Below are 71,768 nucleotides of genomic sequence, written 5' to 3'. Positions count from 1 at the left end.
AGGGGTCTGAGGACAGCAGTGACAACCTCTCAGACTCCAGAAGCACAGAAAACAACAACAATGCTAATAGCCAGGATGGCAGGAGGGGAAGGTGGAGGAGGAGAGGTATGTCACTAACAGTATCATTTTCACACATTTTGTGTGTAAAAAAAAAAAAAAGTAAATATATGTACGTTGGTTAAGCATTATAATACCATTATCCAAGACAGTTGAATGTGTGGAATATTTTGAATAACATTCCAATTACATTTAGGCTTTTAGGCGCTCATTGTTTGTCATTGTCTGTTGAACATTTAGCCTAAGCAACTGTTAACAGGAAATCATGATCTGTGACCACTTCCTCATTATGCATAGGTCGAGGAACCGTTGAACAAATAACCTCGCTTCAGAACACCAGGAAATAATAGTTTTTGTTTTCTGTTTTTATTGTCAATTGCTTTTATTATCAGTGCAAAGCTCCATCAGAGCAAATGCAAAAAAAAGAACCAAAAAGAGACAAGTCTGAGGGGTGCAACTACGGTGAGTTAGAAAAAGAAGCTATAAGCCTTGTAGCGACAAGGAAATAACCAGCAGTGAAGTTGTTTTGCAATATAGTAGATGGAGTATATTAAGGCCACATTGCATTTGTTCCATGGTACAGTATGTCTGTTTTAAACTGTTTTGGACAGTGACAAATGAGATTTGTCTTGCGATTTGTATTGTATTGTTGATTGCTGTGTTGTATTTTACAGTGCCGTCAAAGCTGCAGTCGCAGCCCTCGTCTCCTCAGCCACGCTGTTCATCTCCCTCTGTCCCTCCCAGCAAGCTCATCTCCCCCTCACAGAAGCACAGCAAGAAAGCCCTCAAACAGGTACAGGACTGATGCATGGCTCTAGACTCGCTGGTTAAGAACAGTTGTGGACCTGTTTCTACAGCGCCTGGCTGCCTGAACGTCTTACTGTTTGTCATCATGCTATCTTTGAGGAAGACACAAGTTTGTGTTTTAATAGATGAATATGAAATTAATATTTTGCTTTTGGGTCTTTTTGTTTGTGTTTCTCTAGTCTACACCCTGTTTAAATTGAGTGATGAACAACTTCCATTGTGTTCATTGTGCTTGTTATATTGATGTACCTCTGTTACTATGACTATAACAGGTTATTCCAAGTCCAAACACAATGGGGTGTCAGGGGGAAAATGCCTTTTGCTAGTTTTATTAATGTTCTCACAACTTTCAACATTTTCCTATTGGCCACTCCTCACCTTTTGTGTTCCATGTAATTAGATTTCATTAGATAGCACAGATCCTAATTCATTCCATCTGTATCTCTGGACTTTTCAGCTATGTAAGACCAATTTTATTGGTTTATTAGGCAAAAGGAACTCTAGGCAGATAAAGATTTGGCTTCGGGCGAGGCATAGAGTAGTAGACAGTATGTGTATTTTCCATCTGCATCTGATATATTCTGAATAGTCAAGGCGAGGCTAAAAGAAAGAAAGGCAGTGCATGCATTGCGCTTGAATACCTACATTTCTTGTGTGGTATTCGAATTCAGTCGCCTGTTGGATTGCAAGATTGTCAGTTGGATTGCCAGATTGCAAGATTGTCAGACAATAACACATTTTTAAATGGTGATGATTCTGGACTAAATCACATTAACACAACATTTGAGGTGTAAAATGGCAATGGTAAATAACTGTCATTTCTTTCCTCATTCTCCCTGTTGTCTCACAGGCCCTGAAGCAGCAGCAGCAGAGAAACCAGCGCAGGCAGGGGGGAATGCCCACCACCTCCAGCCCCCGACTGCTCCTCAAGACAGTCAAAGACATGGCCGACACCATCGCCACAAAGACCGGTAGGTGGCGATTTACAGGAAACATGAATCATCTCTATGAATGACATCATCACACATTCTTTCACAACATGTTCTGTATACACTAAGCAGTGTTGCAACTATATACACAAACACAGTTACCTTATGCAGCTATTTTTTGTATTGTAAAAAGACAGGGACTTATTAACTATAAAAGGCAATAGAAGGCAAATACCGTATGTCATCATATAAACAAGATTCATTGTCATATCAGCAGCATGGGAACTGGAACAGTCAGAACGCTGCCCTGCCAGTCCTCAGAACTCCACCTCCAGTTCCTCTTCTTCTGTCAAAACAGAGCCTTGTCACACTGCCAGCACCAGGAAGATGTCCCAGAGGTCCAGTCGACTTAGTGCACGTAAGTAAACCTATCCAGGTCATCCTTGTCATTTAGATACAGTGATGCATGGCAGTGTCTGTATGTCCTCTGCTGTTCTGTGTTGTAGGGCAACTAAAGCGTAACAAGTGTGCAGAAATTGATGTGGAGACTCCAGACTCCATCCTGGTCAACACCAACTTGCGGGCCCTCATCAACAAGCACACCTTCTCTGTCCTGCCCCCAGAGTGCCAACAGAGGCTTCTTAAACTGCTGCCTGAAGTAGACCAGCAGGTAGGCCTGAATTTCTAAGCACATTTCAGTGGCTGGAGATGCACAAATTTAGTATACTCACTCACGGGACATACAGTTTGTAGCCTACACACATGATAATATGCCCATGGCACATCATACTGCATAGTGTATTTACTGGTTTCAGCAAGAGAGATGTCATGATTATACATAATGCAGTAGGAATGTGAGGAAAGATGGTTATTTTGTGAACTATTCTTTTAATGATGATGATCATGGTTATGGATAAAATGTGTCTCCTCCTACACACAGGCCTGTATGGATGGGCTTCTGAAGGTCACCAGCTCTGCCTTGAACAATGAGTTCTTCACCTCTGCAGCGCAATCCTGGAAGGAGAGACTGGCAGAAGGTCAGTGACTGCTTTAAAGACATGCATATTAAAAAAAAGAAAAAAATGAATCTATTACTCATGAGTGACTCATTTTGGATTATCTTGTTTTCATGTTCTCAAAACCACTTCACAGGGGAATTCACTCCTGAGCTCCAACTAAGAATGCGACAGGAGATTGAGAAGGAGAAGAAGGTGGAGCATTGGAAGGAAAGCTTCTTTGAGAGTTACTATGGTGAAAAGTAAGCAAATTTGGGGCCTGGAATTCCACCGTGAATCTAAAAAGCAGTTATTGTCATATTATTTTTTAGCCTAACAACTGGAGATTTTGTGTTTAATGCAAGCTAATATAGAAATGTATTCAACAATGGTATCTGCCTCACTCTCTCTCTCTCTCTCTCTCTCTCTCTCTCTCTCTCTCTCTCTCTCTCTCTCTCTCCTTCTTTATGTCATTCTCTCCCTAGTTCTGGACTCAGCTATGAGGAATCTAAAGAGCTGACAGAGGCTGATTTAAGTCGGGAGCCATCCAGACCCCAGCCTCCTCCGCAGACAGGCCCTGCTGTCTCAGCACTGAAAGATCCCAAGGTCACTGAAGACAGCTGCCAGATTGGTGCTATAACGAGGAGGCAGAGATTATTACTACCCAAAGAGCCTCCTAAACCAGAGCCTGTTCCAGAAAAACAGCAAGTCCCACCAGTGGTCCCAGAGAAGACACAGATACCCGAGTCCACTGAACACAAGACTCCCTGCACAGCTCCATCAACGGTGACACCACCTGTTGACAGACCGGAGAAGGAGAAGGAGGACGTCCCAACAGTGACTCCACCTGTTGAGAGACCGGAGGAGGAGAAGAAGGACGTCCCAACAGTGACACCACCTGTTGAGAGACCGGAGAAGGAGAAGGAGGACGTCCCAACAGTGACTCCACCTGTTGAGAGACCAGAGCAGGAGAAGGAGGACGTCCCAACAGTGACACCACCTGTTGAGAGACCAGAGCAGGAGAAGGAGGACGTCCCAACAGTGACACCACCTGTTGAGAGACCAGAGCAGGAGAAGGAGGACGTCCCAACAGTGACTCCACCTGAAGAGGAGCAAAAGGAGCAGGAGACGAAAGACAGATCTGAAACTTCCCTGTCCCCTACCCAGGAGAGCTCTCCAGAAGCCTGCCCCGAGGACAGACCTGCGTCTGTGGACAAGCCCAGTGGGGAGGGTGAAGATGGTGATGTTGCACCAGAGGGAGGAGTCTCTGTTGACCCGGTATCCACTGCATCCCCAGAGCCGTTGAAAAGGAAGTCTTCCAGTGACCAGGAAGTGGAGCTGACTCCAGAGAAGAGGCCCCGTATCTCTCAACCAGCATCACCTGTATCAACCTCTCCAACAGATACAATAACAGAAGCCCAGAGAGTACCTCCACTTAAGGTAAACCTGTCCAGTCAGTGTTTATATATTGTTTCTTAATGTGTTCATAGCTATTATATTTCAGATTTAAAATGTGCATGTGTTATATCTAACACATCACTGTGTGAGCCCCATAACTAAAACATGCTCTCTTGTTACTTTGCAGATTCCTGTGTCACGGATCCCACCTACTCCTGCATCTCCAAGCCCAAGTCCAGTCTCACCCAGGACCCCCCTCCCCGTCCCTCTCAGCAGTCCTGGCCGCCCTGGCGCTCGCACTCTGGCTGACATCAAAGCTAAAGCTCAGCTAGCCAGGGCCCAGCGCGCAGCAGCAGCCGCAGCTGCCGTCTCTTCCTCATCTAAAGGAGCAATACCAGGCCCGGGGCCAGGAGGGGGCAGTGGAGAGCAGGCACAACCTCTTCCCCATACTGGACCCTACACTCACAGCTCAACACAGCCACAGTCAGCGACCAGGCTGCCAGCCAGCAGCACCAGCAATCAGTCTACCACACCAGCCACCCGATCCTCAGGTTCCTCCCAGCAGTTTGACCTCAGCCAGTCTCAAACCTCACACGCCACCAGCAGAGCCATCTTCACTGATGACAAACAGAGAGGCTACTCAGCTGGCGATATTAAAACAGGTTCTCTGATAGACCCTCAGAACATTCAGAAGTTGTCAAACCCATCCATTTTGCGGTCAACTGCCCAGCCAACTACCTACTCTTCTGCCTCTTCTTTGTGTGGTCTGGGGGTATCCGGAGGCTCTATGGCCAGGGTCAGCTCTGTGATCCCTGCCAACAACCCCCTCGTCACTTCACTCCTCCAGGGAAAAGATGTCCCCATCGAGCAGATCCTCCCAAAGCCACTGGCCAAGGCGGAGGTCACCCCCACCAACGAAAAAGGGAAAAGGTCACACAGGTCAGGCAGTGAGAGCCAGCACTTTGCTGCTGGAGAACAGCAGGTCCCTAACCAGTCCACTTTGCGTATTTTCACAGAGTTCACACGTCATCAAAGGGAAATGCCTGACAAGGACACCCAGGAGCAGATCTTACAGGCTCTGATGCAGAGGGCCCAACAGACCCAGCCTTACGGGGTCCTGGGATCTCAACCCCCCCAGTACGCAGGCCTTCAGCTGGGCCACTCTGAGGAGTGTCAGGGCAGCTCCAGGTTCTCTGTGGGTTTCCCTGGACGTAAGAGGATGCCCAGGCCTGCTATGACAGGCCACTACCTCCTCAACGTCTCCACATACGGGCGAGGGTCCGAGAGCAGCAAACGATCCCACCTCACTGCCATCACCAACACCCCTCTGGCAAACCTGAAGAGGGAGCACGCAGAGGGTGAGGAAGTGGCTAACGAAGGGGAGGACCCGATGGGGAAACCTCACTCCAACCATCCTGGGGTTAAGGTGGAGCAGCAGGGCTACGCAATCACAAAAACAGATGAAACTGCGCGCTCCCAGCACTGCTCCAGGATCAAGTCTGAGTCGGTGGACAGCGCAGCCAGCACAGACAACAACGGCACTTCTACAAGAGCCAAAGAAACCAGCCCGTTCGCTCCATCACACAGGAGGCACCTCGAACTCTGCAATAGTAAACAGGGGAATACAGAGCCATATCGTATATCGCCCCACGTGGGGACGGACCCCAGTCACCAGTGTCCGCCTGCCTTTCAAACCCAGAGAACGCTGGATAATCAGGAATCAGTAGTGGGGTCGTGCTACGGCGGCACCATCAGCATGTCTGTACCTCATGCTCTGAACAACAGTGCTTCAGGCGCCGGATCCTCCCCCTCTGTATCAGGTGCTGGTGACAGTGGTGGCGGCACGGGGAGTGTGATGTCTTTCTCAGTGACGGTCACAACCATACCGGCCGGTCATTCATTGGACCACAGTAACCAGGGTGAGGCATCGCCAGAGCAGTCGTTTATGGAGGGCTCTGGCATGGAGGACGTCCAGTCTAAATGCTACTGCCGACTGAAGGCTATGATCATGTGTAAGGGATGTGGGGCCTTCTGCCATGATGATTGCATTGGCCCTTCAAAACTGTGTGTATCGTGTTTAGTGGTACGATAAAAGTATAATAATAACAATGACAGATTTAGATTAGTTTTTTTTCACAATCCAGAATCAGGTCATTCACCATCCATACAAATCTGTTAACAGGGTGATGCACCACAGCCATATACTCTGCCCAAATACACAGTTTGTGGTTGTCACTGGGGAGGCAAGCATTTACACTGGATGATTTATTGTTTCACCTATTCCATTTGAGAAAGAGTGGTTTGTTTTGTGCAATTCAAGTTAGTGGTTTTGATCAATTCAAAGCAAGTCAGCACCGTCTTTCAGACTTGAGACAAATGTTGAATTGCGGCAATATTTTGCACTTGGATATGCTTATTGTGCTCTATTTTTTTAAAGATTTAAAAAATGAAAAATGAAAAAAAAAAATGAATGTGCTATTTTTGTAGAACGTAATGACAATGTTGTTATGTTAAGACTGCCGTTCTTTATTATGGGGGTCTAAGTTACAATGTTTTAAGGGAGAAGAAGGGAGTTAAAGTGAAAACATTGGTTGCACTTGCCACTTGGGCTTGTGTAAGTGGAGGGGAGTGACCGGAGTATAAATGTACTGATTTCTCTATATATTATTTACAGTACTGGACACATTCTTACAGATATAAAAAACAGAGTACTATAATTTCAAATCATACTTTAAATGAGAGAAAATATATCAAACTTTTAAGAATTGCACATAGCCTATGTTTGAACTAACAGTTGCTGGGCAAAGGACCTGAATGACCCCTATCCCCAGATAAACATGTAGTGTACAGCTCTTTTGCTCTAACATGATGTAACATAAAAGCACTTCACCAATGGATAAACTGTGCCCTCCGAGGAGCAAGCTGAGGTCTTTACCATTTCAGTCTAAGGTCATGTGTGAAGATTACTCAGTCCTTACATAGTGAGCCAACATTGCCTCCTCAAAAAGCCTAGACTTGTAGATATTCTGTCTTGATGTGTTTTCTTACTTTGTTGTCTTTGTAAAGTATAGTAAGTATTAGCAGTGATGAACAGTAAAACACTCAGAGGGGAGGAGAGAACATGACAATTTTTGTTGTTGTTTCGATTCTTTGCACTGTAAATATTGGCTTTCTTTCAGCTAGATTTAGAGATTAATTTTCAAGCTTAGCTTTATGTACAGTACCTTGCTGAAGCATATCCAACTTTATGTTTAATTACAAAAGGGTTTATATCTCTTAGAATAATGTTGTGTTAAAACGCTAAATGCTGTACTATCATGAAACCGTTTAAATTGTATAGGCTTCAGGAATACAGTTTGAGAGGGAGGTACAATTTACTACATATAGATTAAAGGAACACCATATGGATGTGCATGCTGATTGCAATTATAAAATCAAAATGTATCAATCATATTTTGAAATTGTCTGCCTAAAACTAAAGATGGTATGTTTTATAGAAATAATTTCCATCCATGGTAAATATGCCAAAGTCACCTTATGAAAACGAAATGATCAGATCTTGTTTTTCATGTCTGACTAGTTCAACAAAGTAATATATTTTAAGTAATATATTTTAATATAAAAAAATCTATTTACAAATGATTTTTAGAAAAATAACAGGGTATTTACTAGAATAATATATCGGCTATCCCTTTTTCCTATGCTTTTGTTCAGAGTGGCCACATTATATAGTACAACTTTTGTAACTAAAATCCCCCGGTGTTCTGATTCTGTATGACCCTAGTTTTTTATGGATCTGTACATGAAATTTTCCACAGAAGTCTATTCTGGAATGTTTTTACCCTCTGAGGTGTATGCTCTTTTTGATTACTTTGTTCAATTACACATGGGGCATTGATTTGTGTCTTACACATATTGTGCTTATTTGGGGGAAAATGCCTGTTAAGAAATATACATTTTCAAGGCACTGTTTGTACTGTAAGTGGTCAGTGGAATGAATCCAGGCCCATGTGTTGTGCGTGTGTTGTGCGTGTGTGTGCGTGTGTGTGTGTGCGTGTGTGTGTGTGTGTGTGTGTGTGTGTGCGTGTGTGTGTGTGTGTGTGTGCGTGTGCGTGTGCGTGTGTGCGTGTGTGTGTTTGTTTGTGTGTGTGTTTAGGGGAGTTTATGTCTTCATTTATAGTCAAGTGACTCAACTATAAAAAGTTATTTCAGGAAGTTCATCCATGGCTCAGATATTATGGTTTAATATTTTCTGAAAGTATAAAAGAGCCCATTTATTATGATTGAGTGTTAACGTATATCCTACAGTAGTAATGCACACTTTTTGACACTCCTATTTTATGAATTTGATCTCCAAGTAAATTTAAATATCCTCTTTGTAATAGAAATTTGGTCAACCCAGCATCTGGTCTTGGATTTATGTTGTTGTATAATTGATGATGTTCTATTGACTGATGTGTGTCTGTGATGAGTCATGCTGGGGATTTGGTTGCATAAAAAAAATCCTCACACATTAAAAAAGGCAGCTGACATCTCATAAAGTATGAGAGGATTGAAAGCGTTATTCAGCACTCCCCTTTGTCTTTCTACTGTAACTATGATTGGCTTATTAAAGCAATCGGTTGTGTATACAGTACATTTTAGAGGACTATATATAGCCTAGGATGGAGTTGGTTAGGATATGTGTCGTGGGCAATCAAAAATGGTTTTGAAATATCATGTTTGTCATATGAAGCAGGGTTCGGGTCAATTTAAATGTCAGTTCCCTTTGTGCACTAAGTGAATTCAAACTTGAATTGACCCCGACCCTGATATGAAGGGTGCATTCCCCTTGCAGTCTGTGTCATTTTTGCTGTTTTAGATATTTAAAAGTCTCCAATTACAATGCAGGTGAATGTAATATAGTAATCAGCACTTGTAAACAAAGTGTATTTTATCAAAAGATATATTATGAATAAATAACAATGAGCAAACATTTTGATTGTGTGTGTGTGATATTTTTGTCCCTGATGATACTGTATTTATACGCCTAATTGCATATTCTACCCTGCCTACGCTTTATTAAACTACATTACACCGTTTGCCTTTGCTTGTTCTCTCTTCAACCCAAGTTTTACTCACCAAGTGACAATCATCAGCCAGGTCACGTTGATGTGGAGACTATTCCAATATTATGCAGGAGAAACAGCAGAACACCTGCTATTACGCATAGTGATGTAAAGAATGTAGCTAACAGTGTTGATAAATCATACAGCAGACGAGAAAGACATCTGTGTGCGCTCATTTCGGTGGTGCGCCTGCCGCCACCATGCGTGCGCGTATGCGTAGACTATAAAGTGTGTGCGCGCCATGTTGCGCGCGCAGACCATATTCGTGCTTGCTTGCGCTTTGCTGTCCTCTGCTGTTGGGTCGTTGATGATGCTGAGGAGAGCGGGCCGCTCGTACATTTTTATGAGCAACCACCGCAGTTCGAAAGATTGAGTCGAATGAAACAGGAAAAGCACGGGAAATGTGATGATGGATAATCTTGACCGTTTCTCATTGCTCGGACAGCAATAACGACAGCGGACAGCGTGTGAATTTATGAAAGGTGAGAGCGCAGTGATGAATCACGGAGGAAATATCCTCCTTATTCACCCAGGACCACTTATCCTCTTCATCTGATGCTGATGCTATAACGCAACCTGCGTGATTTTCTTCTGGTAAGGCTAATTGCCTATGTATCACTCTCATTATTTGAAGGCAGCATATATCAGGACTACCTAAATTACCACACGTTAGGAAATCCAATGGTTTGAGAATTCTCATAATTATTTAATATCAATATTCATTTAGCGTGCATCACGGCACACCATGCATCTTGCTGAAATAAGGTAAATAGGGAGTTAAATCAGCAATATGGCCGCGCTGTCGTGCAGTTGCTTCAAGAGTGAAATGCAAGTCTTATCAAAATAAAACGCTTCCTCACAGAGCGCATTTGGGCTAAATCAGGAGAACATGATGTTTAGCTCTTCGAGCCTACTGCAGTGGCCGAGTCCTTCTGTTGACTCACGTCAAAGGATGTTGTCATTACCTCGAAAAGGTGCGGTTAATATATGCACCTTTATTATTGCCCATGGCTTGAAATATTACAAACCACACCGACAGCGTAGAATACCTTTAATTGACAGTGTGTAATTGTAACGATAAGCTGTTTGTTTGTACGGTAGGCTATATGGTTGAGTTCAGTCATTCGAAAAAGGAACCCGTGGAAATGACATAATGCTTAGCGTTACTATGCCCTGTCTTTGATGCAAGCGATTGTATAGGCTATTCAAATTGACATGGATTTAGATATTCATAGACAATAATGTTAATACTGATTATATTAATTGAATGATATTGATGTTGATGATAATCATCATAAACACCACTTTATAGGTCTGTTTATTCCCCTCATGAATATGATTTGTTTTGGTTGGTAGGCACTATAGGCAGGCCTGTTCTCACAGATAGCAAGTCTAAGCCTGCTGTTGTTGTTTTTTTAAAACCTTTTATGAATAAGCCATTGCAATGATTAAATATGTTGTAAACATCAAATAATCCATCGATTAACCAATCAATTAATTATGTTAACCAAATAACTATAAAATGCATTAAGATCTATTTAATTTTCATGGTACATCTGAAGTTATATAATCCGTTTTAGGCTACAATGCATTTTGACTAGTTATTTGCTTTTCTCACAACTTCCTTATTCAGGGCCTGAGTTGCCTCCATAGAGTACTCTATGAATTGCTTTTTCATAGCTGAATATCACAATAATCCATTGTATAGTTTTTGCTGACTTGCCCCTCAGCTCAGCTGATGTTGTCTGCCCCTTTCCCCCTCATATCAGACCACCACCTGACACGACCCATAGACATAGTCAGACCTGTATTACATGCTCTATGGATAGGATTACCCAACAACCATGATCACACTGAAAAGAAGAGCCTTCCTCTCAAAGATAAATAAGGAAACTCTGGCTTGCCAAAGGAAAGGATAAAAACAGGGCACGTCAACAATGTTCCTGAGGGTTGAACCTTGGCTTCACTGCTCACGCTCAGCTGGTCAGCTGATGCAGATCTGCCATTGGTCACCCCGTGGCCAATGTGGGCAGGGATGTGTGGTGGTGACATGTGTGCATAGCCCTCTGCCAAGGCTGCCCGTGATGCCCGGTCTTCACCAGTCATTCAATAGCTGTAATGTGTTCTATGTCCATCATCATTAAGTGGCTCCTTAGCAGACCCTGGTGTCATTAGCTCACAGGATGCAGTCTTAGCTGAACGGGATGTCATGGAGAATTATCATTTGCACAGAGCATGAGCACTCAAGTGTTCCCTTGCCAGTGCACAAATCTCTTTCAGAGGAGGAGGGGAAAAAAAACACAGTTTGAGAGTTAATCAAGTCCTTGAAGGGAGGGTGTTAATTACTAATTTAAAAGTCAACCACATTTTGTCTAGGAGGACTGCTTATCTTGTACTATTATTATATGGAGACATATAATATTTAGAAAGGAGCCTACAGTAACTGTTTGAATATTACTTCTTTTCACAGGGGGAACATCTATGCTTAATTTTGCTTAACATTCAGCCAGCATCAGGTAAACACTTTTTAAAGGCTATTGATACAAGACAAATTCTTCTTCGTAGATTAACAAGAAATCAGAAATATACTGAACATGAACAATGTATTAGTGTGCATGTATGTTATGAAAAAATAGACTACAAGACTACAACGTTCATTATTGAACATTCCATCTTTTGTGCACACACTGCTTTAATCAATGATTGATCAATGATAGAGTCCTGCGCAGACTCAGTTACATAAATATTTTCTATCACGCGCGCGTATCTGTAATGATATATTAATAACATTTTTTTACTTCTATTGACATGAAGCTTTGTATTGTATAAGATGATAATGTAATTATTACGCAGTAGGGTAATGCACTGTTGTGTCCCCCTCAGAATGATTGAGGAGGGCAGCAAGCGAGGCAAGGCCATGGTGGAGAAGAGACAGCTCTTCATGGAGATGAGTGAGTGGACTGACAGAGAAATCTCCAGAGCAAAACCATTCACCATTCACACTCCTCCGTGTTCCTCAGAAAAGCCTTTCTCTATTACGCAATTCTCTCTTTTCAGTGGCTGTGTATAACCAGTGACTGTACAGTATACATTGCCCTACACAGTCATGTTTCACTTACAAAAATACATATATAACACTGTTATCTCATGTTAGATATTGTTTGTATTTGTATATAGTTTTTTTGTTCACAGACTCATCAGAGATTTGAAGATTTCATGATTTCACAATTTGTGTGAAAGAGTGGTTGTACTACAGCATCTGTGCTCACTACTGTATATAACCATTAATTCTCTTCTGACACAATGATACTATTATTTACTATTGCAGACTTTTTAGGGGGCTTGTGTCATCGTTCCGTGATGGCTGTGGAGGGTAACCCAGTCTTCTTTTTTATGTTCATCAGGGGCACAGAATTTTGATGTCATCAGACTCTCCACCTATAGAACTGCTTGCAAGCTGAGGTTTGTGCAGAAGAGATGCAACTGTAAGTGCTGCTTCCCTCTATGGGTTTCTCTACTGAAAATGACATTTAATTGTCCTTTATAAAAATAAAATATCATTGTCAGTCCATACAAATGCATAACAACAAGATCCAAGATTTTTTTTTTATCTCAATGAAAGAAACAAGAAACACAAATAAAATATTTTATTTTCTAATGTCAATTTTCAACATTACACATCACACTGTGTCAAAATACTGTATAAGCCTTCCCAATAGGTTAAAGTTGTGTGTGTTGCGAATACAGCACACTTAAACAATGAGAATTTTCCCATTGTTGTTCTCCTTAGTGCATCTGGTGGACGTGTGGAACATGATCGAAGCATTCCGTGACAACGGGCTGAATACGCTGGACCACAACGCTGAGATCAATGTCTCCCGGCTGGAGACCATCCTGTCTTCTGTCTACTACCAGCTCAACAAGCGTCTGCCCACCACCCACCAGATCAATGTGGAGCAGTCCATTGGCCTGCTGCTCAACTTCATGGTGGCCACCTATGACAGGTATTGGACAATGCAGAGGACCGCTTACTCTACTGCAAATAGTGGATGCATATGTCTAAATGGTGGTGTAAATGACACACAGCACAACATATCATTTGTTACTATGTAATTAGCTTAGAGAATACAACCACATGGCAACATCACAACAGCAATACAATGGTTGCGTTGGAGGTCTTCTTAAACATATCTCCAACCCTTAAGACATTGTTTAATACCCATTATTAAGAGAATTTGATATGTTGTCCTGTTAGCTGTAGCCTTTAGCATGGCTGTATTTATAATAGGTTAGAAATATGCTTCTTCAGTTGAGTCAGTGTGCTGTCTTGTGAGCACTAGGAATACATCGATCTGTATGTTTGTGCTGTTACCGGAGCTCTTATTTTAAGGCTTCAGACAGTGTGGTCATGGGTCATAATCCTCCACGCCTTTATTTGAGGATTCACACAAGCGCAAGTTATTTGATATTAATTACAAGTTATGTTTCTTTAATATTAATAATAATAATGAATATTTACATCAATATCAAAGTGGAAACAACATGGCCTTTGGGTGGCTCTAAATATTTATGTGACCCTAATCTGTTGGCATGTATACAGTATGTGATGTTTTATGCGTAAACTGATAAGTGTATCTCCTTTATGATGTTCTTTAGGTTTTATATAATGGTGGGTATAGTGATCTGAATATGAAATGTGTCTTAATTTATATTTGTGTTACATATTGTGTCTAATGATATATTTTCTATATGTTTTATGTGTTTAGTGAAGGCCATGGCAAACTGACCGTTTTCTCAATGAAATCTATGTTGGCAACCATGTGCGGAGGGAAAATAGTGGACAAACTACGTTGTAAGTACAGTACATCCTCTTGAACTATGTCAGAGGGCATGTTTTGGAATTAATGTTGTGCTACAGTAGTCTAAGCCTTTAACCTGATGGCTTAGTTTGAATGTTTTCATTTGGCACAGGGAAATCCTTGGATTTTGACACCCTTGTATTGAATATGTATCTTTTATTTTAATTCTCTCTGTAGTTGCATTACTGATACACATAGGGGCGCTGTTGAGTCATACATTATGGTGCATCTGACTTGACCTGTAACAGCTGTACACCTCTTTCTGCATGATTTGAGTAGTCACAACATATTGAAGTCTCAAGATATTTGTCTCAAGGCTCATCCTCGTAGAATTATAGAAAATGTAGAAATAGCATCGATTAAATGTATGTTTGATATCGATACAAAAAGCATTTATTCTCACCACACTTTCTCTCTTTCAGATATATTCTCCCAGATATCTGACTCGAGTGGGGTGATGGCCTTTGCCAAGTTTGACCAGTTTCTCCGGGAGGTGCTGAAGCTGCCCACTGCTGTTTTTGAGGGGCCCTCGTTTGGGTACACAGAGCACTCAGTACGGACATGCTTTCCCCAGCAGGTAAGAGACCATGAGTCCTTTTCTCTGGTGATTAAAATGACAACTTTCAGTAGGTGTACTGTCGTATCTACGTCTGTTTGTCTCCAGATCTTGCTGAGAACGTGTTTTTTTTTGTTCTGTTGATGATGCTGTACAGTGTCTCACTGAATGCATTCTTGTCCGTTTGTATCTAGAAGAAGATCTTGCTGAATACGTTTTTGGATGTGTTGATGGCAGATCCTCCCCCACAGTGCCTAGTATGGCTACCTCTCATGCACCGACTCGCTAATGTTGAAAACGGTGAGGTTCATGTTTGAATATGTTTAGTCTCCCCTGTTGCCAGTTGGTCTTAGTTGTTTGGGGTGAATTTGCTGCCAAACATTGATAATGGACTTGTCCTGAACAAAAGCATTTGTACAGAGAAATGTGTGCTCTTCTGAGTAACCTCAGGGAGTGTCAGTGAGTAAATGTATTCCTTTGTTGTTTTCATCTAAAGTCTTCCATCCAGTGGAATGCTCTTATTGTCGGAGTGAAAGTATGATGGGTTTTCGGTACCGGTGCCAACAGTGCCATGGCTACCAACTCTGTCAGAGCTGCTTCTGGCGTGGCCATGCCAATGGTCCCCATAGCAACCAGCACCAGATGAAAGAGCACTCTTCTTGGGTAGGCAAAGCAGCACAAACTGTCACAGTCAAGTTCAGAGTTAAGATCTTCACTCAAACAAATATAGAATTTATTATTACCTTGTGTGCCATGACTTTCCAGTAGCAGTGCATTTTAACTTGTTTCCACATGAACTAGCCTTTTTAAATGTTCTTAAAAGGATTTTATGGGGTTTTACTCATTTCAGCAAATGAAATTCTATTGATTGAATTTTCAGGGCTATGCCATTTTCCCCATGCCCAATCATTATGTGGTAGAGTGAAGCATAGGAAGTGATTTGCACTGGTTCCCAAATCCAATTCCAAAGCCGCTCAGTGTGCCAATGATAAGGATGATTATTTGGAGGGCATCATGACCAGAATGAAATGACTGAGCATACGAAGCAGGAAAGGTTTTTTACAATTGTCAGAAAAACAGAATGCAGAGTTTACTCAGTCGCTACAGTCAATATTAGCCTATCAGTTATTTTCACTATCCATTACACAATCTGACTGGATGTTTTAGAGGCATGTAAGGTCACACACTATACATGCCTTCACATTACCTCTGCAGTAGTCGATAAGAGATTCCAACACAGTGGATATAATGCATGCCATCTCCTGTCTGCCTCTCTCATAGAAGTCCCCGGCCAAAAAGCTGAGCCATGCAATCAGCAAGTCTCTGGGCTGCGTCCCCATTGGAGAGCCACCACATCCTGTGTTCCCTGAGCAATCAGAGAAGCCACAGGACCTGGCACACACAGTGTGAGTATCATGGAGCTGCTGTTGTTGTTGTTGTTGTTGTTGTTGTTGTTGTTGTCGAAACCTGTGTCACCTAATCAGATCACCAAAAAGTGGAGGGTTTAAATTCTCTGATATAATACTCATCATTTCCAGCTCAGTTCAACACGGTAAGTTGCCCCATGTTATGTTAGATTTGGTCACACATCCAATGATATTAATTTTAGTTTTCAAGCTTCACCTTCCATGGGATGGAGCATGGTCCCTTTCTCCTAAGACGCCAGGCCCATGATTGTATATGATAGATGTGAAAATGCTGATGTGTAGTGTAGGTTTACGTAGAGGGGCTTTGAACAGCATCTTAAGTCACCATCAATCAGATGTTAGTAATAAAGCTCGTAATAAAGCTTAGTAATAAAGCTCGTACTGTGGCATAAATCTGATGCTCTGGCTCTGAGGCTCCAGGAAGTCATTATAGAAAATGCAGTATATCCTGAGGCTGTCACAAACCTTCAATCTCATTTACATTTCAGTTAGGAAAAAATAAGAGGCTTATACGTTCCATAATCAATTCCACTTATTCCATTAGCAAGATATATATGCAGTTGTCATTCCATCGTAAGTTATTTTACGATTTAATTCTATGATTGTTATGCTTTGGGTTTTAATATACTGTTTAAAAAGAAATATTCGGACAAGGAGAAATTATGAATTACCCGTTGCACATCTTGATGTCTTCTTTAGTATGATAATCTTGACAAACAAATTATATACAGTTAATGCGTTTTTAGTCAAAACGAATATCAGTACATTTAATACCATCAATCCATTTAATCATTTCTTATATATCAGTAGCTACTGCATCCTGCAGTATACCAATGAGATTCATAAACTTTGCTGTCTATTTGTCTTGTTATTTTAAGCCCCATGCCAAAATGTCACAGAGTATTGATAGTCAGATCCATCAGAGGAGAAACTAGTAATCAGAAAATGCCAAGAAGAAACATACAGCGTGTAAAAATATCTGAGCATGGTTTACAGTTTTACAGCCTAATAAATATCTCCACCTTTGAATCACTCCTCTGAGGTTGTAATGGGGGGCTGCTGCTCAGTAGGGCTGATCGACTGCGACCATATGCATACTGTATCACTGCAATATAACAAAAGTTGTAGATTAATTTAGCAGATAAGAAGTCAGACAAAATGTGAAAATAAACTGTCCAGTTGGGACATTTCTCTGATGTTCGATTTAGATTATTTGAATAGTCAGGTCAGTATATTGTAGCATAATTATATTGTATAGTAATTGTTCAGTAATCCATGTCCTTGCTCGATGGTGATTGGCTGAGACAAGTAAGGCTGCATATGTAGCCCAGAATTTCAGGCATGTTTTCTGAGAACAAAACCCCTTTCACAATGATTCTCATCATAGATACTGTAGAATACCTTTATGAAATAAAGAACCATGTTCAAAGTCATACAAGGTCTCTGGGATAAGACTAACCCTGGGTGAAAGTATTTGGACTCATGTACTGTACAGTAATCAATTGATTTGTGTGATACAAAAAAGACAACCTTGATGCAGTGCAAGATGAATCTTTTATTTTTCTATTTTACCCAGGAAACCAGGAACCCAGATTTGATTGAACAGGGTCTTTTGTTATTGTTGGAGACCTCTGGAGATTATTAATGGGCAAAGTGCATTCTCATGCTTCCTCTCGGATGGCATTTCAAGGTTGGCAGCACAGTGTGTGGCTATAGGCTTTAAAGGAAATGGAGGTTACTATTTGCCCCTGAGACCTTGTGCAGAAGTGCACTGCACCTCTACGGTACAGTACATTCCCAGTGTGTTATCTAAGCACCTCATTCAGGAGTGTTATTCACTAAAGTACTCCTTTCTGTCATCTCCCTACACTCTGCGATGGAAAAGTTAAATGATGTTGAGAACTATTTTGGATTTTACACTGTTTTGATTTGAATGTGATGACAGGGAAAATGTGACTGAACAGCAAGCTGTGATATACTGTACTGTAGAGCAGCACACGGTCAATTCGTGTGAGGGACTGGAAGTAATAATCAGACTCTGAACCTTCAGAACCTATGAAAATGATGATACATCATCCTCGTTTGACTGTTTTCTAAAAGTTCATTAAAATGCCCTGATTTTTTTAATAGGGCTGACTTCAAAAAAATAAAATGAGGATGATGGCATTTGAATCATTTTTACAGTATGGTCAGACATAATTGACAGATTTGAACAATAAAAAGACGATTGAGAACCCGTTGTAACAAGGAGAAACATTTGACAGTGTTTGATTGAAGCAAGGCACGGAAGCGATTCCTCTCTGTGCCGCGCTGTTCAGCTTTCATAATGTTTTACAGAGACATGGCTGTAATACTCTGAAACTAGCATTAGTATTTCCCAGACAGATCCCAATCAAAGTGAATTTGTAAAACTGTCTCCTCACTAGTGCGGTCTGTGACCTCAGGATGACGTCCATCAACATGATATCCCAAGCCTCCTTCCCTGTCAGAAGATGACTGGTTAAGTCTGAGGGATAATGGCAGAATCAGGGTAAAGGATCAAGGTTGATCAAACCTCTAAACCGAACAGACAGGAAGGGTCCCAGTTGGCTGACTCCTGGTCTCGTCCCAAGGAGTGTATAACAGTTCTGATGGAGTTTGGAAATGTTTATTTATGTCTAAAAGCAAACAGTAACGGCAAGCTGTAAGCTTTGGATCTGCTCAAACTGACATAGTGAGTTTCCAAGGGATTTATACAACAAATCAGAGTATTGGTTTTGTGATACACTTGTCTGTCTTGGTTTATTTGTAGAAACTACGATATGGGTTCTTGACCTCAGACACACTGCTTCAGCCAACACATTTGAAGTAGAGGCTTACGGAAGTATAACATTTTCACTGCATTTTCAATGTTTGGTATTTTTCAGCATCCACAACCTTTATTAGAGGAATGGCGGTTGTCTATAATGTCTTCCGCTGTTTAATTCCCTTGCACATTCTCCCAGTCAATACAAATCCCATCTTTGCCATTGAAATGAGGGGATAGCCTTGTAATTCATTTTGCTGCATGTGATCCATTGGGTTTTATGGCTGGGATATTGACAGACGTAAGGAACGGGAGAGTGCATTACCAGTAAGTCAGGAGGACTTATGTTTTTATTTTTATTTTTAGCAGGTTGCATATGAGCAAAACCAGTCATGCAAATTGTGTTGTCAGAAATAGAATGAGGTGAGGCTGATGTGAATGGGACATCATCAAAGCCCAGCTTAATCTTCCCTGTCCCTCTGCCAAAGGCAATGTTCAAGAAACGGATACATTGTCATTCCATGCACGCAGGTCGTACAAGGCTTAGCGCATTGCAGACTTTGATCTTTTTGAGTGCCTAAATGTTGTGTCGATGTATTCCTGTTTGACCTTTGGGATACCTCTGAATCTGAATGGGTTGTAGACATTCACGAGCGGTATATTTGTGACATGTGACAGCAAGCGGCATACATTCAACACAAGGATGTCTAAGGAAAGTCTTAGGATGACATTTGTATGGAGAGAGATTGCTCTTTTTTTTTTTTTTTTTTTGCTGTGTGAAGTTGTTGCATTAATCAACTTATCATTCAGTATGCCAACGGGTGGCAGACAGTGATGTTTATGGGACGTGGCGCATGTTAAGACTTATCCAAATAGCACAGAGAGGCTGGCTTTAATATCCGTGAAAAAGACCCAAATAAACACCACCAGCCTGACTGTCACTCTTAAACCTTTACATAAGAGTCGCAACCGCTCCTCTTTCTCCACACAGAATGTTCCGGTGATAGGAGTTATTTTGGTATATGCAAAAAAGGTTTGATGATTATTTATAAGAGGATAGTATGTGAAAGGCATGTTATGTAACTCGCTCAGGATAAGTGTGCTTGGCTAAGAAATATGTAAATGGAATTATTTAAAGGGAAGTTTTGCATTTTTGTCACCGTGGGGCTGACGGAGAGATTAGATAGAGGGATATAGAGGTTGAGATGGAGAGATATTTTGAGCAAAAGGTATTTCCCTTTGAGGTTGTTTGCGTGCATCTGTGTGTGTGTGTGTGTGGGGGGGGGGGTGAGAGAGAGAGAGAGAGAGAGAGAGAGAGAGTGTCTGTGTCGTCATACAGTCATGTGACTCCTGAGTTTCCTTGGAGACAGCAGCAGTGTAGTACATTGAGATGCTCGCTCAGTTGAGAGCAGAGTAGGCATCTGGCAACAGCAGCGGTTGGATGTATTTGGCTTGCGAGACAGGTGCTTTCTACCCAAAAGGAGGTGAGTGAGATCTCATATACTACTATCATATCCCCCTGTCTATGCCTGGTGTCTACTGGTTCAGTTACTAGGTCCTGAATGAGAGTCCACGCTGGCATTTCATACTTAGAAGTTACTTAAAAATGTTGCTAGGGGACTGTGTATGTTCTGTCTTGGCTGTTTAGAGAGTGTAGGGCATTTCAGCAGATAAAGCTGTGTACTGTACAGTAGGTTCAGATCTGAGCAGGAACAGAATTATCCCTCATTCCCTGTTAAGTAAATCAGTGATTTGTTTTCTTCTGCCTTCTGCTTGTTTGAAACAGATTAAAATGTGGTCGTACTGGATGGTGGGACTAGTAAACAACTGATTAATGTACACTAGTAACACTAAAACAATGTATTCCATGTCTAATTTGAAAGTGTAAGCTTGACTCTGGGGAGTATTTCATATTGGAGAATGAATATCAGTAATGCAGATGCAAAGTAATGCAAATATGCTGACCCCCCACTCACTGTAAGGGAATAACTTATTCTGTTACTTATTAACAAATTCTGCTGAAAATGTTATGAATATGATTACTGATTTACTGTATAATGCTTCCTGGCCCAAATTCAGCAGGAAGCATTTATTTTTGTAATTTTCCTATCTGCATGTTGTTATGATATGCATGCATCAAAACTCAGTTGAAGTAATGAAACGTCTCTGGGTACAGCTGTTGATAAGGATCAGTATTCAGCCCTTACTCTCTCTGTCAGCCTGTTCTTTGTGATTTGTAGTTATTATTTTTGTCATGGAAATGCTTCAATGCCATAAAGGTCAAATACTGTATTCTGCAAACACATTTTGGGGGGAAAGTAGCCTGTGCCAAATGCTTCCCTGATGTCAGTGCTCATGTCATGGAAACTGACAGAGAGAAATTGTAGAGCGACTGGAAGAGAGGGAAAGAGGGAGAGAGGGAGAGAGAGGGAGATTGGTGTAGAAATAAAGCAGTATTCATTTTTGAGGGGGGGGGGTTCTTTTTTCGTTCATGGGAGTGGAGTGTGAACTTGGAACACCTGTGATGTGCAGACATTTTGATCTGCTAATGAGATATCTGGTCCAGGGTCTGGGAGCCAAACAGTGTGCCTGGACCTCTGATGTAGGTGCCAGATGGACACATAGTTTTGTTTACTCTCACAAATTACATTCTGCAATGTCACCTTTCCCAGTTTCTCACCGACTTCAAGTTTAATTAGATTTCTTGTCAGCTTTTGTTCCTCCTGTTCATTTTAATTAGGTTTAAGCTAATAGCATTAAAAATCTAAATGCCATTGCCAGAAAGTCAATTATTCAATGGCAATTTGAAATTAACTCATATATACAGTACCGAACATCACAGTAACACCCTTCTACAGTACATCACAGTAACACCCTTCTACAGTACATTTTCAGTGCTTTTGTATGATTGCACTTAATCACTTCAACATGTTACACATGCTTCCTCATCTCCTGTATAGTATATACAGTCAAGATTGCTGATTCAATGATTCTTAATAGAATGCAAATGTCCTCCTCCTCTCTCCTACCCCCTTAGTGACAGGACCCAAAGGGCTCCGCAGTGTAGCATTAAAGCCCTCTAATCTTGTCTTTTAGTCAGCCGAAACCAGTGGCCAACAACATGAACGACACTATACTCATGTCCTCTGGGGCACCTACTCCTACAAAAAGGTAAGTGCCTCAGATTCAGCTGTGTGCTCCTGCAGGGCATAGAATCACCATAAGCCTCTTTTACGCCCTGCATGATGGTTATATCAGTGTATTAATCATTGTGAGTTCTCTATGGAGGCATATTATAATAATTTTAGAGAAAATGTTAAGTTATTCAAGGGTTCTATGGCCAGCAATCTAAAAAGAGGAATATGAGGTGAAATGAGTTGAATTGGGATTTAGATTCACTCCGCCATGATCAAAAACAATTTTTTTTTGTGTCAGAGCATGCATGTGAATGTGTTTTGAGAGAGAAATTGGTCTCTGTGGCTTGAGTATCTGGGCGCCCCCTCAGAGAGCTGATGTGACAAATAGACTATGATAGAATTGGAGCCTTATCATGTAAGCAGAGAGTAAGGCACTTCGAGGGAAAAAATGAAATCTGTCTGTTGTTTCATATCACCCCCTTGCAGTTTTCCTACAATATTATTTTTTCGCTGTGGTAATGAACGGTCTAATAGGGGCATAATGGTTGATGAATTCAATAACGGAAAGCACTTGGAGATGATTATCTTTAATGCATCTGCACTCTAGAGTATTTCCTGTGGCTTTTCCAAAACTCATGCATACGCTACACCTCTATCCACAAATTGCCACTCTGTATCAAAGACAGAGACTCTGAAGTCATCCAACTATCACCATATTATGTGAGCAAGTTAAATCCATCCACCGACAATTCTACTCGAATAGATATTTCCTATTTTGGAGGATATTATATTTCATTGGTGTGCAGCACTGTGTCATAAGCAGCTTCAGTAAGTTGAAAGGCAGGATTCAAACCACATCCTCCCTCGGGAGGTCCTACAGCAGAGCCTCCTACAGTATCAAGATGAGAGTGCAGGCTAGGGGAAGCTGACATGATACGGGCACCGTAGGCCGTAAGTGATGCTGTGCATTTAGACGAGGGAGGTCAGAGGGAGACACAGTAGCATGCACTGCAGCGTTTGTGACAGTTGACCAAGCAGCTCCATAACCTTTGTCTTGACATTTGAGGTCTATGAGTCATAGCTGTTTGGTGAGATGTCATACTCTGAAGATGCCTTTGCTTTGCCGGGGGGGCATAACAACGCCACACACACACACACACACACACACACACACACACACACACACACACACACACATACACACACACACACACACACACGCACACACACACGCACACACACAGGCACACACACACACGCACACACACACACACGCACACACACAGACACACACACACACACACACACACACACACACACACACACACACACACACACACACACACACACACACACAAAGGTAGTTTTCTAGATTTCCTCCCATTATGAAGCCAGCTGAGTAAGGGTGTGCTTCTTCTTCTTGAGGTTCTGTCGGCCTAGCAGAATGTCAGTTCCTTTCCTACAAGATTCTCATTGCGTCTGTGTTGAGCTGACACACTGTCACATTTGGTTTGTAAATATTAATCCGTGTAATGATTCTGTTCTGGTCTGCTTCCCTTGATGTGAAGAGCCTGGGAGTCAAGGATGTCACTACTGAATAATGGAACGTTCCAAGGGCTCTTCTTTAGCTCACCGACTCTCAGTTGAATTTCACAAAAAAAACACTACCACTGTTTTCAGTCCCAATTATAAAGCATTTTATATGAATTATTAGAAATATATCATTAGGAATTTCATTTGATGAGGAATTCTTGTCTCTTAAACTGCAGAGGTTTTAAAAGTGTCCATCACTAAGTTATATTATGATATAACTTTTTTTATAGATTATTTTATATAATCTATATATATCTACATATATATATTTATATATATAAAATGTTATTTGTAGGTCGACATTTTGAGTAGAAGCCCAACCTCCTTCACAGTCTTGCAACCGATACTCTCTGCTGACATGGCATTTGCCTCCTTCTGCCTCTCGCAGACAATCGCTCACCGCTGGTCTTCCAAGGGCGAACCGACTCTCCACAATTTATTACCTGTTAGTCATGCAGAACCACAGTGACAGAAAATAAAAAAATAATTTGCTGTTGGAGCTCGACAAGTTTTAATTTGACTTAACAGATTATTGACCAAAATGCCACTGGATATGAAATCATTGACTCAACTGGTGCTGTAGGCGTAGTAGTGCATGTTAATACAGTGAGATGTCAATAGTTTTGTCGTGTTCAAGATGTGAACAGTAACTTGCTTTCCCCCTGTAACACTTCATTAAATGTCACATTGACTATGGTGGAATAACAGTAAGCCCATAGCCATGTGACTGTGTTGATAAACAGGTTCTGTCTCTGTTGTTTGTGTGTGTATGAGCAGTGGTTTGTCTTCGGCCAACAGGCCTTTTATCTGTGTGTGTCACTGTGTTTGGCTTAACCTCAATTTGACCTAGCTAGCACAGAAGGGCGTGAAGGCTGTCCGTGGAGAGGCTAATAAGCAGTCCACACAGCCTTGTCTGCAGGCTGGCACTGGGAATTAATTGGTGCCAGGAAACCCTCTGACAAAGCAAAGGCACGGAGTGGCCTGTAGATTAACAGCCCTCAGGAGGAACAGCCTCGGCTCCGAATGACCCGCAGGGGTCATCTTTCTTTTTCTGTCCGTGGAGAACAGCTCTGATGTGCCTTAATGTATTACTCTAATCCCAGGCCCCCGAAACTCAAGCTCCATCTAGAGTTTAGGCCGAGGATGAAGCTGCGGTTGTGATTGTACCCCGTACGGCCATGCTGCAGGGCTCTGTGCTTGTTGTGCCATGTGTTTCCAGCCAGATTGGGTTTAATGGGCTTAATCATTGCTCATTTCCCAGTCAGTGTGAGAGTGCTGTCCTCGCGGACTCTGGGCTAAGTGCATAGCATCATAGAGGCTCTCTCCTTCACTCCTCATTGACGACCACTCACTGAGGGGGGGGGGACAGCATATGTCCTCTCATCTGTTCGCACCATATGCCACGCCCTCCATCATGAAACCAAAGTCACATGTGTAATTTGACATTTCCGGTTAAATGGTTTGAGTTAGAGTGTCACACTTTTGGCCGGCTGCGTCGGTATTCATACTGTCCTTTAAAAGAAACTTGTGATAAGCAACCATAATGGACCACTCATGCTGGAGCCATAATCACAAATCTAAGGGCACACACCGCCACCTCTACTGAAGTCATTCACTTTTTCCATGCAAAAATCTTTCACAGTGTTGCCAGAAGTTATTCTACTTACATAAGAGTACTGTGCATTGCTGTCTTCATGAAGGTTCTTGTTGATGTCCCCCCCCCCCCCCCCCCCCCCCCCCCCGTGTCCCTGGGCAGTGTCTTGGAGAGTCCCAGCAGGCTAGATGAAGAGCATCGCCTCATCGCTCGTTACGCCGCCCGTCTGGCAGCTGAAGCAGGCAACTCCACAGTGAGTGCCCAATAGATTGCCCCCGGGGTTGACTGCCCCAGCCTGTGTTTAACATTTGCTGCACTGACAATTATGATTATGTAACGTCTTTGTAACTGCAGAACACACTTGTGCTGTAGTAGGAATATCCCACTGTGCTGTCCGTTTATCAAAGTGAAGGACAAATTAACTTTTGATTGGATGAAAAGGCCCCCTATGTAAGCTTAGTCATTAAAAAGTTCAACACAGCGTTCAGTATTTTAAAGTGTGGCTGGTAGGCCATGTTTCATATGCCATTTTTGTTAGCTTTTAGTTTTATTCTGTTTTTATTCTAGTTTATTCTGACATTATTCATGATCATTTTGCCTTTCAGCAATGTCCTCCAACAGATTTGAGTTTTAACTTCGATGCCAACAAGCAACAGAGGCAGCTCATAGCGGAGCTAGAAAACAAAAACAGGTGGGCCTATATTTTAATAATAAAGATAAAAAAATTATATTTCATTTATTAATGTATCATGTCATGTTTCATTTAATACTCTGTGTTGCATAACAGTTTGTTGGAGTCTAAACAAATATTTGACGAAAATAGACAAGAACCCTGAGACCTGTTCTCAAAAAAACAAAATGTCTGATTCAAAAGGGCTTTTTCATTCAAGGTGTATATTGAAGATGTGTGTGTCTTCTGGTCCCTCAGGGAGATCCTGCAGGAGATCCAGAGGCTGCGCCTGGAGCATGAGCAGGCCTCCCAGCCCACCCCAGAGAAGGCCCAGCAGAATCCCACTCTGCTGGCTGAGCTACGGCTCCTTAGGTACAGCCTACCCTCCACAACATGCCATTTAGCATACTATATACTTTATGGTGATGTGTATTTGATATAGTATTATATATTATATTGAGCACATGCTATACACATCACTGTAAGTCGCTTTTATCCATAGCCACTTATAATACAGTGAGTGCATACATGTGTTTGTGTGTTATATAATTGTACCTGCAACCTTTAGCATTGTTAGCGCCATGCTCTACCAACTGAGCCATGCAGGACCCTCACACAACACATCACCTCCTCGGTAAACAGCAGAGCAATGTGAATTCAGAGCTTAGACTTTTGGATGGGGATTATCTACAGTACATAACGCTCTGATTGCCAATTACGAGAGCTGGACTGTATCTGTGTTTGCTTGCTGGCTGTATAGCGCTGATATGGCAGGCCTCTGTAACCCTGAGGTAGAGAACAGAGCAGATATAGTCTGAGGCAGCAGATGTGTCGTGACGGTTGAATGTGTGGGCAGGCAGATGGACGCGAGTTCGGTTTGGGTTTTTCAGTCGCTTCGGGTCTCACAAACGCTAATGAGAGTAGTGTTCAGCTCATGGACACCAGAGGGCGTTTAGGTGCGAATTGAGCCCGTAGCTATCACACAAAAGGGATTGTTGTAGCCAGAGTCAGTCACTGGACTGCTGTTGCTGTAACCCTGGAGTGTGACTAGGCTCAGAGAAGAAGTGAAGGGAAGAGAGTGTGTGTGTGATATGTGACTGACAGGTTATGTGTGTGTGTGTGTGTGTGTGTGTGTCTGCGTATGATTTGAGACAGACACAGGAAGGATGAGCTGGAGAGGCGCATGTCTGCCCTACAGGAGAGCAGAAGGGAGCTGATGGTGCAGCTGGAGGGACTCATGAGGCTGCTCAAGGTAGGAGATGACTCTACCCTCAATGTCACGGTTATACAGTAACACAATCCGTGTGTTGTTATCAGCGTGTGTACAGTACGCTGGCACTACGCTGTAGGCTATGTCTACCTCTTCTCATTACCGCTCTATCTTTCATCAAATCCGCATTCTTCTTCTTGTTTTATGTAACCATTTAGTAACTTATAGACACTGGCACCATAAAGGTCGAATGTCATTCGCCTGAGGATCCTTTTGTCACCTTAAAAGGACCTCTTACGCACCTTTTCCGTCCTGAAATGACAGCTTACTCTTTGCCTTTGCCGCTGTCTCTCCTCCTCCTCTTTACCTCTCTCTCTCTCTCACTGCTCTTGCTTTCTTTCACTGCTTTCCATTGGCTGGCTCATAGGATGAGGAGCAAAAGCAGGCAGTAAGTGTCCCTTTATTAAGTTTGCTACAGTGTACAGCCGCAGCACCGGAGCCCTACAGCTCACTCACCACAGCACTTAGTGTCACACTACTCTACCTAATGTACGCGCTAACGTGTCTCAGACAGATTGTATTACAGACGTAGCATCATGCTATAGGCCTACATATACATCATAGCACAAGCCACTGTTTATCATTTTCTTTTTCCATGAGAGACCATACATTTATGACAGGGGGTGTAAGCCCTGTAAGAACTCTATAAACCAGCTATGTCTGATCTACGGTGTTAGTTAAAGAGGAGAGCACCATGTTTTCCTTTGCCAAATGTCAGAGACCTGTTCCTTTCATCAAAGCTAACAACCTCCCTTCTAATGTGACTGCAGTCTGGCTGGCCATCTGCTGCCTGGCACTGGGCCATAGTCCTGGGCCCTGCACCAACGCCTGGGACACAGTGCCCCTTTCTCCACTATAGTACCCTAGCTACCCAGCAATGGCCCCCCACACCTCACACATGGTTCCCATTTGCTTTCGAACCAGAGAAGGCTCGCTATAGACAGTGTATCGATGGCCCGTACCCATTGGTAGAGGATTACTATTCGTTTTCTCTCTCTATTGGATTATTGTTTTTGCGGTGGGTTAATAATGTGCATGTCGCCATATGTGGTTTTTTTTTTTTTTTTTTTTTTTTTTATACTAATACTAAGGATACTCCTCTTAACGGGTGGTGATCTTGGTGTGTTTTCAGTCCCAGACAGGAGGCTCTCCCCATTCTTCCCCCAGTCATGGTGCTGGTTGCTCCATGCCGATGCCCATACGGTCCACATCAGCTGGCTCAACCCCGACTCACACACCCCAGGACTGCCTGGCAGGGGTCGGGGGAGACGTGCTGGAGGCCTTCGCTCATGGTAAGTCCCTCTCTCTCCTCCCTCACAACCAATGCAAGAGGCCCAATTCATTTCTGATTCATTTGCTCAATTTGCTCATCCGAGGGGAGGTGAACAGGTAATTGGTTTGGAATCAGAACACACTACACAACTCTCTTAAACAATGATAATGTTGATAATAAATTAATAACATACTGTACTACTGTATAACATCTTTACAAAAAGTTCATTCACAGGTTATCCATGTGTACCACTTGTAGGACAATGTAGGAACTTGGTTGTGATGTGCCCATTTCTGTACATATTTACCATGTTTCTAGAGTAACATTTCCCCTCTGTGTTTCAGGTGTACCTAGAAATCTGCGTAATGATCTTTTGGTGGCTGCTGACTCAATCACAAACACCATGTCGTCACTAGTGAAAGAACTCCACTCAGGTTGGTTGAAAGTCACCTGCCTGTTTTGTTGCCTGTGTTTGATTTACTACTCAGACACTGAGAACATCCTCACTGAATTATTTGGTTTCCATTTAAAGTCGATGACGGCATAGAGGAGGAGGAGAACAACATGCGGAATGGCAGGGACAGGGGTACGTCTCTGCTCAATAGCCACACCATATTCGTTTCATGACTTTAGTGGCTGAAGCTGTCAGTGATGATATAGTAGATTAGACTTGTTATTGCAACTGATAGGTATTTTTTCTTTGTGTTTTCCAGCTGAGGCGGAATGAGAAGAGCAAACAAAGTACGTATGATTATTGATATAGTTTAATATTACCGATGATGTACAACATTAGCAGTTGATCACACAATTCAAGCACCCTGCGAATGTACCTACGGTCAATTAAAAAAATCAGTTACCCAGACTTACAGACTTACTTATTAAAGGGCCCCTAAACTCATCTGATTCTCTGTCTGTTCTCTGTCTGTTAGGCACAGTGAGGGTACAGATGCATATAGAGGGAATACGAACCCCACTTCATCATACAAGATGTCTGGACATGACTGGGAAGACTCAGCAACAACAACCCCCCTTGGCATTAGCACGTAGAGTAATGCATGCTGTTATCTAACAGGATTTCACTATGTGAACTGAAATTGTTTCTTTACACCTTGCAGAAAGCAAGACGTGTCTATTAGCGAGTGTATATGTTGTTCTGTATAAATCCGCTGTAATTATGTATTGATTTCCCTCATGACTGCAAAGGAATGGCTTGCTGTGCTTTCTCTCAACTATCCCCATTGATGCAGATCTCTCTGTATATACTGTAGACATTACCTTTGGGGATCACACACACTGACCTGAAAGCTATTTTCATGATATGTTCCCTGTCGTTGCTTTTGTATGATTAGCGCTTAGTAACATTTTTGTTAGGGTTTTTGCATGAAGATGCACTCCTGTCTGGGTGTAGGTACCATGTTATGCCAGCTCTTTGTGGGTTATGATGACTGCTGGGATTTAGAAATTGTCATGCCTCAGAATTCACATCGAGTCACATACTGTACTGCTGCTACTGTGCGCTCAATGAGCCACCCTTGCAAAAATATGAGGGCTGTTCGGTCAAACGAGCCTAGGGGCTATTGTCAAGGATAGTAATTAATGTTTTATCAGGGAATGTCCCTTAAAAACTGGATTGATTCTCATTGTGTTGTCTCAATTAAAATGTTACTGACTGAACCAAGCTAATAAATGCACCTTAAAGGCATTTAAAACTCTGCATGGTGCCTATTCCCAAATCCACTAAATAGTCAGTAGTAACATTATTTATTGTTCAAATAAAGGGAGGCAGAGCACCTCAGGATGTTTAAATGAATATCATTCGGATTTGCTCTTTCGTTATGAGTTACCACATCCACATCTTTAGGTGAGGTATTTGAAAATGAATGCACAAGTAGACTTTGCTTTGATGGCTTTATTTAGTTAAACAAGGACTGGAAAATGTTTATGTGAAATGAACAGATAGGTGCTCAGGGACTGTAGAAATAAATGGAATGTAGGTGACTGGGGAGTTAAACTAATAGGAGTAATTGACTCCAGACAGGCTTTGTTGGGGGTCAAAGGTCAGTAGTGATCATAAAAGATTATGGAGGGAGAGGACAGCAAGTGGTTAAAAGCCTGGTGTTGGCATAGGGTGTGTGGATTACTTAGGGGAGAAGAGGCTATATCTGACAGAGCATGTCGTTAGATATCCGTGAATTAGTGTCTGTCTAAAGGTAGCTAAACGGTAGCTATGGGTTTAGGGATGGCTGTGGTGAGGGACAGGAAAATTATACTTACTTGAATCAGGAGGATATCAGGTCCAATTTTACACTTATTTTGTCTTTTGATTGATATAACGTTTTTGTTGTTCAGGATAACCATTTGTCTCTGAAAACAAGCACTCAAATGAACTCCTAGATACAAATGTTAGGTTTAGTTATGTGATGGCGAAATGGCTAGAAAAGAGTATGGTGCAATTTTGTTCGGTTCACGTCATGGGATATGAAATATGTTGGAACAATAAACAATTGTATGGTACCAAACATTGGTTAAGCAATGAACTGTACTGAATTTGTACTGACTTTCCGAGAGAAAACTTGACATTTTGCATTGAGATTTGTACAGTAAGCCTATCCTATGAGCTAAGTAAGGTCTTTAATCAACCTATTACACTGTGTCAAGAAAAAGAAGAACAAAAAAGAGGCTCCTCTGTAATTGTTGTTCTAAATGTGATGTTTTCATTTGGTTATTTTACATGTTCTCATACTGGCTGTTATTCTAGTTTGTTAGTAGTGTATAATCATTAGTAATAATTTGTCAAAACACTCATTCAAGTGAGCACTCACACACCAGTTAGTCGCCTCAATGAAGATGAGTATACAAAACAGTGATCGAAACACCACATTGTAAAACATAAAACTAGAGGTCGTAACCACCAATATCTTCCTATGGTTCAGTCCTACAGTATATATTAAGGGTTTGACACTTTTTTTCTTCCATTTAGCTTCTTAAAGTCCAAAAAGGAATTGAAGTGAATCATTGTATACCCCTTCACCCTGGTCACAGATAGGAATGCAATGTTAAGATTTGAGTTTGTGCCTAGATGTTCTGTAAAAATTGCTGTATAAAGTGAACATTCTGCAGATAAGAGTATCAATCAGCCTTTAAATAGGAGTTTTAGTCTGTGACCTTGTAGAGAATTTTATTTATTGTGTTCAGGGGGGAAGTAGTAGACTTTTGTTCAGCCTTTACATTTGTGCCAAAATGTTTGCAGACTTTGTGCGTCCTACAGATATATCTCAGTATATCTACATTCTTTATGTCGTTGTTGCTTATATTTTATCATGAAATTACTAAGGTCATCGGCATTCAATGTTCTCCTCAAATGAAATCTGCAAATGTTGAACCTTAATAGCAGAAACAAGACCTTATCACGTTCTAAAGCTACCAATAGTCTAGAATTATGTAATTCTAGCCAACAGTGATGAACTATACCTTATCATCGGACAGAACCTATGTGTCATACAAATAGAAAAAAAAGCCAATCAAAAGGTACATGCTTTGATCCTTTTATTGTTTGCAAAGAGAAAATGTGCAAGATGACAACCACACGCTCCCCTGATGTTATTTATCTATATCTGTGTTATGTAAGGTTATGCTTCTTGGTAAACATCTGTTTGTCATGTTAATTTTACAAACATGGTTTTATGTCACATGACCACTGTCTTTTGTAAATAAATGAATAAATTGTGAAATATATTAAAAGATTTAAAAGGTTTCTCGCTTGCTTGTGTCATGATTTTCGGTGTGGCATCTACTGACAGTTCAGTGAATCAGTGGTTCAATTCCAGAACGGAGTTAACAGAATATAGTGAGAAGCAGAATATTGTATGACACAGAAAAACACTGGCGAGCATTGAGATATGAATGCCTCACAGTCACAGAAACTTGTTTTTTAATAGCTTGCTGTTACAGTAGCCTGTAGGCATCATTGAGCTTGTTATAACCCAAGTGTTATTCCTGGGAGAGTGAATTAGGACACAGCTCCCTATCAACTCCCTATCAACAAGGATTACCTTTGATCTCAAGGAGGAATATCCTTTAAGATACTGTACCCATGCACACAATCTCCATTAGTGACAAATGTGCAAATCTAAATCCATTACCCAGACAAATCACTGACCTTTTCTCTGATGCTCCCGACCATATTTAGAAAAAAACATAACATGAGATCAATCACTTGGACACATCGGCCTTGAAGTGTGATGGTCCGGATAAGGTGGTCACACATACAGTGAGAAGGGTCCCAGCTCCAGATAGTGGTCCTCTCACGCTGCTGCTGATGCTGTCCTCGACTGAACCAGACCACGAGAGACAGAGATAGTCTATAGACGTGTGAGGAGACTCTGGCTCCACTGATTCTTCCAGCTCACTGAACCACATCCGCCTGCTGCCTGCCTGCCTGCCTCCCTGCTTGCCTCCCACCTCCTGAAGAGCTGTATCTGCCCCAAAGGGATTTGTTCTGTTTGTGCTTGTAAAGAGCCTTACCCTTTGGCACTGTACGGCTGACATCCTGAAGCACCACAACATCCTGTGTCTCCGTCTAGTGGGCATGCATGGAATAAATATGTCATAAGCAATCAGTAGGGTAATAAATATGATCACTTTGATAACTAGATGTGCTACGTTCATTCACTATAGAATATGGAGACACAGTGTTAGATTAGGCACAGATTAGGATTATATCACTGTCAGTACATGGCATCCATCATTACATTTTAGGACTGTGGGGCACACTGTAGGTTCTCATTGTTTTATTTCCATCAAGAGATTATTTAGACCTGGAGAAAGCAGGTGTGCAAACTCTCTGGCCAGTCAATTACATGAATTGGTCAATTAACTATCTGGACCAAAGAGATGAGAAAACGGCCCTACTCACGGCGGCTGCGGCCCTACTCACACCAGGATGTGAATAGTCCCCCGCTCCCCTCTTGTGGATTAACATTTTTACTCACAATTTGTTTTGGCCTAGCTATTATATTATTATATTATAGCTTTTTATATTTCGAAATAGCCATGAATATACAGGTTTTTTGCAGAGAAAACCAATAAAAGGCCATGTTATACTGTTGTTACAACGCTACTACCTTTAGGACCTTGTGGAAACATTGTCAGTCCGCTGGCCCCTGCAGTGTGAGCGGAGCATCTGGAGGAGTGCTGGCCGGCTGGGGAGGTGGAGGACGGGGAGAGAAGAAGAAGGAGGATCCGGGAGCGAGCGAAAACAAAAAGGGTCAGGCCTGGGACTTGGCAAAACGGGTAATGAACACCGTGATTCACTCATTTAAAAGCATAGCCCGTTATCTCATAATCCTCTGAAGGGGTAACCTTTATCGGAGCACAATATGAAAGCCCTCAAAACGGAAGGCACTCGAAGGTGGGGGAAACAGACAGCATTTTTGTGCGTGTGCAGATGTGGTGATTAGACATTGCGATATACACTTGAACTTGATGACCGTGTTTTTAGGAACAGAACGCCGATTGTTACTACAGAATACTCGCGCCACCCGAAAATAACGGGTTTTTATCCCTCAAATGGTTGTGGCCTAGGGGCAGCTACAGCCCATAGCCTGTGTAGACTTCCTTGCAAGGACGTGTAAAACTTTGTCATTTTAAGGCTTCAATAATGACATATGCAGGTGACCGTCAGCCAACGTGTGCACTGTGCACGGGTGATTTCACTAACATGTGGCCCATATCGATATCTTTCAATAGGCTACATGAAAGGTAGTGACAATATGACAAAAAGGCCTATGTGACCCTATAATAACAGTCAGTGTACTTTAAAAAAAGAAAAACATTTAAGATATCATTTTCGATATCAGTTATCAGCGGTTATTTTGCCACGCGGAAAGAACCAAGCATGCATTGATGTCTTGAAACAAGAAATTGAAATTGATAGGGCCCGGCCTACAAAGAATTTCTGAAACGTTGTAATTGTGTATAAATGCTACATTGTGCAGTGCTTGTGCCACAATGTATCAGTGTGTATCTGTGCGCGTGGGTCTGAAAATGTGGCTACACTCAAACCCCGGCGGTTTCCTGAGTGCAATAGTAAAAATGGGGGCAATGACCACCAATAGGACGTTTAAAAACCATATATTACTAACCTTTTGCAAAATAACATATCTCAGAAAAGTATAATGTCAGCCACTAATATTGATACAGCTATAAGTCTATAGAGGATAGCCTCACGTTTAGTTGAGCATGGCCTAGCGAGAGTATGCTACTTTCTGCAATGTTAGTGTGTTTGATTAAAGAGATGATGTAAATGTATTCTGCATTAAGATATGCATGAAAAATAAAGTAAAGTTAACTATTAGCTATTAACTATTAACTATTGTAATCTAGAAGGAACATACTCCATTTCACACTCAAAGCGTACTGTATGTTTAGCAAATCATTTCAAAACAATAAAATTGGTCAGCTGGTGATTGTATAGAATTTTTCCAATACTATTAGCCACTGACTCTGCCTTATCTTAAAGCATGTTCAACGTAATACACAACTAAAATGTCTAATGTATAACTCATTACAATCCTATGTAGTTCAGTTTCTTTGTTAAAGTTGGTTGTGTCGAGGCCTACAGTGTGATTCATGTTGTTCTTAATTTTGCAGGGAAGTAAAAGAAGAAGGATCGGTGGTTCATCTTTTGTTCCTTTGCTTTCATTTTAATTTGAAGGTTCTCTGATTTCTATTGAGAACATCCATAAGACTTACACTCTCAGCGATGCCGTCCAACACTGTTACTACCACCAACACCACATTCAAAAGCTCAGACTACAATTGTGATGCACCTGGAAACAGAATGGTAAGAAACAGCAATGTAAATGACAACATGCTGGTACTGTGTTTTTACGATTTATATTAACCACTTTGAGATCTTATCATTGAATTGTGTTGTGTTAGTGGTTGTTGAATATATTTTACTTGACCGCTGTGTGTGTACTGTACGTGTTGCCAACTCTCATCTGCCAATAGACATTTACATTATATTTACGGCATTTAGCAGACGCCTTTATCCAAAGCGAATAGATAATAGATTATCCAATAGAAATCAACAAAAGTCACCCTATGAAGTTAAACTTTTGTTTTCGTTGAACCTGTTAGCTACAGTACAGTCTTATCAATATTTAACATACTAGGCCTACTATACTATTTGATAGGATTAACACGAAGTACTGTATGTCTTAGCCTAATGTAACTACCTATGTTAAATTATGAATAATTAATTTGGATCCCAGCACTTACATAACCACACTGTGAGCAATTACTACTACTAATTACTACTACTATGTAAATACAGTTGCTAAAGAAATAACAGTGCACATGCATACAATCAACTGAATATATGATGTGACCAATACTTTAGCATCATGACAATGACTTCTCTGATTAAGGCTTATTGTTTAGGGTTGGAGACTCCCACAACCAATCCCCTATCAGTTGAGTTTGTGCTGAATTGATCTGCACCATATACCACCTTGTTAGCTCAGTGCAGTTCAGTTTATTTAAAAGATCTGTCTTTCTGTCACTTCATGTGTGGTGTCCGTCCTGCCTTCTACTTTGGTTGATCAACCCAAAGAGAATACACAAAGAAAATATACCCCTAACCTAAAGATCCTACTGAAAATAGGCGAAGAAACCTCCCAACATGCAGGATGCCTAGAAGTTCAAATGATAATAGCAAAACAAAATATATATATATAGACCAGGTGGTCGTCAAAACCGTCATTGTCGATGGTGAGTCTGAAACATGATAACGTGATCCAGTTTCAGGCAGCATCAGAGATGTGTTCCCAGTCGTAGCTTACCGTACGGCCTGTTGATGAATGCTGTTGGAATGGTGGTTTGTGACGTGGGCGTTGGCTGTTGGAGGCTGAATCAGTGCTGAAACTGCTCTATGTCTGTTTTACTGGGAAATGTGTCCTCCTCTTCCTCCACAGTCTCATTGCACTGCAATGCCCATAGTCCTGTTGCTTGGCAACAGCCATTGCCTTAAATAACCGGCTGCAGACAGAAATAGTGCTTAGATATTGACTGTTATAGGGTTCAATCAAGGCAACAATAAATAGCATTATATGCTTTCTATTGTTTTCAGTAATGTGCGTGATGTGTCTCACTGACAATATTTCAGACGTTTTGCTTTAGGCCCATAGTATACTGTAATGATGTGTCTAAGGAATTGTGTCATCTATGTGAGTGTTCTAGTATTCTGTAATCTACAATTCATTACCCTACACTTGCAGTCATGATTTTGTTATGGTGAAAATGCAAATGGTATTATCCAAGTTCTTAGAGCTGAAACAGGAGAGGGCAGTGCCAATGACCCTGTGGAGGATCAAGACTAACCCATGCATGAAATAGCAGGAGATGAGAAATTACTGTAGAAGAAATAAACTGGGGTGAAACAACAGACTTTGAAAATGGAGTCAGATTATTTATTAATCTGACATTAGGAGATAATGTGAAGAATCTAAAGATTTTACACTCCATACCCCCAAATCACCTCTTATCTCACAACATTGTTGTTTGCTCTGATTCATAACGCCTAGAAAAATGCCAAATCCAGTTCAGCAGGTTCTCCTAGATAATACATCCAGGAAATATTCCATATCTATGTATTGATATTATCTCCCCCACTGTTTTGACTGACAGTGCCTCCTCATTGAGCCTATTGGGGCTTGAGTTTAATACAAACAACTACGGTTCACAGCCATTCAGCAGCAGACACAATTCTACAAAACCCATCAATTGAGGAGTGTCTATTTTGCGTTGAGTAGGACTCGCATAGTACATTGGAAATTTAATAAGAACTGGGTAGCTAACCCACAGTCCCTCCCCAACGGTCAGGAATGAGCTAGCAGTCTCATTTGCATTCTGACATGATGCTGGTAGTCCCATTCAGTCAATATTGAAGCTCAGGGCAACTACATTACTACCATCCTTTTTCCCATCAACCCCAGGGGTTCTTGGTTGGCCGGACAGAGGCCTTTGTTCAAGGGGGAAGACACAGTTTTATTAATCAAAGGGAAATTGCAGGAGGAGAAAATGGGGGCTGCTGAATGTCTTTGTAACTGTGTCAAGAGGGGATCGTCTGTGTAAGGTCAGCTCTGCGGCCGTAGAGCTCTCACTTCACACCGGCTCAAAGGAATGTCATTCAAATTCTATCTGTCTCATTGTCCCCCTCATCCAAAAGAGGCACAGGAAACCTTTTGAGGGTCTCTAAACTGCTCAAGTGCAATTGTGTGGCTGAGATTTTTAACTATTTACAGTAGGATTAATGAATACAGTTTATTCAATACAGGCTGATTTGGCACAACTGATGTGTTACAGTAGACGCAATATTTTGTACCTGTTATGGACTGATGTTGCAATCTGAACAATAGCTATGTGTAATACTCAACTAGCAGCTTTTTCTAATCGTCAAATTGTAGTTTAACTTCTCTTCCACCTGCATGGAATCTTAACCGGTTATATTCATTCATTTGGGGTTTATGACATTGTCTGTGTTGTTGGTTTACAGAGTGAAAGCACAATACTGGACAAGGATCTGGCGACAGAGGAGAAACCAGCCAAAAGTAATGCCATTTGTAAAGTTGGCCGGCCTGGCAGGAAGCGAAAGCAGCTCCCGGTGAGTATTTGATTTCTGAGAAACACTAATGTCGTGAAGGCTCTGTCTCCTACACACTGTGTAGGTTTTTACTTGTAGATATGAAACATTTACCTCAACATTTTCTGTAATAAGCCATTATAAATGCTTATAAATGTTGATAAATGCTGGGATACCCATTTATTCACAGCATGTAAATAACCTACAGTATAAATAGATTTCTAATGATTATTATTATAAAGTTCTACCTATATTTGTGTATGTTTTCCATTTGAGTAAAAGTGTTGTCCAACTAAGCTTACTGTAACCTGTCCTCTGTATACGACCTGCAAATTGTCCAATTAGTCTATATCTAGAATTGGTATTACACTGTGTGCTTACTGCCATTGCAAAAAAAAAAATCAATGTAGACTGTCATTACACCTCAGTGAGTGTTTTCACAGCTGCTAGCACTTGGATAGCAGTAGGGAAACCACATGTGCCAGAGGCTGGAATCAGATAGTTGTCACTGGGATCTTTATTCTCCCAACACTATTGACAGGACTTTAAGTCTTGAGTCAATTATACTCTAAACTGAGTTAATCACCCAAAAGGCTGATGAATCAGGAGAGCTTAGTGGGTCGATCAACACATTGCACGCAACTAGTCTTTAATACTATCTTTATACTTTGCATTATATGATGTATATGGCTTATTTATGGCTTATATGATTTATATGGCTGCTATTATATGGCTTAAAGTGTCTGATTGTTTGATTAGGAGTAAATATGTTGTGGTTGTCTGCTAATGCTGTTGTTTTTGCACCCTTTTGGTATTCCTCTGGTGTTGTGATTGTTAACACCATGGGATGGCTGAGTTGGTCTGTGATTTGGCTTGGCCTCTCCCTGCCTGCCTCCCTGTCTGTGTTGACTGACTCTCGTCTCTGACCTCTGGCAGGGGCCAGTTGTGGGTCACTGGGTCACTTAAGCTGTTGCATAATGCTATGTTGCTGTCAGAGTCAGATGGTGGCGTTTCTCAGTCTGGCACAGTCTCTCTCTTCTCTCTCTGTCTCTCACTCTCTGTTTTTTTACTCTCTCTCTGTCTCTCACTCTCTTCAGAATGAATTATGTTTGATATGAAGAATGTCTCTTGGCTTGAATATTTCAGATGAATAGCTTAAATAAACAAATAGCAGTTTGTTTTTAGTTGTTCTACTCACAGTATTATTTGGCCTGGAATTCCCTGGAAACAAACAGTAATTTGTCTGACATGAATTAATCTTGTCATCAGACATTGTCTGACATTAATTAACAATGTTTCCAGATATTGTATGTTTCTAACTAAAATGTTACACCTGTCTGATTGAAACCGAGACTACAGCAATGGTGTGATCAATGTTGACAGGGGGATCTCACAAGACATGCTCCACTTTCAGCCGTGACCTAGTAGTCGAATTGTTTCCGAAACAGTTTTTAACACTATTTTTAGGCATGAGTTGAGACACTGTCGAGGCAACCCCTCCCCTCTCTCACATTTTTTCTACTTCAAACATTTGGAATGGAGACAAATTTTTCTAGGTCACTAAGGAGAGCTGTAGATCTTTTGATCGATATGAAAACACATGTGAAGAATGTCTATGTGTTTTATGTCCAGCATTTATGTTTTATACCAAAAGACTTGCCTTAATTTAACTGTTGATAGTGCGGTTTAATCATTCACAGATAAACTTGTGATTGGTTGAAAGGTGATTGGTTGGTGGGTGGTTATCTGTTATGTTGGAACAGAGTAAATACTACTCTTCTTTCCACAATGAAATGGTTTAGAGTAGCGAGTTCCACGTCAATGAAGTAACTAAGCAAGAAGAGCAAAATTCCTTGGACAAACAGCCAACATTCTTTTCATATTTCTACGCTGCTGTAATTGGGGGGGGGGGTGGAGACTATACAAACGAGGTACAGCCCAACGCATGAACAACTTTCATGGTTTCAGTAACCCTTTCATTGTCAACGATAAGACAATCAGCATCACATTTTACAGTAGTATTGACTCAAGTGTTGAACTACAATGGCAATAGGAAGGAGGCAGGGGAGGACCGTGGCCAATTTAAACATGGAATTCAAATATTACATTTAGCTTCAGATTAGACTCAAACAACGTCTGATACAGTAGATCTTCTGAACAAAAAGTCAAGATTAGGTGCCACAGTTGTGAAATAGAGGTAACAAAAAACGCTCATGTTTACTTCCAAGAGGCTTAATCTTCAATCCGGTTATGTATGGATAGAGAGATATTATCTTTACACTGGCAGTGAGTGTATGACATCTTTGTAGGACTAACTCAAATAGCCTCGCCACGAGATCTGATATAAGAAATACTGACACATTTTGTGTCCCACAAAGTGTACTGCAATACATCAAATTCAATTTTGGCATAACTGCTGACAGCAAAGGCACTAATGTATTTAGTCATCGTCGTATCAAACATGTAATCTTTGGCAGCGACATAAGCATCTGAATCTCTCCCGTCCCCTGCAGGTGGAGGGCTGCGGCTCCTCTCTGATAGAGAGTGGTGTGGGCGGGGGCAACAGCCGCGCCGCCGGGGTGGAGAGACCGTCGGTTGCGCAGGTCCACAATGGAGACGCAGGCAGGCACGGAGACAGGACCACTGACGCCCGCTGCCCCAAGCAGGAGAGGAAGGCTCTGGAGAACGGCATCCCCGGAGAGCCTGCCTGCAGCAAGGCAGACGACAGCCCCCCGGGTCAGAGCCTGAGCCCCTCTCTGGAAAACGGCTTCCTACTCAGGCGGGGCCAGCAGGACTCCCAGAAGGACAAAGAGGAGACGCTGATGACCCCACGCAAGAAACGAGGGAGGCGGAAACTGGAGCGCCCAACAAAATGTGAGTTCTGCTCCTCTTGCTTCATTCTTGGTTTTTTTTCACTGCCTTGTCTCGCGGAACCGAAGGCCAGTGTCAGTTGAAAATCCACTTTGAATTCTCAATGAATGTTCAAGGTTTATCATTGAAGTGGGCATTTAGGTTTGATTTCCAGTTGTTGTAGTTGGGATGAATTTGACACAACAGGGTAGAGAATATCAAGTGATTGTTGATAAACAAAAGATACACACACATACAGTAGTGGTGGGGGGGGGGGCTGTAGCAGAGGACTGAGAATCCTGCTGACACAGTTTTTTGTTGGTCTGGAGATGAACTATATCAATTAGCCCCGGCCTCCCTCGTGGTCACCCCTCTGTATGTGTGCGTGTGTGTGTGTGCCTTGTGTGTGTGCGTGTGTGTGTGCGTCTCTCTCTCTCTCTCTCTCTCTCTCTCTCTCTCTCTCTCTCCACTGCCTCGGAGGGACAGGCTGTGACCTTGATGAGGAGTGCAGTAAATAAAGCTTGGATAGAGCCAGCCGTCTCCTGGCAACGTGCCCCTGTTGGTGCCGAGCTGCAGGGAGACAGCAGGTCTCTGTTGTGGCCGCTTCTTCATCAGGGGCTCGCCAGGTGGATGGCACGGCGCCCAGGAGCACTTACATACTGAGTCTGCACTCTATATTCACCTGATCCACACATACAGTACTGTACAGTACAAGGGAGTGCTGGTGGAGGCAGAAATCGGAGGATGGGCTCATTGTAATGCATGCGATGGAATGAGGAATGATATCAAACACGCAGGCATAACAATGAGCCCGTCCTCCGATTTCTATCTCCGCTAGCCACTGTTGCTACAGTACAGTACGCACAGCGATCAGCCGTGATCACTCTAAATGAACCCTGTACAGACAGGTCCCGCTCTAGATTGACCTCATCCACTCTCTAGATTTAGCCAAGCTGTGTTGAACATCAAATCTGGGCGAACGTCACAGGGATTCTATTTTGTTTGCGTGTGCTTGGGTATTGTCATACAGCACAGTCATACATGCACGGTAGGGAATGGTCCCGTCGCTAATTCAGTTTGATGAGATTCTACATGAATACAATTCATCTCGGAGAGAGGAGATTAACTGATGGCAGCGTGGCGGATCGATAGCAGGCTGCGCGGGGTTTCTGCCATCCATCTGGAAGGGCACAGGAAGGATCTGAGCTCAGAGTGGAGTGGAACTGAGCGGTAGGAATACGAGAGCTGGAACGCACTCAAACTGGCGAGGTATACTCTCTGTGGGCAACGCTAGCCAAATCTCCTCACAAACCCAATGACCTTGGCAGCCACTACGTAAAGTAACCCCCCCCCCCCCACACATATACACACTGCCTCAATGATTGGTAATGTAGTCACTTATTCCCGTTGAGGAAGGGGAGCGAGATGGATGGAAAAAGAGAGAGAGAGAGAGAGAGAGAGAGAGAGATACAAATGGGACAATCTTGAAGAAGTTGTCTCGAGACTTAGTTATTGTTTGGATGGGTCTGTAGAGTACTTCAGCGACAGCCCAGGGCGGTTAGGGCAGAAAACATACTACCAAAAGTTATCTCTGGTCTCTTAGCACTCAAGTGATGTAATGTCGCTGGATGAAACAACTCTTTCCACACTGTGTTTGCTTTGGCTGGTCCACGTTGTTTTAGGGTCGGACAATGTGGTTGTATACTTTTCAGTGTCATCAAGTTCATGCGGTCATAAAAAAAACTTGCTTCTATTTTCAATGGACACTGAAAGTTCTCAGATTAAAATAGTGCACTGTTGTTATGCATGTATGAGTAACTTCATCAACTGCTTCTTGCGTCCTTATCTCTCAGGCTATTGCTGCTGTGGATAAAAGAGTTTTCGTGAATCATGAATCGTGAATCATGAGTGCCCTTCTAGTGTTTCAGCTGGGTTACATCCATGCTCCTTGGCTAACCTCTGCCTGCTCCGCTGAGCACAGGAAAACAATGCTGTTTAGGAATGAATAACATGCCTCTGTTGTTATAGAACTCAGGAACGTAAATCAATGCCAAGTTAATGGAAAACCCAGTTTCCGAAGTTTTAGTTTACTACAGACTATTTATGTGAGGGAGGGAACATGGCACATTTTGGTAGAGGCTGAAATGTAGCCTAATTTTGTTGTGCAGTATTTACATAAAGTTTGACAGCTTGTACTCTTACGTTACACCACATGCAGTGTGATTTCATGGCCAGGTATGTTGAGGTCTAGGGGCCACATTTTCTGTCCACAAAACAGCCCTAGCATTGCTCTCAATGTGCATGCAATAGCCTAACTGTTTTTCTCCTCTTGAAAAGTTGCAGACGACAAATGGTACAGCAGGGGATTGATTTGAGATGTTTGTGTTGAGATTTACCTGTTTGAACTTTGATATTCTTTCACAACATCAAAATCAGTTGCAGATGATCTGAATTAAAGGGCCATTTCGTATTTTTCGTTGCATAGCTTGATTCTATTGAGTTTGTGGAGACTGGACCAGACCTGAAGTCACACAAGAGAAGCAGTATGTTGTTGTTTTTTCTGCTTAGCGTCAAGGGGGTGGGAGGAGCCATGCCTAATAGCAACCAGCTGTGGCTCTCCTGAAGGGGGGATATAAGGTCACGAGTGTGACGTGTGCCAAAGTAAACCTGGCCTCTCTCCACACTCATCCTGGCCCTGGCAGTCTCCCCCAACCCTCTCCTGTTGCATCAACTCCTCTCCTTCTCCAATCCCTCATCTTGCTCTCTCTACCCGACTGACCTAGCACCTGGAGTGTCAGATTCTCTATGGTTCTCTCTGGGTTTGAGTAATGGAATAGACCTATGTTTGTCTCAATGCACATCTGTAGCTGGGTTAAGCCTGACCAACCAGGATGTGGTGTTGCGTGGTTCACTGGTGGAGGAGGAGATGCAAGGGAGAGGCACGTCTTCTTCAGGGGTCATGGGGTGCAAACAAGACTGCAGACGACTGATATCTGGTGCTAGGTGACAAAGGCTATTGTGACTAGCTGCAGCTACGCTCTTATTAATTAATGATTCAGGTCATCCATTGCCCTTGTATCACTGTCTCTGTCTCTCTGTAGATGTGGAGCAGAAGGAGGAGGACAGCGGTGATGCAGTCAAGAATGAGGTAAGAGTTCTGATTCTGCTGTGTCATCTCAATCACCTCTTCAGTGGTTCTTCTACCCCCTTTACCCTCACCTCTGGTACCCCCTACCAGCTTGACGATGGGTACTAGAGCAAGTGTTGTTGTGTGGTATATGTTTACAATGCCATGCATTTTGACTTATGAAAGAAATGGTACCTGATGGTGTATATAGATTTGAAATATCAAATACACTTGGTGTTGACGTGGAAGGTCCTTGCGGTAGCAGACGGTGATTTGTTGATGAGACGGTAGCGGTTGCCAGGGCTCTGGATAGACATGTGAAAAGATAGTTCTGCTCCTTGCCTGTTTGACCAATCACACATCGCCTGCACCGGGCTGCCGTTCCATGTGTGAGTCATCCTCTCTTTTCGGAGTAAACCCCCTCCCCCCCAAACAAGAGACCAAACTAATGCCACTCTAGCCAGCTAGCCAGCAGTTTCAGCAATGATGAAACTATATGCTTCCTCCTCTGACAATCATACAAAAAACATCCTAGCGGAATAAAAACTAAAATAGTTGATTTTTTTTTTGGTGTTCTTTTTCATCCCTTTAAACAGGGAGCTCGAGGGAGGCTCCGTGGGGGAGTGGGCGAAGTCAGCCTTCGTCAGAGGCCCATGCCCAGAGTAACCTTCCAGGCCGGTGACCCTTATTACATTAGCAAGAGGACCAGGGAGGAGTGGCTGGCCAAGTGGAAGATGGAGGTGAGTACATCAGCTCGCCACTGTCTCAGGGGACTACAGATAGGGCTGGAGGCCATGTCTCTGACTGACAGACCACTGGGATGCCATGGAGCCATTGGGCCAGAGCTGTCAGGTTAAGAATAGATCCCAGTAGGGCATTCACAGCCAAGTGTATTTGATGAGTCATTTGATATCTCGTGAAGGTACCATTTATTTCATTGGCTTTGTAGGGTGTTTGCTGAGTTTGCTTTTGTTGTTCTTTGTACTTTGAGATCTGTTGATATGTGATGGATGACAACCACTACAGTAATTCTTGTTCACTCTTGCTCTCTCTCTCTTTACTGCCTGGATTTGGATCCCACTATACAGACGTCATAGTCGAGTTTTTCAGCAGTTAGAGTTTAATTGAACCACCGCCTGAATACAAACTGTCGAGGGAAACAAACAAAGTCATGTATCTGCAATATCAATACCAATAGGCAAGATGTACAGTTGTCACACCTACTTCAACATTGTTTATATTACAGACACGTTTACACTCCTATTTCTTGAGACGCTCATGAAATTATGCCTCAGTCTCTAGAGTGTAACTACACAGAATTCCTTACTAACCCAATGCGACATACTGTGTAGCTTATTCAAGCTCTGATTTCATTTTGGATCATTAATAACCGTTTCTAAAACAACGTGCCATAAATCCTCATAAATGTACAATTTCCCTTCCCTCGCTCCTTAGTCATGTCAGATATTACCCCTGGTAGTAATGTGATGTAGTGAGAGTTTCAGTGTTACATAATGAGCTGTGTCCATGGAAACAAGATGGGGCCTACCATTTCAGCTCCTACCCCCACCCCCTCAGCTCTCCATTGGACCAGGCTTGGGGAGAAGCCATAAAAGTGTCTGGAGGGTGGAAGTATTGCCAAATTAGCAGGACATGCTGGGGTCTGGCGAGTGAAACGTCGTAAAATACTAGGGAAACAGGCGGATCACATTTTCCAAATAGAGACTGATTTTCTCAAAGTAGAGTGCTTTGGAATCATAAGATGGGGCATTGCCATATGAAAGCATGTGCAGAAAAAAAGTCAACTTTATAGTCATTCAGCTCATTAGATATTTTTTTTAAATCCAATTTGCACAAGGATCGATTTGTCTTGGCATTGTAGCTCTATGCTGAGGACTTAAAAGTGGACATTAAGCTGGTTGATTCAGTTTCTCTGCCAGAGGGCTTCAGCTCTGGCATGCTGGTGGAGCTGTCTGAGGAGTCGTGGTGTCTGAAAGGGTTAGTTTAAAGAGGAATGAGACCCTGCTTTCTTCCGCTTTCTTTCTCAGAGAGTGGGGATCACTCTCTTTTTATGTGCCTTGTGTTACAGTGGACTTCTCTCTCCCACCCCCATTCTTTTCCTGACCCCTCCCCCAGCTATGGAAATGAACTCTGTGCTATGGATATGAGGGTGAAGATGAGGTTTGCAGCAAATTTCCAGCCCTGCTTGCAAGACAGCCTCTTGGCTCACAGCCAACATTTTGCAAGTCCTCTCTAGCCAACCAGAATTCCTGTCGGCAATCACCTGACCCTGAATTCCCAGACAAAGAAATGTTCATGCTTTCTTTTTTTTTGAGCGATCTCTTCTACCCCAGGAGTGGGGGGTAAAAAATTGAAGCCCCAGATTGGATTATAAGTGTCGTGTGTTGGCGTGTATGGGTATGTGCACTGCATTATTTGTTTGATAACACAGTGGATTGTGTGCATGTCTGATTAGCCTGCTTACAGCGAGGGGAATATGCTGACTTCAGGTATTTCCAGGAGAGTCGTTACGAACCATCTGCTCTGCACAGCTTAAAGGGAAACCGTCTCTTTAAAAAAGAAAGTGAGAGCTGGCATTTGCAGAAGTGCTGAGAAAAAGTAGCTTGCATGAAAAAAGTTTTTTTTAGACAAGATGTGATGTGATCCCACGGGGTGATGGCGCAGAAACTATTTCCTGTGTTACTGCAGTGACAAGACATACTCCTGTGCATATTAGAACACTTGTACACATCAAAAAATGTTTATTTTTTTAATTTAATTTTTTTTTAAGAATAGCCACATGATTACTCATTACATTTTACACACATGTTCACACATCCACAGTAGATTTATATGCACTGTGCATAATGGAATCATTATTATTAATTATATATTTAAACTTTTATTGCAGCTGATAAGTTTTGATTTGAAAGATTGAGCAACTGCTGAACTGGGAGAAATTTCACGAGGCCTGAAACTCCTGCAGTGTTAGTGGTGGTGTTCCAAACACACCAGAATCACACTCTTGTCACCATCTGTACCTTGTTTTCTCTGAAATTGTGTATGGAAGTTTTCTTTTGACCAATTATCACTTACCTTATAGTCTACTGTAGTGTACATTCATTAAATGGAATTTCTTTATAATATAAACAAACTGACTTTTCTTAGTCAGTTAAACAAGCTCCTTGGGGAACTGTTTTAACAATGCCACTTGTGGATTCATTGTGAACTATTTATGTATTCAAGACTGACCCTGTAATATTCCTAATTATCTCTTAAAAGGACATAACACAATGAGGACCAGATGGTGTCTTTTTTAGTGTGACCCCCCCAGGCTACTAATGAAATACACAGCCTTTGTGGGGGAAAGTTGCTAAGATCAGGCTAATGAATGCAATTGTCACATTGCTACACATTGGTCTGTTGTAATCTGCATCTTAAGGAATTTTAGGGTTAATTTTTCTTCTTGAAAGGGGGATGCTTTCTCAGGATCTCGCAGTTCATGATCTGATGAGCCTTCCAGTGTGTTTACTGGAGGTGTATATTGTTTTCTGAATACAAATCCATTCTGGCCCTAAAAGGAATACATATTTATAATTTAGGGCAGAATTCAGCCCAGATGGGATAATGTACCCACCCCTCAGTGTGGTTCTCGCTTGTTGAGTGAGAGAGACTATGAAGAGGTCAACCTCCATGGGATTCCTTAATAGTTCAAAAACATACTGTGCAGTGGCCTACTGTCATTTTCATGATTATTATAATGTTTAAGCATAGCCCTGTACCAAATAAAACTGACCACTTTCTCAGATTTATGATTATTATAATGTTTAAGCATAGCCCTGTACCAAATAAAACTGACCACTTACTCAGATTTAGCACAATGAGATGTTCATTTCCATGTAAATGCGCTCAGATATTTCATATATATATATTTCATAATCATATTGTATTTGTATTATCAAATATTTGTCATTTTACCCATCAATACTTCAAAGTGAGTCAAACTCCTTGTAAACAATGAACCAGATGGAGATATTCTGTAGCTTTGCAAAATATTTGCAATATAGACATAGTAACAAATATTGTTGGTTGAGATGCAATGACCATGAAATCATCTACTCTGTCTGGCTTGAGGACAACCATGACTGTACAGTGACAGACTTGTGTGTGAATGAGCAATGAGCATTCAACAGATTGTACTTAGTTTATGCTAATGGTTATTCAATTTTCTTTAAAAACAAAGCCATACACATCTAGATATACAGCACATGTACATTGCTATCTTTTGAAAATCCAACAGACACTTCACGTGTTGCAGTTCTTATTCCCTCAAGATGCACTCCATCATCCTGAGTGCCCTCAGGGTATCATGGTGTTCAGGATTCTAAAGACAGATTATCCCCTATTGTGTCCTCAACATGTCTCTACAGTCAGAGCACTGGAGGACCTGCATTCTCCCCATTTCACCAACCCATACCACAATCACATCAGGTGCAGTTAATAGGAAAATTAATGTCATCCGTGATAATATTTTGTCTGTGTCGAAGGAATGTTTGGCATGTGTGAACTACACAAGGTATAATTTAACTAGTGAATACGTATTTGCCTATGTGATGTTATTTTTGCCATGCATGGTGTCATTTTTGGTGGTTATCTCTGACCCGGCATACGTGCTGGTATTTCTGAAGTTGTCAATGGCAGGCGTGTGTAAATGATAAAGACCGCATTGTCTCTCCAGTGCCTCCTTCCCCTTTTTTTTCCTCCTCTGGATCTAGAGAGCTTGGCTTGCTGGTGTAGCTGCACTCACACTGTGAGGCCCCCAAAAGGGGGCATTTACAACTGGGAAAAGGGCCAGAGACAAATATCTGGTTCTTATAGCCACTGTACTCTCTCCTCCCCCACCAGCTTTTTCAGAGTCAGTTTTCCATTGATTCTTAGGATAAATAACTTGCTCGCTGTACCCCTGGAGAGAGGGTTACTCCCCAAAATGGCCACCACTGTACATTAGGAGTCTACTTTTATAAATATTCCCCTTACTTGATTACTAACAGAGAACGTCACACAGGATGGCCTTTTCATTTGACAAAACGAAACAAACTGAACTCAGCTTTTTCTTCCATACGTATCAACAGTTGCATCTGTGACAGGTTGATTGTAGCATTGTACAGACTGCTCAAGGGACAAAGCTCGATTCCGTGAGCGTAAATCCATTATAGTCTCGCACATTATACAACTTCCATTAGATCACTGATTTACTAAAGAAAAGGTTTGAACAAGTCCCTTTTTCAAACATCCAAGCAGACACACGCTGCTGTCTCATGATCATTCTCTGACTCCACTCCTCTCTGTGTTGGAGCCAAAAGGCCTAACACATATGGCCCAGGGCTTTGAACCAGCCATTTCTACTGTACAGATATTTATAAACTAGAGCAGAGCCTCTTGATTGAAGACCACATGTTTCTGCTCTGCACTGTCGTAGCCCCTCCCCCCCCCATGCTGTCTGACGCTCTTCCCCAGGCCCTACTGTATGGACGCACAGCAAGACAGGGCTTAGGGGTTGTTCCCGGCCCTCTCCCTTTCCCTCTCATTCTCCCCCTCCACACACACACAGTCAGCCCGTGGTTCATGCGTGTGAGAGAAACCTGAGAAAGATTTTGGACCAGAACGATGGAATGAGTGCAGCTGTAAAGGAGATTCTGTGTGTTTATGTGTGTTTATATATGTGTGCGTGTGTGAGTCTGTGTGTGTGTGTGTGTGCGTGTGTGCGTGCGTGCCTGCCTGCTATAGAGAGAAAATATAGAGAGATAGAGAGACTACAGGATGAGTGCAGCTGTTAGGGATTTACTGTGAGAGGCTTAGGTCACGGCTGGGCCTCGTCCTCTGTGATTGACCTAATGGTTCAGTGTCAGGTACCACAAACTCAGTGAACTCTAAAGCCCTTCATGCTGTACGCTACAGTACATATACATTATGCGGTAGCAGATTGGTGAAGCGGTCGGACACTCAGGGTGAAAATTATGTTTACACAGGTTTAAGAATTTCTAGAATCTAGAATGACTTTGTTCTTTGGCAGCACTGGTTCATATTTCCTAGTAAGGTAGAATCATTGTCTTGGGACTATTGTCTTCGTATCATTGAGGTTTTGTTTCCGTCTTCCTTCCATTGATACGTTTAACCTGCTGATCTCGTTACCAGAATGCAGCGTCTCCACCACATCTGACACCTCCCCTGTCCTTTGGCTGTGTTTTCAGGCAGAGAAAAAGGCCATACTGGTGTCAGTGATGAATACAATGGACGACCATGAGGAGGTGGAGACAGAGCCCCAGAAAGAGGAGTCAGTAATCGCACGCCCCCAGCCCCCTCAGAAACAGCAACAACAGTCAAAACAACAACACCAACAACACCACCACCACCACCACCAACAACAACAACAACAACAACAACAAAAGTCGCAACAACAGCAGCCTCCACCGCCACAGCCGCAGCAGCAGCAACAACAGCAACCCACTGACCCCGCCTCTCCCACAGTGGCCACCACCCCTGAGCCAGTCGCCATTGGAGGAGAAGACAAGACATCCCCCAAGTCTGCAGACACTGAGCCTGAGTACGAGGTAAAGACACGCAGGGTCAAGGAGACGTTTTAGATTTAGCATTGAACATCTTCACCACCTTTACATGTACACAGGTCTGCGAGGTGGATGTGTTGACTGTCATTGTTGTTGTTGTTGTTGTTGTTGTGGTTGTGTAGGATGGCCGTGGCTTTGGCATCGGAGAGCTGGTGTGGGGGAAGCTGCGGGGTTTCTCCTGGTGGCCCGGTCGCATTGTGTCCTGGTGGGTGACTGGACGGAGCCGGGCCGCCGAAGGCACCAGATGGGTCATGTGGTTCGGCGACGGTAAATTCTCAGTGGTGAGTGTGACAATAACACAATGATAAACAACACCCCTGCCTACGCCACGACTAAACAACAACAACAACAACAACAATGACATATTGCTCTGTTTCTACTATTGCCGTGCAGGTCTGTGTAGAGAAACTGCTGTCTTTGAGTTCCTTCATAAACGCCTTTCACCAGCCAACCTACAACAAGCAGCCCATGTACAAGAAAGCCATTTTTGAGGTGCTTCAGGTAAGTGTTGGGGATCATATTTCATACGTAACCCTAACCCTAGGCCGTGAGTAGCAAACATGTTTTCCATGTCCAACCCTGTTGAAACAAACCACTATCATGATGAAAACATAATGTGTGTCTTATGGATTGATATTGCGGTGCGGAGTGGAGTTCTTTTGATTGTAATCAATCTTGTGAAGATGTACAGACTTGTGAAGATGTGCAGTCAATAATAAGAACAGCTTAATGGGGTGGCCCTCATTCAAATGTACGCTGGTGAAAATCTAAGTCATTAAGATGTCCATCCAGTCAGCTCAAAGATCCTGACAGTCAGCACCCTGTGAAGCTCACTGCTGAGAGACAGCTAGTACACGAAAATCTCTGGAATGTCTCTGACCCGCAGCAGAGGAGGCCTGCGCTGTAGTGACAGGGTGCTGATCACACCTGCCAGCACTGGCACACAAACTGACGCTAACACTGGACTTGTCCCCCGGTAGATGGCAAGCACCAGGGCAGGCAAAGCCTTCCAGGCCGGCCCAGAGACTGATGAGACGGAGACTTCCAAATCAGTGGACATGCAGAACAAGCAGATGATTGAGTGGGCTATGACAGGCTTCCAGCCCACCGGGCCCAAGGGCTTAGAGCCACCTGAAGGCAAGTGACGCTTAGGAGGAATGTTCACTGTAAAGAATATGATACACCTGTGATACACCTCCTGTGAAATGTAGGCCTAAACACTTGGCAATGTCTACTTCTGTGAGAATGTCAAAATCACCAACCACAAAGGAAAACCAAAACTCTAAAGTGTGAAATAACTTCAGTTTCTCACGGTCTGATATCTTCTGCCCATCAGAGGAGCGCAATCCATATAAGGAGGTTTACCCTGAGATGTGGGTGGAGACTGAGGCAGCAGCCTATACACCTCCACTGGCCAAAAAGCCTCGCAAAAGCACAGCAGAGAAACCCAAGGTCAAGGATATCATTGACGAGGGGACAAGAGGTAATGTGCCTGGTTTATTCACGACCCCTATATCCCCCCCCTGAAGCAGGACTCAGTGGAGCAGTATAATATAGAGTAGGTGCTTTGAGACGTAGTGGCTAGGAAATGGACCAGGAGTCACAGGGGAGGGACATCCAGTTCTCGTAAAAGAGATTAGATCTTATGAATTGACTAAACCACCTTGACTCTCAATACATATTGTTTACAGACAGAACAAAGCTCTTGTTAGAGCTCTTGCTCTATATATATTATTCAATATTTCAAAAGATAATTGAGTAGAGGGGTGTGTATGATGTCAACATCCATTATCTTCATCTGAAACCTTGTTGTTCCTCTTTTGTGTCTTCAGAGCGACTTGTTTATGAAGTGAGACAGAAGTGCAGAAGCATAGAGGGTAAGTGGTGTGTGTGTGTGTGTGTGTGTGTGTGTGTGTGTGTGTGTGTGTGTGTGTGTGTGTGTGTGTGTGTGTGTGATGTGATGTGTCCTCTGACTCTCTTCTCTGTGTACTCTGTCAGCCTGCAGTGCTAGAGTGCCTCTCAAGGGATGATGATGGTGATCACATAGACAGCTGCATTACACTTGTCCTTGTGTTGACGGCTAGAACTGTGAACGCTGCACAGTGTTATCAAATGATACAAGTAAATAATACATCAATGAAAAAAGACATCCTAGTTGTCTCTGTTACCAACGTGTCAGTCCTTAAAACGTTATTGGCCTCTACTGATGAAGTGTACCTTCCCCTCACAGCTGTTCAAATATGCGTATTGAATCAAAGGCTCTGTGGCCTCTATGCGGGTGTGTGCTTTAGGCTTACCTAGCACTGATATGTTTTGTCTTTCTACAAAGCGTAAACAAATAAAATGTAGTACTGTATTTCTGAAGTGGGTAGAGTGTCGCGCCTCACATTCATGCTGTCATTTCTGTATGCAAAGCCACACCTCCACTCAAACCCTCACCTCTCTCTGCCTTTCTGCTCAGATATCTGCATCTCCTGTGGAAGTTTGAATGTTTCCATAGAACACCCACTGTTCGCTGGGGGAATGTGCCAAAGCTGTAAGGTAAGCAAGCATGGAGCCAGGGCTAGTTCATCTCTGGGCGCTTTTCTAATAAAACACTCAGTAAATAAAACAAATAGGTTAATTGCAATAATTACAGAATTACAGTACTACCGAGAGAAATACTACCGTATAGGCGTTAACGACAAGTAATAACATCTCAAGGACAAACACTAGAAACACTCAAAGTGTTTTTATGTGAGTCAATGATATTTTAGTGTTCACATATGAGAGCTGTTCTTCCCCTGATTGTTTTGTTTTGTTGCAGAACTGCTTTCTAGAATGTGCATATCAGTATGATGACGATGGCTACCAGTCGTACTGCACTATCTGTTGTGGGGGCCGAGAGGTACTCATGTGTGGGAACAACAACTGCTGCAGGTGAGTGTTGTCTGGACATACTGTAGTGTTTGTATGTATGTATGTAGGTATGTATGCATATATATATATATACAGTATGTATGTGTATATATTTTTACATTTATGGCATTTAGCAGACGCCTTTATCCAAAGCGACTTACAACAAATACATTTGTTTAAGTAAGTGAATCATCTATCTATCAGTCATCATAAGAAAGAGTAATCTATGGTAGGACCAGGGGCTATTGGCAGTCGCAATGCTAATGCTGGTTTTCAGCAAAACTATATATATATATATACAGTGCCCTGAGTAAGTAATGGGACAGTGAAGCCAATATGTACCCTGAGTAAGTAATGGAAAAGTGAAGCCAATATGTACACAAATACCATGAAATACAGGATGAGAATCTCTACTTTAACCTCATAGTAAACATTTGAAAATGTGTTTCTGTGTATTTCCAGTGTATCTCTGTGACTGTACACGTGTGACTGTTCCTCTGTGTGTTAGTTAGCGTGTGCTGCGGGAGGTTTTATTTGTTGAGTCGTATTCGTTTGTAGCTGTACAATAACACACCATTTCCTCTTTTGGGCAGGTGTTTCTGTGTGGAGTGTGTGGACCTCCTAGTGGGACCAGGCGCGGCGCAGGCAGCTATAAAAGAGGACCCCTGGAACTGCTACATGTGTGGGCAGAAGGGCATGTTCGGTCTGCTGGAGCGCCGTGTGGACTGGCCCTGCCGTCTACAGCACTTCTTCGCTAACAATCATGACCAAGATTTTGTGAGTACACAGGACCAGTGTCTTTCTCTCTATCTCAGTATTGTGTGTGTGTGTGTCAACAGCTAACTCCATGCCAGTGGAGTCAGTGGAGTGTGACAAGAGACGAATGCTAAGCCGGAATTTGTCGTCTTGTATCTTGTGTTGTTTCGCAGGAACCACCAAAGCTTTACCCTCCAGTCGTGGCAGAGAAGAGACAACCCATTCGTGTCTTGTCACTGTTTGACGGCATAGCAACAGGTTAGACGGGGATCACTTCCCAACACACGAAACTCTCTCTGCCTCTGTCTGCACAAAACGTTCTGTCTGTCTCGGATTACGCTCGGGCTGCCCCTTCCCCCCTTCCCCCCTTCCTCATGATTACATTCACAATACTGTCTATTGTAGAGTAGCACTCTAACACAACATGCTGTAATGTCTCCAGGTTGAAACATCTGAAACATGAACTACTTGATCCCTGTGCTACAGGATGTGTTGTGTTCTTTATGCCACTCACTGTCCAATAGGCCTTTTGCATTTGGTCCACTTAAGCCTTCTACACAGTATGGGGCCAACCCGAGCTATGCCAGGCCGTATTCCGGGCGGCACGGTATAGAACAGCTTGCTTTCTTTTTACATTGCCCGTTACAGCCCTGTTAGGGCACGAGCTGAAGTAAAACATTATGCATTACCACCACCGAGTGTACAGGAGTTGGTGGGCAACGTCACGATTTTGTAGATGTTGCCTGACTGTCAGCATGGGTACAAGCGGGCTGACAGCAGATATGTTGCGGGGCCAGCTGAGCACACTTTTAACCACCCCAACTGTGCGGAAAAATGTAACGTGAAAGGAAAACACCTGTGCTAGCACAGTACGGCTTGGTACAGCCCCATAGTCTGAAAACGGCTTTATAAAGCCACTGTAGGTGCTGATGATTAACCACACTTTGTCATGTCAGGCCAGAGGTAAAGCCTTCAGTGTTGAGTCACATCATGACCAGTTGACCTTTGACCCCTGTGCAGGGCTGCTGGTGCTGAAGGACTTAGGCATCCAGGTGGAGCGCTACATAGCCTCCGAGGTGTGTGATGACTCCATCACAGTAGGCATCGTACGGCATCAAGGTCGCATCATGTATGTGGGTGACGTGAGGAATGTCACACGCAAACATGTGAGTATATGACATGACATACATACACCTAGATAGATACCACTAGATACCACTAAACCACTTCATCTGTCTTTTGATCTAGTTTTAATCGTGTTGCCATCCTCCTCTCTCTTACTCTTTTTGGTGCTCTCTCTCTCTCTCTCTCTCTCTCTCTCTCTCTCTCTCACTCTCTCTCTCTCTCTCTCTCTCTCTCTCTCTCTCTCTCTCTCACTCTCTCTCTCTCTCTCTCTTTCTCTCTCTCTCTCTCTCTCTCTCTCTCTTTCTCTCTCTCTCTCTCTCTCTCTCTCTCTCACTCTCTCTCTCTCTCTTTCTCTCTCTCTCTCTCTCTCTCTCTCTCTCTCTCTCTCTCACTCTCTCACTCTCTCTCTCTCTCTCTCTCTCACTCTCTCACTCTCTCTCTCTCTCTCTCTTACTCTGTCTCTTTCTCTCTGTACAGATACATGAGTGGGGTCCATTTGACTTAGTCATTGGTGGAAGCCCCTGTAATGACCTCTCCATCGTCAACCCTGCTAGGAAAGGTCTTTACGGTACGTCCTAACACTTTACACTTGTGTTCTGTGACGAGCAGGTTTGTTCACTACATATTTTTTTTTTTTTTTAAATTTTAAATACAAATGTTGAATACACTAGTAGTAGATCTACTAGTACTTTTTCACATTGTGGTCAGTAAATGACTCTTACTGTCTCTCTCCTGTAGAGGGCACTGGTCGCCTGTTCTTTGAGTTCTTCAGGCTGCTCCACGAGGCGCGGCCTAAAGAGGGCGACGCGCGCCCCTTCTTCTGGCTCTTTGAGAACGTGGTGGCCATGGGAGTCAGTGACAAGAGGGACATCTCTCGCTTTTTAGAGGTCTGCTCTATTACTGGGATTAATACCTCTCCTCCCCCATCTCTCTCTTCCACTTGGAATAGAGTCATATGAGAATAAAGTAGAATCAATCACTCGTGTTCATAGGAAACCATTCAAATATGTTGTAATGTAATTACTGGATTATGAACGCCACCTTGTGGTACAAATTCGCAATACATGTTGTCGATACAGTGGCCATGGTGAACAGTGGAAGCTGTTGATTTAAAGATATTCATTGATCATTGATTCAGAGTCACCTGACACACTGCTCCACTTGTGTCCATCTCTGTCCCTCTCACACCATTGTGACTGTGTCATGCCTTTCCTCCTATCAGTGCAACCCAGTGATGATCGATGCCAAGGAGGTGTCGGCTGCCCACCGCGCCCGCTACTTCTGGGGTAACCTTCCTGGCATGAACAGGTTGGTGAGAGAACGGTGAGGGAAGCTAGAATGCTACAGCTTGTATCCTGAGCAAACGGGAAGCAGACCAACACCAGAACAAAGATTCCATTCACATGTCATTCCACACGCTGTAGTCCACTGCATATCGACAGGTCTCCCTCCCCCTTTTTGTATTATTTTCACGTGATTTCCTCTCTTTTCTCCTGCAGACCGTTGTCGGCCATGTGCAATGACAGACTGGACCTCCAGGACTGTTTGGAACACGGTAGAACAGCCAAGGTGTGTGTGTGTGTATGTGTGTGTGTCACTGATGTTTGGTTGTGCGGATGTGTTTATTTGATTCTTGCTCTTCTTTCTTGTCCAATTTTATAGAATGACTTCACATAATTCATTTGTGCACGAACAAAGATGGCCACTGTGGTCTGAGATGATAAATGCTGCATATTCTTCTTCTTCTTCTTCTTCTTCTTCTTCTTCTTCGTTTTCTTCTTCTTCTTCGTTTTCTTCGTCTTCTTCTTCTTCTTCTTCTTCTTCTTCTTCTTCTTATTCTTATTCTCAGTTTGGCAAAGTGAGGACCATCACCACTCGGTCTAATTCTATCAAGCAGGGCAAAGACCAGCACTTCCCCGTCTTCATGAGTGAGAAGGAGGACATACTCTGGTGCACTGAGATGGAGAGGTATGGAAACACACATCAATAGCGTGATTATACCTCTTTATTAGGTATTGTGTATTAGTTTCCTTCAGGGTGGGTATTTTCACAGGATTATAAGAACAGTTATTATGATATCTGTGTGTATGATCTTAAATCAACCTTCTGAGGAAAAAAACTCTTGATTATTGCACCTTTAAACGTCTAACTCTTAAAGATGTCTTTCTCTATCTGTCTTGTCTGTCTGTCTGCCTGTCTGTCTGCCTGTCTGTCTGTCTGTGTCTGTCTGCTGCTCTGGCTGTCTGGTGGCTGCGATAGGGTCTTTGGCTTCCCTGTCCATTACACAGACGTGTCCAACATGAGCCGGCTGGCCAGGCAAAGGCTTCTGGGAAGGTCATGGAGCGTCCCAGTCATCCGCCACTTGTTTGCACCACTCAAAGAATACTTTGCCTGTGTTTAGACAATGAGAAGACTTGCTCGAAAAAAACATTACACAAATATAACTGATGTTGTAACTAGAAACAAGAACCTTGAGTGGAACATCAACGTAGATATTTCACATTATTTCTTGTATTTGAAATGTAATTCTTATTCTATTTAATTTTATATGTCATTTTACCTTTTAGCAGTGTTATCCAGTATTTTTTTAATTGATTTATTTGTGCAAGCTATACTTGAGACAAGGCTTTCTTCTGAAGGCACTGAAAAAGAAAATATGATCTGTGCGATTTCTAAAAGACTGGGATTGAATGGTAAATATCTGATAGATACTAGTGGTTCTAAGATGCATACTGTATGTGGCTGTGTGAGCATGAATTGTGATTGGCCAATACCTGAGGTGGGTTATGAATCCCACCAATCGTGTAGCCGTGTTCCATGTCATCAGCTACTGAGCTTCGCAGAGTTAGGTGAGAAAGGCAATTTTCTTCAGTGTCAAGAGAGCTGTGTCTTAATGAATCCAAAACACCAGATCACATATACCTCTTTGTTTACAGTTTATACTCGCAACTGAAGGTAATAAAGGTACTACTGTAATATGGTTACAATACCATGGTGCTCCAAGATGATGGAAAACATCACAGTCCATGTGGCACTACAATTCAGACAAGATGGAAACCCAAAACCATTGCCCTGGAAAGGTTTTTTCAGTGTCATGTTTTCACACTTTTGAGTAAGTTATGTGCTATTTCAATGACTTAAATGTGGCAAAAAGAAGGAGTGTTTGACATTAGACTGCAGAATATGCCATATCCTCTTTTCCATGTTTTACAGCTTTTATAAAATATTCTACTGGTGCTTTCCAATCTATAGCCTTGCTATACTCAGGCCCATTGCCTGTGTCTGCACAAACAGAAAATGAAGCTAGCCGCATGGGCAGTGATGTTTTCTGTCATTCCAAAAACAAACTTGTGATCAAAGTCCGTGGTGAACTACTTTTTTCTAAGTTTCATCCTGACTAATGTCATTACTGTATAACTGTAAGTGGGCATGACGGTAGGAGGGAGGGGGATCCGGTCTGGCATATCCATAGCCAAGTAGACCCCCTCACCTTTGACCCTTGCAAGCTTAATACTGTCAGGTGCAACTCTTCAACAATATGGTGCGGCTTCACAATGTTCTTCTACCTTTTTATAGCAATTTTGTGCTGTTTTACCAACATTATAAAGCACTTTTATATGTATACTTACTTTTTTTTTTTCTTTGGTATTTTGAAAAATCTTCTTGGTTCTTGTGAATTGTTTTTGTTTGTTTTATGATGTGAACTGTTCTACCCTCGTGTAATACTTTTTGTATACAGTAGGGCTGTGCCAATAGAAGTGAAAGAATGGATTTTTAGGAATATGTGAAATCCATGTATCCGACTCAATGTACAGTAGATGGATTGAAATGTATCATTGTTCCCCCTTCCATATTGTCTTCAGTTTTTAAGCAGTGATACGGTATGTCAGTCTCCAGATTTAAAGAATGTGTCTATTTCTATTAAGATTGTAGGATTTAAAACAGAGTTAAGGAACTATGTTATGTGTCTGTACTTGCTTCCCAAATGAGAAACTCTAATTTCTGAGAGTTGTTCCCATGTAAACCCCAAATAGTTATAGTAAGACAAATTCAAACATTTATAATCCAAACTTGGATTGCATTCCAAATGTTAAATTCTCTTGATTGTAACCTTGATTCAGAATATGGAGGATTTAGGCAGGAGTTTGTCAGAACTAAAAACTGGCACGGCAGTTGGCAAGAAATTGTCTGTACTCAAATAACAAAGGTGGTGGTGGAAATAACAGCAATTATGACCTGTATATTTAAGAATGATTACTTAATTTCAGAAATTTAATTTCATATATAATTAAGTTCTTAAGTGACCTTATTGCCACCATTTAGTCCACCCCTGCACTGGATTGATGTAAATCCCTGTGCTTTATGATATTTTGACCATATGTTAATTTCCCCTCCTTATAGTAATTACCTAAATTTTTGTACATTTTGTACATAGAGTTTTCCTGTTGCTGTTTTCAATTTGTTTTTATCTTTTTTTAATTACGTATGAGATGTACAAATATAATTCTTTGCTAATATATATCATGGAATTAGAAAAGCTTAGATGAAAAAAATGAAATCAAGTAATTGATCAATTTGAATAAGCTATGAAGCAGTAGCGGTCGGGAGACTCCAAGTCTGCCTTTTAGTACTGTTAAACAGTTTTTTTTAATGTTTTGAGTGACAAGTGAATTCAGATGAAATTTGTCAAGTGATCTTAATGGTAGCCTAATGACAGCTTTAAGATGGACAGTCTCCACTTCACTGCACAGCCCTACCTAGTGTTGTTTTTGCTTTTGTTTCTTTTATAAAAACTATAAAGAGGGATTGTAGGTGTTTCTGACGGTGCTAAACATTTTATCTAATCAAGAAAAATATATTTGTTTTTGGAAGAGAAATAAACTTGTCTTGACAATGACTGTTTTTAAGTTCCTTGTAGTAATGGAAAAGCACTATTATTTCACTCTCTCATATGAATATATTAACAAAGGCATTTTAACTTTGTACTTGAAAAAATAATGGTAATACATAATGAAAGGTTTCCTATATTGTTTTAGACTAGAAATTGCTGTAGTTGGTGCTTATCTGTGGGAAAATCATGTACTCATAATGGGAAATAACAAAAAAACATTACAGTAATACCTTTTACTGTAGCATAATGTATGCTTAATACCTGGCTGCATTGCTTCTTAATCCTACATTCCATGCCGTAATATTCTCCATGTCTGTTTTCAATTGTCTTTGATTGATGCTTTGTTATTATTGGCAACAACATGACATTTCACTGTTCGGACAGGTCAGCTCTATATTTAAGAAATACTGTTGACGCTCTGTGTGACTTATTTTGTGTCATAATTGTTTATGGCCTATATGCCCTTTTTAAGACCAGTGCGTGCAGCAAATGTAGCAGTCATTCTCCACCCTTACCCCATACTTATGTTTAGTGCTCAGAGAGAAGAAAAAGGCTCCTTATGTACTTGTGCTGGAGAACACTTGAATAAATGTATTGTTTTTGTGCAAAAATATGATAGCTCCTGTTATTCTTCATCTTAACCTAGAATGAAGTTAACACAACCTTACCATACAAATATATGAGTATTGATACTGTTCATAGACCTAAGGCCACATACATGGAACCATTCATTGATGCACATCTGTATTGACATTTTAGTGAAAGGTGCATTTATTTGAACATCTCAAAGACTTTCTGTCTCGTTTACCTTTTTCTTTTAAACTGTACAAGATATAATGTTTTGCTTTTGCACTCATCAAGTCCTGCTCTTATTCACATAATATCCACCCAATACTCTGTGTTTAGAGTGAAGTGTACACTACTAAATACTAGGTTACTCTGTTTAGATTGGGTTCTCTTTTCTTCATAATGGTTTTAGATTACATAAATCCCAAAAGGATAGTTTATCTATGACTCAGAGATAGGCTACAGTCCATTACGGGTTCTTTGGCCATGCTATTTCTTCTCCAATTCACAGTTCACACCCACTTCCTCTGATAATGGTACAACCTCTACCAAGCGGACACGCCCCAAACGCAAAGCGATTGGTTTTTTTGGTGACCAAGTCTGCATGCGATGCTGGTGATTGGAGCGTCTCCACGTCGCACGGCTTGGATGCTGCGCTCGAGGATTTTGTAGGCTGGTCTCAGTAAAATCATCTGCTCTATGCTCTATCTCCTTGCAAGTGTTCTCATCGGATTCTGTTGCATAGGCTATCAGAAAGTAATCAAAAAGGCTTTTGGAGCAGAAGCCTGTAGGAGAGGTACGTGAAGCACGAGATCTTGAAATTTTAACCAGCCGGCAGCCTTACTGATCTTTGAAAATCTATTTAATCTTTGACTGGCCTCTGAGTGTGGGGGTGGATCATCGTTATGACAGCGATGCTTTATCTGGATACTTTGTTTCTCGTGCCCCCCAGCTGAATGTCTGGGTTGCTGCTGCCCTGTTTCCTTACTGTTTCTGCCATCATTGGATGGCTTTTGTTGGGTGTAGTCGAAATGATAATGTAGCCTGCACAGAAGCCTTATGTGCCCAGGACAGTGTTCAGACAGAGACCAATGCAATATGCATGATTTCTGGCAATCGATTTGACTGCAACCCTATCTGTATTATAGGGGAGAGAGTGTTACTTTCTGAGTCGGGTTGAAGCATATGCAGAAGCCTGTTCTGTAGCATGGAGCCGGTTTCTTTGTGTCAAGTCGTACAAGTGGGATGTGTAATTTAGCATTGTTGAGATTTCTAGTAATTTTACAGTTCAGTAAATGTTTTCAGGTGGAATTTGCTCTGTATTTTGATGGAATTTCGGATTGTGTATATTTTTGGTTAATTTATTTGGGACGTTTCACACACAAAAAAACTATATCCCTAGTAATTCCTCTTACTACAGCAGTAAGTTGATAATTATGTAGATTTTGTGAATAAGAAATACTTTTTAAAAGATGTCGGACAACTGCAGTAGGCAACATCCTTTTGTTTTTGCAGTAATATAATGGATTTGTGTTCTAATTAAAGTAGGCGACTTGATTAGGCAACCCATTTAGATGTTTATATCCATGGTAGTATTATTATGACATTTTGATAGAATGGTATTCATTTATTCATTAATTCATGTATCCCAAACTTCATATGTGGGCCAGTAAGAACAAGTAATGGAAAACAAACAATTGATCCATATTCCCTGCACATTCTTTTAAATGTGGGTGATGTGACGTTTTAGACAACTGCTTGCACCTGTCTTGACTTGCATATAGAGTAGGTTTGCGGATGCATGTGAACATAAAACCATCTTTTGATTTAGACAATCTCAGATCCATGGGATTATTAAAAAGCAGACCATGCGGTACACTTGCCGCACCCACACACGTACGCACGATACACACCCACACGTCCATGGTCAACACGCAGACGTCGCGCGCACGCAAATATACACTCTCTCACCAGTGGCTGACACACATTCTTTGATTATCAATGCTGACACACCACAAATGCATAGAGAAGAGAGGGAGGGCGGGGGGTAATCCAATATAGTATATCAACCAGTATTTTTTTATTTTTTTATTACAAAACTGAGATTTGTACCTCTATAACTACTACTGTACTTCATGGCTGCAGATTAGAAATAGACAGGGTGTGTCAATGACCTGATTCCTTAATAGAGGTTCCTTTTTATTTTTAGATTTAGTTTTATGGAATTCTGCAATAGACGTCAATGTGTTGAGCTGTTTTAGTTCAGCACAGATAGCCAATGGATGTTTGGTCTCAGTCTGTGACAGACACAGCATCAGGCCTGTGGCAGATGATGTCACACAGGCTGACCATGCCAAGGAGAGAACAATATCACTGGCCATGCCCTGCCCTAGCTTCACAGTCCATGTTCATTTCTGTTGTTATTTTAGAAATACACAAGGCCCTCTGTCTGTGATTCACTTGTGTTCTGCTGTGAGCCCCGCCTCATGTCTGAAACTAATAGATAGCAGCAGCAGCAGTAGCTAGTTGTACTATAGCGGTGTTGGCAGTTTTTGTGGAATAGCACCAGGAGCTGTTGCTGCCAGTTGGGAACTAATAGTATTATCTATGAAGATAAACATGATCAACAAGGTAAACATCCCCAACACGTCTGCCCCTTCCAGAGCCATCATGTCTACCAGCTCAGCAACAACACGGATCCTGATCAAGGGTGGCAAGGTGGTGAATGATGACTTCACCCATGAGGCGGACGTGTACATTGAGAATGGCATCATCCAGCAGGTGGGCAAGGAGCTGATGATCCCGGGCGGGGCTAAAGTGATCGACGCCTCGGGGAAACTGGTCCTCCCCGGGGGCATCGACACCAGTGTTCACCTGCAACAGAGTTTCATGAACGCAACCCCGGCGGATGACTTCTACAGCGGCACCAAGGTAGGGCCTGGCAGACAGCAGAGCCTTGTGTGCAGTATGACTTCCAGTGTGATTCTGGCCTACAGGCATGCTACTGCAGTGAGCCAGACAGAAAAGGAGCAGACAGAGGCAACACCCTTAATCATTTTAACATTCTGAAACAAGGTGCAAACTTGATCATGTTTAGACTAGCAATGCAGGTCATAACTACAGTACTGTATTACAACTAAACAGTGTGTTTTGTGAACAGAGATGCTATATTAACTTAATCAACGATTATCATCAAAGATAGTCTACATCTTACAAAACATTGATTCAGGTAATACATTTCTTGGTATCATCTTAATCTGATTGGAATCTATTTAATGGCTAGAATCACTTCACGTAATGTAATATGCCACCATGATTGATGTTTATATTGATGCTGTGGCAGTAAGCTGCTAATGCTGTAGCAGGCAGTCCTGATGCAGTAATAAGCAAGGTACTAAAACCGATTAGGGAGAAGATGGAGGGGCAGACACAGGGGCTATCCCAGTCTGCCTCAGGGCCATGACACATCATTCCCATCATTCCCATCATTCCCCAGCACTTAGAGATGACACAGTCTGAGAGCACTGCTGTGTTTTAGATGACAAACTAAGGAGATGTTATTCCATGAACGGTGGTTCGTAGATGCTGGTGGTGACACAGGCGTTATTCTCTACCCCCACACCCCACCCCTCTTCCCCCACCCCTCCCCTCTCCTCTCCCGTCCACCCGTGCCCTCTCCCCCCCCCCACCATTGCTGCCGTGATCGCTGGCTATGTGTGGAGACAAATGCAGATCAGTTTCTGTTTCCATGGATACCGGGGGCTGCTGCAAAGACTGCTGCAAAGCCTTTTCACTCACGCCATTGTGCTTGAAGACAATGGCCCTCAAACACATGCCCCCCTTACCAGACACTACTCCACTCTCTAGGGGTCAGCTGACAGATGCTCTGTGGAGCATGCACTTACACACACAGTCACACGCTAAAATCTGAGTGGAGTATTCTGGAGTATCAGTACCACCTTGGTTTTACTGAGATTTATTTTTTACAGACATCCTATTTGGCAGAAATACTGCTTTATACCTTGGATTTCAATGTATCCTCCTTTTTTATCCTCTTAAAGGGTATGTTATTATATTTATCTTTTTTGATGACCATACTGTGCATAGTGATAGATTCTGCATCCAATACAATATACTGCCCTGTGGGCATTCTAAGTGATCTGTGTAAGTGATAGGAGGCGTTTCATAATGAATTGTATAATGGGCTGACAGTTGCATGACATACTATTGCCCATTGACCATCATTACAGCTGTATGATGCCCCTTAATTATCCTCCATGGGTTACTCCTTCCCATGTTCTTATTATTGATGGATTTATGAGTCTCCCACAGTATCCACCCAGCTAATAAATATAAAGATACACAGTAATTGATGCCTTTTACTTTTAATGTTACACCTGGGGTAATGTTGACATGTTAATTATCTGTTTCTCTGAATTGATGAGAATAATCGATCCTTTCACTAACCAGATCTCACAGCAGCTAGGAGCCTCTGCCGAGCAGTACAGTACTTACAGAAGTTGTAAAGTGTGTATCGTCTGAATTGAGATAGAGGCTTTACTCTGTTAACAGGCCGCTTTGGCTGGAGGTACAACCATGGTGATTGGACATGTCCTACCAGAGAAGAACGAGTCTTTGGTGGAGGCCTATGAGAAGTGCCGGTCCCAGGCTGACCCAAAAACCTGCTGCGACTACGCCCTGCACCTGGGGGTCACTTGGTGGGGTCCCAAGGTACAGTCAAGCTGCTCTCTTTCAAGCACTGTTCTACTGATAAATGTTATCCTACATATTACATCATTATTAACACTAAATGTGAATTTATGTCACATTAAAAAACATATGAGCATTAATTCTTCTTATATCATTGTCCAACTTACAGGCAAACAAAGCAAAACAACTGCTGTTAAAATATGATTTTTTAGTTTTTGTTATTTACATAAATTATTCAAACGTACAGTCAATTCAAATCCAGCTGCCATGATAACTTATGATTTGTGGCATTGGTGCGCAGTGAGTGATGGTCCTGAGTTTGGCCCCTGCAGGTGCGTGCTGAGATGGAGTCGCTGGTAAGAGACAAAGGGGTGAACTCCTTTCAGATGTTCATGGCCTATAAGGACATGTACATGCTGAGGGACAGTGAGCTCTTCCAGGCCCTGCAGAACTGTAAGGACATCGGGGCTGTGGCAAGAGTCCATGCTGAGAACGGAGAGCTGGTGGCTGAGGTGAGTGAGACAGGTTCACACCGCAGACAGGTTCACACCGCAGACAGGTTCAATAACCATGTGGGGCTCCATACCAATGACTTCCTTCCCTTTCACATCAGCAAAAAGCAGCAGTCTTTGATGTTGAATACGAATTTACATTTCTGCTGCACAATCTTTGTAAGCATGTATGTAAAGGGAAGGGTGTGTACTGTAAGATAATGTAATTTCCTAAAACATTTCGTCTTACATTTACATTTGAGATACATTTACATTGACATCTACTGTTTCCTCATGACACCTCCTTTGTGTGTTTGTAGGGTGCCAAGGAGGCCCTGGACCTGGGCATCAGTGGCCCGGAGGGCATTGAGATCAGCAGGCCTGAAGAGGTGAAGGGCTCTCCCTCCCTTGTAGCCTAGATGGCACACTCCTTTCAACATCACACATTTACTAGATTCTGCAAAGCGTCTGATTCTTCTATCAATTAAATTGTGTATTTGAAGTACTCAAGGATTTCTATGACGTATACATTCTATGACCTAGTTATAGAATTCCCAGTACAGACTGTGTGCAATGATAGTTGCCCTTCAATATATATATATACTCACCACCTATATTCTTGACCTTTAATAGCTGGAAGCAGAGGCCACCCATCGGGCAATCACCATTGCTAATAGGGTGAGTGTGGAGTGTCTTTTCTAGAATTCAGTATTTCACGACAAAGAAAAGCAAGAAAAAACATAACTTCTTGGCTATAGCCTCACAGTTTGAAGGGGCAACAGTTTTTATTCAATGTTTTATATCAGAGCAAATTAAACATACAGTATTATATTTCCCTTCAGTGTTATTAGAACTGTTGTTGTCATTCTCCTGCAGGCCCACTGCCCTATCTACCTGGTCAATGTGTCCAGCATGTCCGCTGGGGATGTGGTTGCCACAGCTAAGATGCAGGGTAAGACCAATGAATGACCTCATTCGTCCATACAGTATGTGGCCTGATGGCTTGATCTCCCTACTTCGACAGTTAGAGGCAGATACTACTGTATACAATCTGGATACAGTACTATTATGAACCCCCATATCTGCTGTGGTCTGTCCACAGGTAAAGTGGTTCATGGAGAGACAACTACAGCCCACGCAGTCCTGAACGGTCTGCAGTACTATCACCAGGAATGGGCCCATGCTGCAGCCTATGTCACTGTGCCACCACTACGCCTGGACCCCAACACACCCAATTACCTGATGAGCCTGTTGGGGAAGTAAGTCACCTGGCTGTCACACACTTGAAGAACATTCAGGTTCAAGACACAAATATTTATAGAACTCAAGTCCCCTATTCTAGTATTCAAGTATTTTATTGCCAGCTGATCTCATTCAAAACATATGAAAATCGTTTCAGTTGCTGGTATTCAATATCACATATTATATATCAACTCAATGGATTGTTTTCCTGACCCATCCTCCCTCTTTCCTCTGGGCTACAGTGACTCTCTCAATGTTGTGGTGTCGGACCACCGTCCCTTCACCGTCCATCAGAAGGCCATGGGGAAGGATGACTTCACAAAGATCCCTCATGGAGTCCCGGGCATCCAGGACCGTATGAGTGTGATGTGGGAGAGAGGAGTGGTAGGTAGAACTTCCTTTGTACCCATGCAATCTTGAATGAATTACTCCCTAGACTATGACATAGAACATTTTGTTCCTCCTCTTCATGCCTGCTAGGTTGGAGGCAAGATGGATGAAAACCGCTTTGTTGCAGTCACTAGCTCTAATGCAGCAAAGATCTACAACATCTACCCCAGGAAGGGCAGGATCATCCCAGGAGCAGACGCTGATGTTGTGGTTTGGGACCCTGAGGGGGCCAGGTATGAAACTCTATCCACTCCTTTTCACTCCTGAATCGACACTGCTCTCCTTTTATAACATTATGCAATAATGTGTAATATATGCCACTTAGCAGATGCTTTTATCTAAGGCGACTTACTGTTCAGTAAGATCATACATTTTTCAGTACGGCCCGGGAATCAAACCCACAACCTAAGCATTGCTCAATGCTCAACCATGCTTTTACTCTCCCTGTGCAGGACCATCTCTGTGACCACCCAGGTCCAGGGGGGAGACATGAACCTCTATGAGGGGCTTCGCTGTCATGGTGTGCCCCTGGTCACCATCAGCCGTGGTCGACTGGTCTATGAAAATGGCGTCTTCACCTGTTCCGAAGGCTCTGGGAAGTTCTACCCCCTCAGAACCTTCCCAGACTACCTGTACAAGAAGATGGTCCAGAGGGAGAAGGTAATGTACAAAGCCAATGTACAAGAAGAAGAAGAAAAAGAAGAAGACTCTTTATTTGGCCATGCAATACATTTTCATCAATTGTAGGAATTTGATACGTGCACCCCCCCCGGGCACTGTCAATTTGAATTGACAGTGCGTGTGTGTTGTCTCGGGGGGGTGTCATTTATTTTATACACAGACTAATGCGTGTGTGTGTGTGTGTGTGCATGCGTGCGTATCCTCTCAGTGCCAGACTCTGAAGGCTGTGGAGCGTGAGCCATACACAGGTGATGTCGCAACTATCAACTCAGGAAAGAAGGACTCCGGCTCAGATGATTTGGACACCCCAACACGGCCCCACACCCGGCACGGGGGCCAGAGAGACCTTCATGAGTCCAGCTTCAGCCTTTCTGGTAAAACACCCAACATACTCCTATGACCACCAAGTTTCAGTAGTGTACCCAGATTAGAAGGCATTCCACGGACAGGCTCTAAGAGTGGGAAATTATGTGCACTCCCTGTCCTGCTCCAAAGGCCTATAAATGTGATGATTTAGTTGATATGCTACTATATATTTATTTATGTGTTCTTTCTGCTTCACTGCTGTTAATATGTAGAACTAGCTAGTTATCTTGTTTAAGTATACTGAATATTTACCCCTTACCTTTCGTTGCCAGGTGCCCAGATTGGTGATAAAATTCCAAAGAGATCTTCTGCAAGGATCCTGGCTCCCCCAGGAGGAAGATCCAGTGGCCTCTGGTAACCGTGGTAATGAGCAACCTCTGGACCAAAACGACAGCAGTTAGATCTCAATGAAGCTGAAGAATGAAGACTGAAGAAAATGTATGGCCAATCAAGACTACTGCTCTTTCACCCAGAAAGCATAGAAAAAAAGCCTCACGTTTGTTTTGAAACTGAAAACACGTAGTATATTATGACATGTCAGTGTAACATTCATATGACATTGTATTTTTAACAATTGTTGAAATACAGTCTCTGCCCATGATCAAAACTGGAACAATATTGGGCTGAAACTCAAGTGTTAAACATTTAACACATTTCAGACAAATCTGAACCAAATTAAAGCAGCAGCTAAACTTTACCAATTAACTGTTTTGGGTAGTGGATCGTTTTAGAGGAAGTACTGTATGTCATTATATACTAATAGTTTTAGGGGCATGGGAATGGGGCTCGATTTCCGATTATTGTTTTACCTCACTGTTATTAATGCTACAATATTGCACTTGTATCATGTACTACTTAGCTGCCTTTCTACATGGTTTTATGTGTCACTATGGGAGTTTTTCTACAGACGTGTTAGTCATAACATTGTATCTCAAAGCAATTGACATGAAACAACATGGATGTCTCATTACTGTACTTTGTACAACATCCATTTTGTGTTAAATGCACATTCATTCCATTAGACCAACTGATGAAGAATATTCCAATGCAAGCTGATATTTTCAAATGTGATTTATTTATTTATTATGTTACATTGTCCTTCCCAAACAGGTCATTCCCCTTAGAGCACTGTCTGTCACAACTAATCATGAGTCCTGAATAACTGAATAGAATGTGGGTCATCAAACACAAGTATGTAGGCTGAGTATGTAAGTGCACAGTTCTTATACAGTAGCTCATATTCCTAAACCTGTTTACAGCCTTGTAGTAGCACTCTCTCCTGATCACCTCCCACAAATGTGAATGAAGCTACTGTATTTTCTGTTTACTATTTCTTGTGGCATAGTCTCAAGCACTGATATTACTAATATTTAGCAACATTCTTTGTGTGTAGGTGGTCATATTCATTTCTCTGCTAGCAACAAGCTACACTCTTAAATGCCTTTTTTCTCATCAGAGAAGTCTCACATTATTCCACATACAGTTACAGTAATAGAGATCATTTTGTATGGTATGTTTATCATTGCAACTACTTTAGGATGAGCACTTTTTACAACATTTGGTAATTCTGGTCTTGCACTGAAATGTCAGTGTAAAACATGTCTATGACTGTTATCTGTGCATACAATTTCCAATGTAACATCACTGTGAATTGAACAAGAGAAGTGCATGTCAAACAATTCCCTTGATCAGAAATCGAAACTGTATTACAATGCACAAATACACGTTCTTTAGGGGAAATGCCTTTTCTGTGTCATAACAACAATGTCATTCAATGCACTGTTATACAGGAATGTGTGCTTGTTGAGGTCTATTGTTGAGCTACTGAAAACAATGTAATAGGAATTTTATTTGTTAAGAATAATTGTGAGATTTTTTTTTTAATGTTTTACCATGGTCAAAATTGCACTGTACATCAGATAATGATAGAAACTGAGGTGTAAGAAGGTTCTTACCGGTGCTGAATAATGTGTATTCATAGATCTTTGTTTTATTTTATCCTATGTGTTCTTGCAGCTCTTTATCACATGGTTGAGTGCAAATAAACCACACTGAAATGTCAAGCTTGAATACGTCTCTGTTTTATTAAATATAAATACTTTTTTGGTTTTAGTTCATGAGAAAAAAACCGTATTTAATTTAGCCTGACATGTAGAAATATATTGCTTTGTAGACATTAGACAACACCCAACCCTATGTAGACCTATTCTGCTACCAACAGGCCAAAGTCCTATTTACAGTATATGGCCTTTAAAAGCATGGAGTCGGGCGCAGGCGCATTTGATCCTAGGTTGTTGCAGACGGAGCGGCTGTGTAGTGCTGGGGGCGGCCCGTTACCAACCACTGCACCGCGCAGGATCTGGCAACGACGACAGCAGCGAGCATATTGGCATAAGGAATACTGCCAGCGTGATAACAACACAGAGAGATAGCTTTTGGAATACAGTGAGTAATGGATGAATTGCCAAATCACTGCATACCTTCTATTGCCTTTACAAATGATTCATTTTGTGCGTCTATATGCATTTGTAGGAAAACATTGTCTCATTCCCATTCAGTGAGAATATTTCGCTTACAGTGACAGCCTTGTGTGTGAGGTATCCATAGAGGCCTGTAGAGGGGGCCGCTTGGATAGCAACAACGGTGCGGGGTTTTAACACACACAAAACAAATAGGCATATTTATTGTTGTCTGGACACTCAATTATTGCCAACTGTCCGCTTATGAATTCCAGATAAATGAAAATGATTTTGAACACAACATTATGCCGTAATCGCTCACGGTTCTTCTAAGGCCTATAGGCTAAATGTCGGGACAGGGCTTTAGGAGAATAACATTACTTCCTAGTCATCCGACGTTGCTGTATGATTCCTGAACGTAATGTGACATTTATAACAGCGATAATAGGTCACTAAACACTCATGCAATAAAATAAAGCCTATAA

At 42.2% G+C, this 71,768-nt stretch overlaps 5 protein-coding genes across 9 annotated transcripts in view; all 5 read left to right on the top strand.

Moving 5' to 3' along the window:
• Positions 1-8,394, top strand: part of asxl2 (ASXL transcriptional regulator 2) — an 11,130-nt gene extending 2,736 nt beyond the window's left edge. Inside the window, exons 4-13 of one of the 5 annotated variants that reach the window (XM_083683382.1) lie at positions 1-105; positions 732-850; positions 1,715-1,835; positions 2,068-2,211; positions 2,300-2,463; positions 2,734-2,830; positions 2,946-3,051; positions 3,274-3,718; positions 3,758-4,228; positions 4,374-8,394. The exon at positions 1-105 is cut by the window's left edge and continues 37 nt beyond it. In XM_083683382.1, coding sequence (XP_083539508.1) covers positions 1-105; positions 732-850; positions 1,715-1,835; positions 2,068-2,211; positions 2,300-2,463; positions 2,734-2,830; positions 2,946-3,051; positions 3,274-3,718; positions 3,758-4,228; positions 4,374-6,278 — 3,677 coding nt within the window. In that variant the 3' untranslated portion in view covers positions 6,279-8,394. Of the gene's footprint in view, positions 106-468; positions 520-731; positions 851-1,714; positions 1,836-2,067; positions 2,212-2,299; positions 2,464-2,733; positions 2,831-2,945; positions 3,052-3,273; positions 4,229-4,373 lie in introns of those variants that run through there. The other 4 variants (XM_083683383.1, XM_083683381.1, XM_083683380.1 and 1 more) reach the window with 4 other exon arrangements.
• A 3,784-nt stretch (positions 8,395-12,178) lies between these two features.
• Positions 12,179-29,185, top strand: dtnbb (dystrobrevin, beta b; the record flags this gene model as incomplete). The annotated part of the gene is made up of 18 exons (XM_083683507.1): positions 12,179-12,245; positions 12,699-12,779; positions 13,085-13,298; positions 14,061-14,146; positions 14,576-14,730; positions 14,904-15,009; positions 15,206-15,372; positions 15,991-16,115; positions 22,018-22,092; positions 25,408-25,498; positions 25,851-25,936; positions 26,174-26,287; positions 27,071-27,167; positions 27,553-27,573; positions 28,318-28,477; positions 28,803-28,892; positions 28,991-29,044; positions 29,172-29,185. The coding sequence occupies 18 exons, from the start codon at positions 12,179-12,181 to the stop codon at positions 29,183-29,185; spliced, it is 1,803 nt and encodes a 600-aa protein (XP_083539633.1).
• Positions 29,186-33,686: 4,501 nt separating this feature from the next.
• Positions 33,687-60,949, top strand: LOC310814065 (DNA (cytosine-5)-methyltransferase 3A-like). The gene is made up of 23 exons (XM_083683318.1): positions 33,687-33,750; positions 35,110-35,302; positions 38,018-38,125; positions 40,618-40,978; positions 44,056-44,102; positions 44,678-44,821; positions 50,333-50,692; positions 50,830-50,988; positions 51,101-51,208; positions 51,688-51,844; positions 52,044-52,190; positions 52,540-52,584; positions 53,169-53,248; positions 53,514-53,626; positions 54,199-54,382; positions 54,535-54,619; positions 55,382-55,527; positions 55,964-56,054; positions 56,225-56,373; positions 56,709-56,794; positions 56,986-57,055; positions 57,336-57,454; positions 57,746-60,949. The coding sequence occupies exons 2-23, from the start codon at positions 35,222-35,224 to the stop codon at positions 57,885-57,887; spliced, it is 2,982 nt and encodes a 993-aa protein (XP_083539444.1). The 5' UTR covers positions 33,687-33,750; positions 35,110-35,221; the 3' UTR covers positions 57,888-60,949.
• A 2,665-nt stretch (positions 60,950-63,614) lies between these two features.
• dpysl5a (dihydropyrimidinase like 5a) lies at positions 63,615-69,197 on the top strand (the record flags this gene model as incomplete). Its single annotated transcript, XM_083683552.1, has 12 exons — positions 63,615-63,875; positions 65,517-65,675; positions 65,987-66,166; positions 66,466-66,534; positions 66,779-66,823; positions 67,022-67,097; positions 67,248-67,404; positions 67,630-67,771; positions 67,868-68,010; positions 68,230-68,437; positions 68,667-68,832; positions 69,097-69,197. 12 exons carry the CDS (start codon positions 63,615-63,617, stop codon positions 69,180-69,182), a joined length of 1,692 nt encoding a protein of 563 aa, XP_083539678.1. The 3' UTR covers positions 69,183-69,197.
• A 2,027-nt stretch (positions 69,198-71,224) lies between these two features.
• The window catches only part of LOC310814647 (microtubule-associated protein RP/EB family member 3-like), a 6,894-nt gene continuing 6,350 nt past the window's right edge, over positions 71,225-71,768 (top strand). The window contains exon 1 of the mRNA XM_083684139.1: positions 71,225-71,269. The gene's annotated coding sequence lies outside the window, so the exon portion shown is untranslated. The remainder of the gene's footprint in view (positions 71,270-71,768) is intronic.

This window comes from Argentina silus (assembly GCF_951799395.1).
Source record: "Argentina silus genome assembly, chromosome: 13".
NCBI classification, from domain to species: Eukaryota; Metazoa; Chordata; class Actinopteri; order Argentiniformes; family Argentinidae; genus Argentina; species Argentina silus.
Note: the sequence above shows the minus strand (reverse complement) of the source record. Positions and strands in the feature narration are given on the sequence as shown.

Excerpts from the sequence above, each read along its gene's own strand:
- LOC310814065 (XM_083683318.1), top strand. The coding sequence starts at position 35,222 with ATGCCGTCCAACACTGTTACTACCACCAACACCACATTCAAAAGCTCA. Across the intron at positions 54,620-55,381 it reads GTTTGACGGCATAGCAACAG|GGCTGCTGGTGCTGAAGGAC; the intron begins GTTAGACGGGGA and ends ACCCCTGTGCAG. Across the intron at positions 55,528-55,963 it reads GGAATGTCACACGCAAACAT|ATACATGAGTGGGGTCCATT; the intron begins GTGAGTATATGA and ends CTCTCTGTACAG.